At 39.0% G+C, this 72,089-nt stretch overlaps 4 protein-coding genes across 7 annotated transcripts; 1 reads left to right on the forward strand and 3 right to left on the reverse strand.

Moving 5' to 3' along the window:
- Nucleotides 1-6,241: 6,241 nt before the first annotated feature.
- sin3ab (SIN3 transcription regulator family member Ab) lies at nucleotides 6,242-31,893 on the forward strand. 3 transcript variants are annotated; one of them, XM_082161841.1, is made up of 21 exons: nucleotides 6,242-6,666; nucleotides 9,517-9,730; nucleotides 12,997-13,164; nucleotides 13,242-13,354; nucleotides 15,476-15,767; nucleotides 15,850-16,101; nucleotides 18,440-18,592; nucleotides 18,669-18,824; nucleotides 18,917-19,000; nucleotides 19,130-19,248; nucleotides 19,432-19,642; nucleotides 20,120-20,236; nucleotides 20,322-20,560; nucleotides 21,422-21,605; nucleotides 21,696-22,263; nucleotides 22,609-22,778; nucleotides 23,371-23,544; nucleotides 25,162-25,254; nucleotides 27,620-27,714; nucleotides 29,523-29,724; nucleotides 30,355-31,893. In XM_082161841.1, the coding sequence occupies exons 2-21, from the start codon at nucleotides 9,548-9,550 to the stop codon at nucleotides 30,574-30,576; spliced, it is 3,795 nt and encodes a 1,264-aa protein (XP_082017967.1). In that variant the 5' UTR covers nucleotides 6,242-6,666; nucleotides 9,517-9,547; the 3' UTR covers nucleotides 30,577-31,893. The 3 variants fall into 3 exon arrangements, with proteins under 3 accessions (XP_082017967.1, XP_082017968.1, XP_082017969.1); XM_082161842.1 differs by having other exon boundaries at nucleotides 6,261-6,666; nucleotides 13,242-13,348; XM_082161843.1 differs by lacking the exons at nucleotides 27,620-27,714; nucleotides 29,523-29,724; nucleotides 30,355-31,893 and adding an exon at nucleotides 25,530-27,110 and having other exon boundaries at nucleotides 6,282-6,666.
- On the reverse strand, nucleotides 30,720-40,923 carry crabp1b (cellular retinoic acid binding protein 1b). Its single transcript, XM_082161928.1, has 4 exons — nucleotides 40,693-40,923; nucleotides 38,853-39,031; nucleotides 36,835-36,948; nucleotides 30,720-33,669 (listed from the first exon to the last, which is right to left on the reverse strand). Exons 1-4 carry the CDS (start codon nucleotides 40,760-40,762, stop codon nucleotides 33,619-33,621), a joined length of 414 nt encoding a protein of 137 aa, XP_082018054.1. The 5' UTR covers nucleotides 40,763-40,923; the 3' UTR covers nucleotides 30,720-33,618.
- An 8,146-nt stretch (nucleotides 40,924-49,069) lies between these two features.
- slc25a44b (solute carrier family 25 member 44b) lies at nucleotides 49,070-54,748 on the reverse strand. Of its 2 annotated transcripts, none has more exons than XM_082161908.1 (4): nucleotides 54,612-54,748; nucleotides 52,446-53,115; nucleotides 50,176-50,303; nucleotides 49,070-49,947 (listed from the first exon to the last, which is right to left on the reverse strand). In XM_082161908.1, exons 2-4 carry the CDS (start codon nucleotides 53,074-53,076, stop codon nucleotides 49,756-49,758), a joined length of 951 nt encoding a protein of 316 aa, XP_082018034.1. In that variant the 5' UTR covers nucleotides 53,077-53,115; nucleotides 54,612-54,748; the 3' UTR covers nucleotides 49,070-49,755. The 2 variants fall into 2 exon arrangements, with proteins under 2 accessions (XP_082018034.1, XP_082018035.1); XM_082161909.1 differs by having other exon boundaries at nucleotides 52,446-53,162; nucleotides 54,605-54,743.
- A 1,000-nt stretch (nucleotides 54,749-55,748) lies between these two features.
- On the reverse strand, nucleotides 55,749-60,371 carry oaz2b (ornithine decarboxylase antizyme 2b). The gene is given in 6 exon segments (XM_082161921.1): nucleotides 55,749-56,624; nucleotides 56,833-56,918; nucleotides 58,442-58,614; nucleotides 59,022-59,096; nucleotides 59,098-59,170; nucleotides 60,234-60,371. Coding segments are annotated over 6 exon segments (558 nt in total). The 5' UTR covers nucleotides 60,254-60,371; the 3' UTR covers nucleotides 55,749-56,493.
- Nucleotides 60,372-72,089: the final 11,718 nt, after the last annotated feature.

Genomic DNA, 72,089 nt, shown 5'->3' on the forward strand with positions numbered 1-72,089 from the left:
AGCACTGAAGGGGATATATGATGCACTGATTAAATCAGTAATAGATTATGGTTGCATTGCATACAGAGATGCAGCTAAAACCACATTGGCCAAGTTGGATGTTGTTCAAGCACAAGCATTAAGAATATGTTCTGGGGCGTTTCATACGTCACCGGCAGTGGCAATACAGGTGGAAATGGGTGAGATGCCTCTGGAATTAAGAAGGGAACAGTTGACAGCCAACTATTGGGCAAACCTGCAAGGACAGGATAGGTCTCACCCCACAAGAGCAGTTATACAGGTATGCTGGGAGCACGAAAGGGTTAAAAGTCAGAGTTTTGGATGGGTGGGTGATGCTATTGGGAAAGAGATGGGACTAAAGGGAAAGGAATTTAGCCTAACAGTTCCGCTGCCAGTCAGACCACCTTGGCTTCTTTGGCAGACTAGTGTGGATCTAGAGATTTTAAATAGCCACACAAGGAGTAGAGAGGGGTTGGATGTTTGTCAGGCATTTTGTGATAAATGACAAGTATAGTAACTATTTGGTCATATTCACTGATGGGTCTAAAGATCCTGAATCTGGAAAAGTTGGATCTGCTTTCAGTGTACCACAAATGGGGGTAGAGATGCAGAGTAGACTTTCTGAAAATGTATCAGTATTCACCGTTGAGTTGGTGGCTGTTTGGTTGGCATTGCAGTGGATAGAAGAAGTTAAACCAGCAAAAGTTGTCAAATGCTCAGACTCTAGTGCAGTTCTGAAGAGTTTGCAATCATTTAGGTCACAAGCAAGACAGGACATAATATATGAAATACTAGAACTTCATTCACAGATTTGTCAGATGGGGGTAAGGGTAAAATTTACATGGATTCCAGCACATGTGGGGGTGAAGGGAAATGAAACAGTAGATAGGTTGGCAAAACAAGCCAGTAAACGGGAAGCTGTGGATATAGCAATTACAATAAGTAAAGCAGAAGCCAAAGCACAAATCTGGTCAGAAATTAATAAAAAATGGCAGGTATATTGGGATGCAGAGGAGCAAGGGAGACATTTATATAACATTCAACAAAAGGTTGGGACAGAGAGGGTCACGGGAAGGAATCGAATAGAAGAAATGATCTTCACTAGGTTAAGAATAGGACACTGTGGGTTAAATAAGTATTTACATATTATGGGTAAGCTCATATCAGGTAGGTGTGAATTTTGTGATAATACTGAATCTGTGGAACATGTGATTTTTGAGTGTCAGAAATATGAGAAGGAAAGAACAAAGATGAGAGAGGGCATAAGAAGGTTAGGGGGACAAGGAAAATGATATGCATACACTGTTATTTCGATTTTTAAAGGAAACAAGATTGGCAGAAAGGATATAATAATTATTATTATTAGATTTTTTTTTTTTTTATGGTTTAGTTATTTATCTCCAGCCCACACTCCAGTACAGTAGGTGGCGGAAATGCACCATTAATGTTGGATACCAACCGCCGTTAAACATCAACGAAGAAGAAGAAAAAACATTTCACACATAAAAAATCAAGCGTTAAGATTGTGCTGTCAAAACTACACCAGTGACAGCTATCCAGGTGGAGATGGGAGAAATGCCTCTCCACCTTAGAAGAGAAAAGCTGGCCCTTGTGTATTGGGCAAACTTGAGAGGTCATAATGGAAATCATATGAGTCAATCAGTTTTGAAGCAATGCCAAGAGCGTGGAAATGCTCAAGTCAGAAGTTTTGGTTAGGTGATCAATGATAAGGTAAATTAAATGGGGTTTAATGATCTGAAAGTAAGTACTACTGTACCTTGCAGCTGCTCCACCATGGGATTATAAAGAAATGTATATTGATTTGGGGTTGTTAGAAGAAAAGCAAGGAATTGGCATGGACCCTTGAAATGGGTCTTTCAACAAGACAACAATCCCAAATACACAAGTAAGTGAGCAACATCTTGGATCCAGTCAAAAAGGATTGAGGGTGGCCTGCTCAATCCCCTGACCTCAACCCCATTGAAAACTTGTGGGGTTGATATTAAAAATGCAATTTCTGAAGCCAATCCTAAAAATTCACAGGAACTGTGGAGCTTGTTCATCCTGGGTAGAAATACCTGTTTCTAGGTGCCAGAAGGTTGACTTGATGCAACGCAGATGCGCAGCAGTTATCAAAAAAAAAGAAAAAAAAAAGAAAATGCAACTAATTATTAGTTCAGAAATTTCAAGTGAAGTTTAATCTTGTCGACACTGCTATTTTTTGAACATATTAATATTCATTCCCTTTGCTTCCTGTAAAAGAATAACGCAGACTTGAAAAAAAAAGATTTTATGCTTTGATTTGGAATTGGATGTGTAATGTTTCCAGTACATTTGGAATATGGAAATAAAAGCTATTAAAAGATATTTGCACTTTTATTAACGCACTGCTATTTGAACACAACTGTATCACGATAATGAACATGCACAATATTATTTTTGATATTTATTACGAATTATACAGATTTAAAAAAAAAAAAAATGTATCCATTTTATCCCTTAAATGCATGAATGTTTCACCAATCATTATTAAATATTCGGGTCTTTAGTGACCCAGATCTATATCTAACATGAATGGATCTCTACCTGTTGCAATAATATAAAACTTTCCTGATATTAGAGTATCAATTACAGAATAATAAAATAAAGCATATTTTGTTACCTTTTGGATCTTGGAAGGGTTCAGTTTGAGCAGATCAAACTATCACTATCACTGTCCTCATCAGAGCTCATTTCCCAGTACATTCAGCATCTGGCTCATATTCACGATCTCATACATATTCTCAAAACTATCATTTTCTTCATCTTCAAAATCAATATTTTGATCACTGACAGCTTCTTCACCAGATCCACCATCAAGTGACAGTGACACTAATATTTGATTCCATTCAGTACTTGCTCTGCAGTAAATCGCTGAGCCATTTCAAGTTTTGCTGATGATCCTTCCTATTTTTTTGTATTTTTTTTTTGCCTGCATTAACTATGAGTGAAACGTCACTTCATTATTGTGTATCAGTCGGACATTGCCACCTTGTGGAATACAGGTGATTTGCACTTATTCAATCATCAAAGAATAAATTATTGTTGTGCAGAAAAAATATACTTACACTGTTAGATACCTCAGGTTGTTAGCGACCCTATACAATTTTTACAAACAATGTATGGGAAAATAGGCATTATTTTGTAATTTTATAATTTTTTTCTTGTTATATCGTTTATAGTGAATTCATTGAGGTATACTAAAAAAGGTTGATGTCTAACTTTAAAACATTAATGAGGAGGAGGGTAGTGAATGACGTACCGGGTCACTAAAGACCCGAGGTATGTGTTTAAGGGTTAAAAATACTTTTCCCATCTTCAACACCTCTTCATGCTGTGTCAAAGAGGCATGCACACTCTGATGTAAACAAGCCCAACATGGATGAGAAGCGCATGGGAGAACCCTATGGGCGAAACGAGTGAAGGAGACGTGCTAAATGAAAATGCACATTCTCTCTCTGACAGCAGTTGGCATTGATGGAACCGCAGACATGCAGCCATGACCCTGGTTACCTTGTCAACAAAGCAGCTGCTTTTTGTTTCTGAACAGTATTTAAATGTTTTAAACAGCCATTCAGATTTTTTTTATTTACAATGGTGTTCATCGAACAAATTAATATTTTCTATTTATTTTCGAACTTTTTTACAATTAATCTGGACCACAACATCCGATCCTCATCCAGAGTGCTGAATGAGACACAAGGTGCCTCACGTGAGGGACCTGTGCCAACATTCGGCAACTTGACGACACATGGCATGCTAGAGGAGTGGGAGGTTCGTGGGGGCAGGCCCAACGAAGAAGCTCCCACTGTAACTCTCAGATCTCCCAGAATGCTAACTAGACCCACGACTCTACTACAAGAAGGATCTTTGTCCAGACCTCTGGAACCTCCACGTGTGGGACGTGGTGGACTTAAGTGAAATACCCCCAGCAGTAGTTGACACTATCACTTCAGCTAGAGCCCCCTCTACGAGGCTCGCTTCTGCTTTGAAATGATTCTGTTTGCTGAGTGGTATTCTTCCCGACAGGAAGACCCCAGGAAATGCCCGATCGGCTCTGTGCTTTCCTTCCTTCATGAGGTCTTGAAGCGGAGGCTTTCTCCCTCCACCTTGAGGGTGTATGTTGCTGCCATCACAGCTCATCACGATGCTGTTTTAATGGCTGGTCACTGGGAAAGCACGACATGGTCATGAGGTTCCTGAGAGGCGCCAGGAGGATAAATCCTACCAGGCCGTGCCTCGTCCTCTCCTGGGACCTCTCTGTCTTCCTTTCAGGTCTACAGAGAGCTCCCTTGGAGCCCCTTGAGTCAGTTGAGCTTAAAATGCTGTCTTTGAAGACAGTGCTCCTGACCGCGTTTGATTCCTTCAAGAGGGTGGGGGACCTGCAGGCATTTTTGGTCAGCGAATCGTGCCTAGAGTGTGGGCCGGCCCTGTCTCACGCCATCCTGAGACCCCGGCCTGGATACGTGCCCAAAGTTTCCACCACATTCTTTCGGGACCAGGTGGTGAACTTCGCGTTCACTGTGTCCCGCATGTTTACGTGGAAGCTCAGAGCAGCTCTTTGTCTGCTTTGGAGGTCAGCAGAAGGGAAAGGCTATCTCCAAACAGAGGTTGGCCCATTGGATAGGGGATGCCATTGCCTTGGCCTACCAGTCCCAAGGTGAGCCATGCCTCCTTGGGGTGAGAGCTCACTCCATTCGGGGTGTTGCTTCCTTCAGTCCGACGTAACGTCTCCGTTCACTACTTTAGGGAACGGGAGTTACATTAGTAACCCAGACGTTTCTTGTATAAAGACCCAATTTATACTGTGAAATTTTTATTTCTATCAATTCATTACGTTTTTTTTATACTCATTATTGTACTGTACTGAAATAGTACAGTACCATGGACCCCATAACACTAGCTTGCTCCCATGATTTAAAGGTGCAGTAAGCGATTTCTGGAAAACTCTGTTGATATTTGAAATCACCAAAACAAACACGCCCCTAACCAAAAGGATCACACCGCTATCTTGATGTCTCCGCTCCCACATTCATGTACATGCTATGCAACACAGGCAACGAATATGGCGAAATCTGCTGTGCCTGCCACTTGAGGGTAAGATGTCATCAATATGTGAAAGCAATTTGTGTTACTATGATAATTTAGGTCGAATGTCTAATTGTTATTTGGTTCCTCTACTCAAAATGACCCCTTCCATCTCAAAAAACAAACACCGTTTTCATGTAGGCCTATAGCTCCTACATAACACGATAGTCCAAGTACTGATATATTCCAAATATGACAAGATTAAAGGGTTAGTTCACACAAAAATTTGAATTATCCCATAATTTACTCACCCTCAAGCCATCATAGGTGTATATGACTTTCTTCTTTCAGCCAAACACTATCAGAGTTATATTAAAAAATATCCTGACTCTTCCAAGCTTTATAATGGGCGTGAATATACTTCACTGTAGAATTATACGATTTTGAAGCCCGAACAAGCGCATCCATCCATCATAAAAGTAATCCATGAGGCCTTACGGTTAATAAAGGCCTTCTGAAACGAAGTGATGAATTTTTGTTGGAAAAATATATTCTAAAATATATTCTAAACTATAATCACTGGCTTCCGGTAACGGCCGTACGCTAGTCTAGTTCCGGCGGAAGAGTGACCTCTGACCTGACGTATCTCTCTCTATTGCTCTAGTCAGACCTATAGTAAACAAATGCGCTCATTTTACTTAACAAGACTCGAGACGGCACTGAGGGGATGAGTCATTCGTTTATGTAAGAAATTCTCATTCATATGGAAAGAAAGAGACGGGTTGGGAATGTGTGAAAATGTTAAAAAGTCATTATTGCAACTCTTAAATTAGTGGTTTTTAAAATGTAATAGTTGACAAAATAACTAAAAGACTGTGTGTTTATTAAGTAAATGTCAATGATTCACTCAGAACACAAAGACAACCTTTTGGGTATGTTTTCCGAATGTCAATAAAATAAAATTAAATTAAATTAAATAAAGTTTATCAGATGTTTGTAGGCAACAGAAGCTTTCTAGATGAAAAGCTATTTAACAGACGTACGGTCTATCTGACTTCTTGGCCACTGATGAAGTACGTTCTTTTGAACGTATTTCTTGCAAAGTAACGTTACATAGTAGCCTATGGAAGAATGCAAGGATCCATCCACACCTGGCTGCAACAGCAAACAGAAATGTAGGAACGTTTAGTGAACAGATTCAAATGAGTCGACTCACTGAGATGAATCAAAATCCCCACCACTGCTGCTTTTGTCAGAGAGGAGGCGGGTAAATCCAGCAGAAATCTGATATATTCGAATTTCACCAACGCCCCACCAATCGTTATTCTCGGTTGGAGTTCGTTGACTCCGCCTCCTTCGAGACCACGCCCCCATCAGAGGATCCTCCTGCTGAGGTTGTTTTCCTATGTTAGCCAATTAGCCACCTAGCATGCAATTTGAGGTCTGGCGCCTTGACTGAATGGTGCTTACGTGTATTTTAATTTACCTTTCAAATCCGAACCTTACACGAATCAACGTTTGAGAGCGCTGTTACCGAGCTTTATAGGTTTTGATTTCTCGGCGGAGCAGAAAGAAGTCATCCGGAGCGTCTGTTGCGGGGTGAGTTGGCTCTTGCGTGCTAGCGGACGCTCGCTAGCTGTCGTCGTCGCAGTGCTTCATTCAGGCTAAAAGTAGCTAACTCTAGTTAATGACGCTTAAACCGCTTTCCTCACCAAATGGCCACTGGATCACCCGGGTGATGCGAAATTCAAAGTTAGCGACATGTTCTTTTGAAGTGAAGCATGTCACAGCAGTGATTATATAAGAGCATTTGTCGAGGCGCTAGCTAGCCGCACTTAGCTTGAATGGCTACATAAGGTTTTAAGCTCTGCTGGGTTGGATCAGTTTCTCATCATGAGGGTCTAGCTATCATTCTCTGCCTTTGACCTGTTAGCGATCAGTACTGGCTTATTGACGTCTTCTGGATTGACGTTACCGGATAACGGTGCTGCATTGATCATTGACCAGTTGTGTGTTTACCGGTAGAAATCGTTCAGTATGACTTCCTGATTTGTAGCTAGAAACAGTTCATAACATGGAGTGCTAACCAGGCTGCCTTACCACATTTTCTCGGTGTTTGATGATTTATTAGATGTTTTTTGCTGGGTTCGGTCGACGCGGTAGTCATCGGATCGTGTTTTTATTTTGGTGTGATCAGTTTGTGTTGGGCTGAACTCTGCATCGGACAGAGGCGGTTACCGCTCAACGCCTCATAGAGGTTCACGAAGCTTTATCGGCTTGGTAAAACGCGTTTTAATAGCCAGAACTTTAGTAAACATGCACATGCACTAATTTAAATATACATTACGTGTGTTCGATCAAGTTGTAATGTGCATTTCAGTGTGTTGTAGAGTGTGTGGGTCATATAGTCAGGCCTGACACACTCGGACGACAAGAAACTGTACGGTTGGATGAAGTTGGAGAGTTTAGCCATTCAAATAAAAGTGAGACAACACACGTGCCCCAGCATGTTTGCCTCACAAGTGTAACTGTTTACACACCACTATCCGCCTACACAGGTTTATAGAAAACGGTAACATTGTTTGAAGTCTCATGTGGTAATGGCGAAAGGTCAGACCCATAATGCCGTGCTATCTGTTAGCCGATCTGCGCTAAGCAACGACAAATGATGGACAGTTTATAACTAAGTCGATCAAACATCTAGGGTCATTATTCGGCAGTGGAGTGCATTTGACAGGTGTCATAAAGTGGATCTCCTCTCAAAAGGCGGCTGACACGTTGTGTTTTTCAAGAAAATGTGGGATTTAAACACTTTCGGGTTATTATGCATAATACAATAATTCAGCCAAACCTGTCATAAACTAATCTGTAGACCATGCATTTCAACAAAAAAAATTTGACACGCCTTTAGTAATGAGGCATGAATAAGCCAATCTTGTGACTTGTTCATCTAAAAGCATGTGTATAGCCATTATTTTTGTACTCATGTTGTCACATTTTAGAAAATTTGTAAAGTTATTGAAATGGCACACATGGAAGTCTGGAAATTATGTAGTGGCCAAAAATATTGAACAAATGTAAACTACGCTATAGTCTTCATGGTGACACTTTGGGCTTTTCTCAGCCAACTTCATAAAGTGTCACCTGGGATGTTTGCTGAACACTTTGGCTCATTTACCTGCACTATCCAGTCCAACTTATCTATTAAAATAATACATTTTAGTTTTGTAATGCTACATGAATTTGTCTAGAAAACTGATTTCTGTGGCCTGTTGCATGAAGCTAGCTGAACAAACTCTGAGTTTCAGAGTAGGTTTAGAGTTGACAAAACTATACAAATCCATATAGTTGTTTAGATCCGGTTCACCGGACTCACAACACTCGATATAAACTTTGTCAACTCTGAGTTTGTGATTCACTCACTTTGATTCATTTCTCGCGAGAGAGCCAGCACAGTTCACTTCTCTCCTGAAAATTAAGAGATTATGAAAGATATCATGAATATAAATGCATTTTTTATAGGCAGGAATAAACGCTGCTGCTGCAGTGAAAGTTTGAAAAGGCAGTTAAAAGAAAATGTCTATATCAATGCAAGTGAATCAACTGAATTTAAATATTTATTTTGGTTCACAAAGAGCTTAAAGGAAAATACGTAAGTTTAGTCATTTTAAAAGCTTTATATATTTAATCCTGTATGAATATATATTTTTTTATTTAAATGGAAAGTTTAATATTAATTTATTCATAATTATATGAATACATTATATTCATTAATAATAATTATAATTCATATAATTTAAATATATGAAATAATTAGCAGCAAAAGACTGGGAAATTTGTCTCAAATTATTTAGCTATTATCTGCTTTAATTTGGGGGTTCAGGGGGAGTGGCTTTATTGCATCACACACACACACACACACATATATATATATATATATATATAGGCTATATATATATATATATATATATATATATATATATATATATATATATATATATATATATTATTATGTATATATGTATGTCTGTGTCACTTTGCTCACAGCTGATTGGTTCAGTTTTGGTTTGGGATCTCTAATCCAGACTAAAACCTGCTTCGGAGTATGTTAGGCGTGAAGAGTAAATTAATATGGTGATGAACACTGCTAAAAACAAATCCACCTTCTTGAGCCCAAAACAACAAGAGTTTGCTCAAACTAATCTCAAACTTACCTGGCTAGCAACTGAAACCGGCTTTGTGCAACAGGCCTCTGGTTTCTTTAGATCATGTGTTTTTTAAAGGAATAGTTTAAACAAACATTCAGTAATTTACCCACTCTCATGTTGTTCCAAACTAGTTCACTTTTGGGTGAACTATCAGGTTAAGATAAAAATATACATGAATTGTGCCAAATGTTTGACTAGTGTATGTACAACTTTCTTAATATTTGCTGTTTTGTTGTTGTAGATTCCGCCGCAGTGAGGAGCATGAGTACATAATGAAGCGGCGCTTGGAGGATCAGGACACAGTGATCGGCTCTCAGCGGCGGCTCCCCGGGGGTGTGGACAGCTTTCAGCACCGCGTCCTCAACTCTGCCTCCCAGTCCTCCCTCTACGAGACTGCACCGGATAACATGCAGCCGTCGTCCAGCATGCAGTACTCTGTCTCACAGACCTATCAGGTACTAAAAAGTGAACAACACCCTTACATCATTTTGGTGCGGATATATATATATGTATACATACATACATGCATACATACACACACATATACACATATACACCAGTGATGCGCGGGTTGATCCGAAATGAGCGGGTGCCTGCGGTCACCCGTGGTTACCCGCGGTTACGAGTCATCCAAAAATATTTTTAATGATATTCGGGTCGCGGTCGGTCGGGTCGTTTGAAATAAAGATGCCAATTAAACCTTTGTAATTTATATAGTAGTATAGAGAGCATAAGCGGAGTGGAGCGGTGAGAATCTTCGCTCATCGCTCACGGAACTGTCCACCCCTCCGCTCCCCCGCTCAAAGCTACATCAGGCCGCTCGATCAGCGCTCAACGCAGTTTGATCCGCGCTCCACTCAAATCGCCCCCCGCTCGCTCCAAAAAGGGGAAAAAAAATCTACATGTAGCCTATATCACTGTAGCTTAGACCACAGCCTTACCTCCTAAAGAACTAATGAGCAACAACAAAATTTTTCAAATAGAAATGTTTTATTTCAAATGACAAATTAGGCCTATGTAAGAAGGAATATAGCCTACACAAAGTCCTGTAAAATTAAACTAATAAATGGGCCTAATAATATGAATAACAATTATATAAACAAAAATATAGCCTACATAAAAATTTTAAAAGTAAATTTACTATTAGGCCAGAATTTTGATAAGTTAACTTTTGTGCAACGCGCATGATTAAAATTTAAATGGGCTTATATCCATTGTACACACAAACTGCTGTAAAATAAAACGAATAAATGGGCCTAATAATATAAATAAAATTTATATAAACAAAAATATAAAATAAATATACATAAACGTTTTTAAAGTAGGCCTAGGCTAAATTAACTATTAGGACAACATTCTTATAACTGAACTTGTGCGCAGCGCGCAGGATTAAAATTTAAATGGGCTTGTATCAATTGTTTGCATTTTACGCTGTATTTAATTTAGGCTACACTTTAAGTTACCGTATTCAATTTGCTAACCTTTTGCTTTCTTCCCAGCGTGTTCACATATCACACTGCATGTTTTCGAGAGATGTGTCTTTTTAGATTCCAAAATTAATCTTTAGGCCTACTGACTGAAACGATGTCGTTTTCTTCTACCACATAATAGTTAGTTTTACACCTGTATGACTTCTTATTTTCCTTTTTGAAGTAGCCTACTTTTTGAACTCCATTATTGAGCCGAGTTTTGACTGAAAATAGAATCCATCTTGCAGTCATCAACAGTAGACTGAGTCAGGCTTGACTGAGCATGCTTCAGAATCTTGGTGTGCGCGGAGCGAAATTGGAGCGGGAAATAGGGCGACGCTCCATCCTTTTAAAAATGCCGCTCTGCGTTCTGTCCAAGATCCGCCCGCTTGCTCCCGCTCCACTCCGCTCACATGCAATTTTCTATGAAATACATAGGCCTACACTTTATTGGCTGAATAACTGGCGCGAAGATGACGCACGAGCTCAGTCTGCAGGTAGAGATGGAGGCGGCAAGAGAAAAGGTGAAGACTGGGGAGTGGAAGCTCCGCAAATAGGGGAGGGGCACTAGGGGGTGGTGGTGGCGCAGTGGATAAGACACATGCCTTTGGTGTGAGAGACCCGGGTTCGAATCCCGGGTTCGAATCCACTGTGAGACACCAATGTGTCCCTGAGCAAGACACTTAACCCCTAGTTGCTCCAGAGGCGTGCGACCTCTGACATATATAGCAATTGTAAGTCGCTCTGGATAAAAGCGTCAGCTAAATGAATAAATGTAAATGTAAAATGTAAATACACAAACAGAAAGAGCAAAGTTGCCGAAATAATGAAAGATAATGACCAAAGTGCTGGCTTTGTCATGTGTATTTCTTGCTATGCATTTACTAGCCTACTTTTAAAAAATGCGGGTCAGGAAGCGGGTCGGGTACAATATTTTCTTTCTTTTTTTTTGCGGTCCGAGTTGCGGGCGGGTTAGTTGAAAACGTCGGTCGGGTCCGGGTTGTTTATACATTGACCCGCGCATCACTGATATACACACACACACACACACACACACACACACACACACACACACACACACACACACACACACACATATATACATATACATACTGTGTATATAGTACCGGTTTTAAGCTCATCAAACCTGCATTTATTTGATGGAAAAAAAATACAGAAAAAACAATAATATTGTGAAATATTTTCTATTTGAATATACTTTAAAGTATAATTTATTTATGTGATCAAAGCTGAATTTTCAGCATCATTACTCCAGTCTTCAGTGTCACATGATCATTCAGAAATCATTCTAATATGCTGATTTGATACTCAGTTATTATCAATATTGGAAACAGTTGTGCTGCTTAATACTATTTTGGAGACTGATACATTTTTCAGGATTCTTTGATGAATAAAAAAGTAAAAAAGAACTGCATTTATTCAAAATAGAAATATTTTCTAACAATTTAAATCTTTACTATCACTTATCAATTCAACACTTATCAACATCAATTCAGTTTTAAAAAAAACTGACTTTTTTGAACGGTAGTGTATATTGTTACAAAATATTTCTATTTTAAATAAATGCTGTTCTTTTTTAAAACTTTTTATTCATCAAAGATTTCTGAAAAATGTTTCACAGGTTATAAAAAAAATATTAAGCAGAACAATTGTTTCCAACATTGATAATAAATCAGCATATTTCTGAAGGATCATGTGACACTGAAGACTGGAGTAATGGTTGACAAAAATTCAGCTTTTTTTTTTTTTACATATATATGTAAAAATTCAGCTGTGCATCACAGAAATCAATTATATTTTAAAGTATATTCAAATAGAAAACCATTATTTTAAATTGTAATAATATCTCTCAATATTTCTGTATTTTCGATCAATAATTGCAGGTTTGGTGAGCATAAGAGACTTCTTTCAAATAGTAATGTTTCCAAACTTGGTACTGTGTATGTATGTATGAGTGCTTTGACTGTTTGTGAGTGCACCTTCTATAAATTAAATAAAAATAATGAATCCATTAATCGTGATTGACTGGAAAATCCATGGAAATTCATTGATCAAAATGTGCAGAAGATGACTAATTATGACAGATGAAGCACTGTGTGCATTTAGTTTATTTAAAGCCCTTTCTGGGCTATAAAAAAAATATACAAATGAGAATTCATTGCATAGTTTCAAAAGGAAATTTTCACTTAAACAGCCATGATAATTAACCATTTCTCCTTCTGCTCTAACAGTTGTCAATGGCCCAGAGTTCTGGGGGACATGGTCACACCAACAGTTCAGCTGTGCACAGTGGGCCTCACCACCATGGGCCAGCTGTCCAGCCTGTGGGCCAGGGGCACTCTCATGCTTCTCCAGCCCCTGCCCCAACACTGGGCCAACAGCAGTTTCAAAGGCTTAAGGTAAGAGATCTGTCTAGGAGAGTATGGAAATTATCTGCATTAGTTTAGATGGAAAGTTAAGATTTATGTGATTTCAGGTTGAAGATGCTCTTTCCTATCTCGATCAAGTTAAACTTCAGTTTGGCAATCAGCCGCAGGTCTACAATGACTTCCTGGATATCATGAAGGAGTTCAAGTCTCAAAGGTCAGCGTGAGTTTTGTTTTTGTTTAATTTTTTTCTCTTCTCTGGGCTTGTGTTTCTGTCCCTTCTAGTTCAGGCTAGCTTCACACTGCGAATGGGTTGATCTAGTTGTGCGGAGTGCCCTGGGGACTTTATCTTTGGTCTGGGTTGCTAAGAGAAACCCTTAACCTGTCTTTGTACTTCCTTGTTGCTTGTGCTCTGACCCCACTTTCTTTGTCAGAGGAATTGTTTGCACCAGTAAGCCAAGCATTGAAGAGAGTTTTTTGATTAGTTTATATTAGGGCTGAACAATTAATCGCACTTTCCATGTAATCGCACCTAAATCGAGATTTATTTTTAATGCGCAGCTTGTCATTGATGTACGGCTCTGTAAACGCTGCTCCATCTGAAAGTACTGTGAGTTTGAGTCACTTATAACGTGCATTTGAAAAAACAACACGCGTCAAACATCTTTCCAAAACATGAGAAGCATTTATGAACCTCTTGTCCAACAACAGATAACATGCATTTACTCCAAACTCACATCATAATGATAGTTGAGCATCCTTCTGTGAGATGATGTGCCTTCTTACACAGAATAAGGCAGTCGTGTATTTATAAGTCATGTTTAATCAAAGCGTTTCAATCTTCTGTTTATTCAGCTACAGCGATAGGGATTTCCAGGAATGATGCGCATTATTGTACTTCTGCGGCAGGGCATATTTATCATGTTTGCATGAGAGCGCCCTCTGGTGTTCAAATGGGGCAGTATTTACTACCAATCAGCCGCACTCCACTGACAAGCTGCGCACAAAATAATCGCAGCCTTTGCCAAATCGCGTGCGGTTTTATTGCGATTAATCGTTCAGCCCTGGTTTGTAAGTTATTGTATTGCATGTTATTTTCTTCTGAAGTTTGCAAATTTTCCTCTAAAATTCACATTTGAATTACTGATTAATTATTTTCATGTTTCCATATGTTCTGTTCATAGATTTTAGGGGTGTAACAGATCGTAGTTGATCCATGATCCATACGGACCAGACCCCAGTGCAGAGTGCATGTGGCCCGCGGAGTAACTTTAACCATCATACAGTGAAAGTTTATTATTTGCACGTGTTTCTAAGTCTTGTTGCGCTTGAATGGTTTAAAATCACATGACACGGTTTCTGTGCACGAACACTCAAAAGCGCGCACACAGAGAGCCGCATTTCAGATTTTCAGACGTAAACACAGTCAGTTATGTCTTAAGTGAAGTTAACGTAAACTGTAAAAAATGGGATGTGTTGTTATTTTGGATCTGTGCATTCGTTCTTAAAGTGACAGCAGCCTAATAGACCTCCTGCTGTCTGTGTCATTAATGTTAATAAAAAAAGACCGCTATAACAAGGATGAAATTTAATTGTTCTTAAGTAATAAATGGAAAGCAAAGTTATATTTAGTCCCCTTTTATTTTTATTTTTAATTTTTTTTTGATCTCCAGAATGATCTGGTCCAAAATTGTAATATGATTCAAACCATGAGTTTTGTGATCTGTTGCGCCCCTAATAGATTTGCATTTCCAAATAGGAAATACCAGTGCTTTGCAAGGCAGCAGAAGTGTAATATTTTAAGCTAATAAGTGTCAGGCTTTCGATCTGAGGGTATGAATACTGAATTAGAGCTGCTCTTCACACTCATCAATGTACGAGAACCAATTCTATTAAAAAGGACAGTTCTATTAAAATGACAGTAAATGTGAACCACACCTATAGATGGTTAAATAATCACAATGAATCAGGGACTTTTTTTAATTTATTCATTTTATGGGGCTTGTTCTCTCTACATAAATGTAATCGTTGCTCTCATTTAGATTTTGAATGGCCAGCATTCATTGTAGCTAAACAGGAGATTTTAACATTTTAATTCCTACATAATACATGCATAATACATAATTATCAATTCATTTAATGATTTTATTATTAAATAACATGATTACAGATTATTTAATGTATTGTTTTTAAAGTTTAGAACTTGGTGTTACAAGTTTAGAAAAAAGTTATATCCTTAACACTGTTATGCCTGTTATTATAATCATGCGTTTTTGGACACTTGGATTGATTCTTGGGACACTGCAAATCAAATACCATAAATCTACTGTCCTTGTGTTGTCAGCATTGATACACCAGGTGTGATAAGCAGAGTTTCCCAGCTCTTCAAAGGTCATCCAGACTTAATCATGGGCTTCAACACCTTCCTGCCTCCTGGCTACAAGATTGAGGTTCAGACCAATGATCTGGTTAATGTGACCACTCCTGGCCAAATCCACCACATCACCCCGCATGGTATCTCAGTCCAGAACCTCCCCATAACACAGCCAGCACAGCACCAGACCCAACCAGCAGCTCCCACCAGCACTGCTGCCGTGGTCATCCCTAGCCAGCCAACCCCTGCCAAGATCAGCAAGGTAAAACTGAATTATTTTACCTTCTGTACACATTTGGGTTGTATATTTGCAAAGTTGTCTAATTTAGTTTTATGTTCCGCAGCCAATGCAGTCTCCTGCACTTACCCCAACGAGCCAGCCTAATCCGTCCATTCCCTCGTACGCCTCCCCGCGCTCGCCCTCGGCCCAGTCCCACACTCCCATCAGTAGCAGCACTGCCGGTTCAATCCCTCTACAGAATAACCAGCCTGTAGAGTTCAACCATGCTATCAGCTACGTGAACAAAATCAAGAACCGATTTCAGGGCCAGCCAGAGGTCTACAAATCCTTCTTGGAAATTTTGCACACATACCAGGTGAGAGCTGAGGCACTGAGGACAATATCCAGTTCAAAATGCTCTGTACAGCAGCTGTTCAAGATGTAGTACAACCAACCAAGTACACTATTGTTCAAAAGTTCGCGCTCAGTAAGATTGTTCTCTTTTTTTGTGAAAAATTTATATTTCAGGTTAGCAAGGATGCATTAAATTGATAAAAAATGACAGTAAAGACATATAATGTTAGAAAAGATTTCTATTTCAAATATATGCTGTTCTTTTTTCTATTCATCAAAGAACCCTGAAAAAACTGTATCTCAGTTTCTATTAGAGATGCACCGATTACAATTTTCTGGGCCGATTCCGATTTCCGGTTTTTCATTAAGTTTGACCTGCCGATACCGATTTTAGCCGATTCCGATTTCATTTTTTCTAAGCACTTTACAGCACACACAAATATTAATTTTATATATTTTCTGTAATAGAACATTTTACAATTTGCATAGTACATATTTTTTTTAACAGATAAACGCTATAAAATAGAACTATATAAATTACTCCAGGTGTGGGTAATTCACACACAAGTGCAGTGTTATGGAAGAACCATTTCCTTTTCACATTCAATATCCAATAATTTTGTATATATGTATTTAGCAAACTAAACGTCTGTATGAAAACAGGGAATGGCAATAAAATAATATATAAATAAAAAATAAAATAAATATAGCCTTGTAGTATAAAGATATTTCTCAAAGCACACACACACACACAGGCCTATTGCAATCACTTGTACAAACTGAATAATAAAACAAGTTTAAATGGGTACATTTTCTATAAATATTAGTCTTCGTTTCCTTCTCTGACATTGCCTACTCCAGTTCTTGTTAAAACACGCAAATTCTGTGCATTTTGGGCACTTTTTTTGTGAAACCCTTTAGGCTATTTTGTCCATCAAAAGTGTGCTTTCCCTTTAATTGAGCGTGAGCAGTGCAGCAAATAGACTCGGCGCCGAAACACGCGCTTCACTGCTCGCGACGCTCCTGCTTGACGCTCACGCGCTGCTCCTGCTCCCGTTGTAAATGCACTCATTGATTAACACGCGCTTGCGATCTGAACGGACGTAATTCACGAGGTTTCATACATGTGAGTTCCGTGTGCACTTGTGATACTGATGTTGCGCAATGTTAATCATGCGGCGCCCGAGTGCATTTGACCGGCATAAAATCGGCATTTGTCAGACTGACCGGCCGGTCGCCGGTCACGGCCGATCACGTGAAAATCGGCCAATTTCGATCACCAGCCGATCAATCGGTGCATCTCTAGTTTCTATACAAATATTAAGCATCATGACTAACCCTAACATTGGTAATAATAAGACTTTTGTTTTTTTTTGAGCAGCAAATCAACATATTAGAATGATTTCTGAAGGAACGTGACACTAGCTATGTTTCCATCCAAAGTTAACTTGTGTGCAAAATTGGAATTTTGTAAAAAAAAATTATAAAAAATTGCGAACAAAGCGGCGTTCCCATCCTGTGAGTCAAATATGAAAGAGAACAAAATCGTCACTTCCTGATAAACTGGCGCTAAATATCACTAAGAAAAATGGACTTTTCTGCAATAGAAGAAGCCATTTTTTATAATAATTTCCGTATAGCCTACAAAAAATTGCGCCTCAGAGCAAGAAACGAGGTCATGTTATCTTAGTTTCGGAGGCGGATGCCTGCTGTTTGGGAACACAGACGTGTATAACAGTTCTGGGAGGTAATTGTACCAAACCACTTTGACGACAGACTTTGCTCAAGCATTTCAAAATGACCAAAACAGCATTTCAAATTCTGTGCAGCGAGATCGGTCTACTGGTTGGTCCAGTTATGCCGTCCCATCGCAGTCACATGACTTTTTTTGATGCACATCGAGGGAATTATTAGTTAAATGTGTTTCCGTTGTAGTTTTTCTTATCGTATAAAAATCTTTTCTTTTTTTTTATGCGCATTTTTTAAATTTAAGTGCATCTGGGCATTTCCATCCATCCAGCCTTTTTTTTTTTTTTGTGATATCCCAAAATGCGTATAAAAATAGGTGGATGGAACTTGAGTAATGGCTGCTGAAAGTTCATCATCTAAAGAAAAGTTGCCATCACAGGAATGAATTGCATTGTAATAATATTTTACAATATAACTGTTTTTACTGTATTTTTGAGCAAATAAATGATCAAAAATACAGCATAAAAGACATATGCAAAAATGAGCCTAAGAGACTTCTTACAAAAACAATAAAAAGTCTTACCGACCCCAAACTTTTTAACAGTAATGTATATTTACAGCCCTTCATGCTGCATGCTTACTGTAAACTTTCTGTTCTGTGTGTTGTTTAGAAGGAGCAGCGTAATGCTAAGGAGGCAGGGGGAAACTACACACCCACTCTCACGGAGCAGCAGGTGTATGCTCAGGTGGCCCAGCTCTTCAAGAACCAGGAGGACCTCCTTTCAGAATTCGGCCAGTTCCTGCCAGATGCAAACAGTTCAGCGGTAGGTATTATGAAAACTAAAAATCATGGAGGTCATTTAGATTATTATTCATAAGCCTTTTTTCTCTTCTCCTCAGTTATTGAGTAAGACTACAGCCGAGAAGGCTGAATCTGTGCGTATTGATCGTGGAGGGACAGTAAAGAGACCCCAGCCTAACCATAAGCAGAGTTTTAATCAGAATGGCTGTCAGATCCGCAGACACGCGGGGACGCCCACTACACCCCCTGTTAAGGTGACTTTGAGTAAAACTTTACATTACTGTACTTTATGGCTGTTGGTATGGCATATGGATTTATGGATGTTCTTTTTTTAAATATTAAACAGAAAAAGCAAAAGTTTATGGCAAAAGAATCGATGGCTGAAGCCAGCAAACTTGGAATTGGTGCTGAATCTCTCTTTTTTGAAAAGGTGATTACTTTTAATATAGTCTTGCACTGATTACAATGGAATACAAAAATAACGGCATTATGTTGGTACAGTAAATATTACAAGGATTATAGTGAGTTATGTGGCTTAAATGCTCCGCTCTCTTTTTAGGTGCGGAAAGCACTGCGGAGTTCAGAGGCTTATGACAATTTCTTACGTTGTTTGGTCATCTTCAATCAAGAAGTGATCTCACGGGCTGAACTTGTGCAGTTGGTCTTACCATTTTTGGGGTGAGTGGAAATCATTCATTTCATCTGTGAGACACTTGCTGACTTATTTTATGTAGCCATTGTTTAATTTGATTATATAATTATAACTTAAAAACCAATAAGATTATTCGTTTAATATGACATGGTAAAATTGTAATCAATATTATGACTTTTTCTGACATTTTTGCTTTTTTTGGTTATCAGGAAATTCCCAGAGCTTTTTACATGGTTCAAGAACTTCCTCGGCTACAGAGAGTGTGCCCATATTGAGAGCTTTCCCAAAGAGCGAGCCACTGAAGGCATTGCAATGGAAATTGATTATGCGTCCTGCAAGAGATTGGGCTCCAGTTATAGAGCCCTTCCCAAGAGCTTCCAGCAGCCTAGATGTACAGGCAGGACTCCACTGTGCAAAGAGGTGAGTACACCATTCGATTGTGGTGTGTTTGTAAACACATGTTTGCAAATGCATTTTCAACTTATACAAACATCACACCACAAAAGTGTTTTGTTTCTGAATTCAAGGCTTACTCCGCACTTATAAATCTATTTGGAGGAAAATAGCAGGTAGTTATGTAGGGGTGTGTCAGTATACCAGTATTGATGATAATCTTGATATTTAAATAATAAATAAGTTAGCTTGCCATTGTGGGTGGTTTTTTTGTTATTTTTTTTTGTAGTCTGCAGGAAGTGTTGATTAACAGTTAGTTCTTTTTGTATGATTTTGTAAAGTTATGGTTAGAAACTCTGCCTCCCTACACTCGTATTTTAAGTGTGATTCATTGGCCAAATTCATAGATATAATAATATTATCGCAAATTATTTGGAACACGATAATTGTGTATTAAAAATGTGACATTGTGAAAGCGCTATGCTAATGTTGAATACTTCTCAGGTGTTGAATGATACGTGGGTGTCATTTCCATCCTGGTCTGAGGACTCAACCTTTGTCAGCTCCAAAAAGACCCAGTATGAAGAGCATATATATAGATGTGAAGATGAGCGCTTTGAGGTAAGCAATAAAATGAAGCTTCACTGTCATAGAAATCAGTGTAATTGGATATTCAGTTACGTGTTTATTCAAACCTGTCATGCAGCTTGATGTGGTTCTGGAGACAAACCTCGCCACTATCCGTGTTCTGGAGTCTGTTCAGAAGAGGCTCTCGCGCATGTCTGCTGAGGAACAAGCCAAGTTCCGACTGGACAACACCATTGGAGGCTCCTCTGAGGTCATCCACCGTAAAGCTATTCAGAGGATATATGGTGACAAAGCTCCAGACATCATAGATGGGCTCAAGACCAACCCTGCTGTCTCTGTACCTATTGTACTCAAAAGGTCAGCATAAATCTTACTGTCTGACTCCTTCCCAGCAAATTCATGAAAACGATAAAAATGTCATACATTGTTGCATTAAAAAGGCAAAATTTGTTTTTTAAAACGTTTTATTTTAACATTTACCTGGGTAGTACCATAGTTTTCTTTGGAGTATAATGTTTACAGCATATTACATGATTGTGGTAATTATGCAATACCATATAGGGCTCCACAGTTTTTCAAATTAAGATCAAAATCTTGATTATTAAACCTCAGAGTGCTCCATGTTGACTTTAAAACATTTCTTGGCTACCAGTTCTTCCTTCTGTTTCAAACCAAACTAAAGACTAGAGTCTGCCAATAACAGTGTTAGTACAAAGTAGACTGAACCAGACCCATCAAATGGATTTTATGATTGATTGATTTCAAATTCAGGTAGGATGTGAATGCAAAGAACCATGTTTTTTCCACATTTTGATCAACTAAATTTCTAAATTATATATAAAAAAAAAAACTAAAAAAACATACCCTTAAAGAGTAACTTTTATTGTTCCTATTAATGGCAGTAAAACTTAACACACTATTGAAAATGAGATCTGTTATTTCAATGTGATTATTATGGCTTTTGTTCTTTTCTTTTTCTTTTCTTGATACCAAGCAGCAGAAATATGAGATGGTAAACGTTTATGTATCGCAATTGGAATTTTTTGTCAAATTGCACCAAAAAAAGACAAATTTGCCTTAGTAGTACCTTAGTAATTTACCATGTTATTACTATCCTATAGCGTCATTATGCACTTTTCAGACAGGAAGAGCTGTCTTATTAATTTCTTATATTTCAGGTTTTCCTTAAAGAATTAATTTATGTTTTTGTCTTCTCAGGCTGAAAATTAAAGAAGAGGAGTGGAGAGAGGCTCAGCGTGGCTTCAATAAGATCTGGAGAGAACAGAATGAGAAGTATTACCTGAAGTCTTTAGATCACCAAGGTATTAACTTCAAACAGAATGACACAAAGGTGTTTCGCTCCAAGACGCTGCTCAATGAAATCGAGTCTCTCTATGATGAGGTAAGAAACATTCTAAATGTACATACGCAAAAATGAAAGGCATCTTAAGTGTTGTCGGGTTGCTTAAAAATGGCCTTTTCATCCACTTAGCGACAGGAGCAGGCTTCTGAAGACAATGCCGCCCCTCCCTCAGGCCCTCACATGAACCTCATGTACGAGGACAGCCAGATCCTGGAAGACGCAGCTGCTCTCATCATCCACCATGTCAAGAGGCAGTCCGGCATCCACAAAGACGACAAGTATAAAATCAAACAGATCATCTACCATTTCATCCCCGACATGCTGTTCGCCCGACGTGGTGAGCTTTCCGATGTGGAGGAGGAGGAAGAAGAGGAGACCGCACCAGATGAAGACGGGACTAAAAAGCACAATGGGACGACGTCAGCAAAGTCTAAGCTCCTCTTCAGCCATACAGCAGCTACCCAGCAGAAGCTGAGTAACTGTGACGATGCCTACAACCTCTTCTATGTCAACAATAACTGGTACATCTTCCTTCGGCTGCACCAGATCCTGTGCTCCCGACTGCTACGGATCTACGGGCAGGCGGAAAAACAGATCGAGGAAGACTCCAGAGAGAGGGAGTGGGAAAGGAACGTACTGGGATTGAAGAGAGAGAGGAACGACAGCCCGGCCATCCAGCTGCGTTTGAAAGAACCCAGTAAGTTTCAGATTACAGAGCAGAACACAGCTGTTCGTTTTGCGAATTAATTTATTCCCTTTTTCACTCAGTTTTCACACTGGTTGTCATCATGTTTCGTGCAAGGTTGAGAACTCGAGTGCGAGACCAACTGAATTAGTGAAGACAGGAGGATGTTTTATCACCAGTCGCTCTCAAGGGTCTTAACACATGTTAGAGCTAATGATATTTCTCTCAGATTTGCCTGCAACCCTCAGGGCCCTATCACCATGGAAACTACTTGAGCGACTCACAGATTGGCTGTAATTTGTTTTGTTGGTAATGCAGTTGCTTGACTTTGATCAAATAAAATTGTCTCGTTTGCAGTGGACATCGATGTTGAAGACTACTACTCTGCCTTCTTAGAGATGGTGCGAAACCTTCTGGATGGCAACATGGAGACATCTCAATACGAGGACCAGCTGAGGGAAATGTTTACCATCCATGCCTACATTGCCTTCACCATGGACAAACTCGTCCAGAGTATAGTGAGACAGGTAGGGTTTTTTATTTGTACTACTTGTATTATCATTGTTATTTTGGCTTTAGCTTTATAAGTCCTTCTTTTTAGGCCCCATTATACTCACAGCATACTCATATTTTCATCGCTGAGGGGTAAAAAGAAGTAACCTTTGCAGCGATATACTGTTAGTGATCATCCTGACGCCACCCACACCACTGGGAGCGGCGTTTAGATGAATATGAAAATATGTGCTTTCCTCTCAATAACAAAATAAACACACCACAAAAATGACAGCAGTGTTAAACGGCAGTTAAGAAATCTGATCATAGCGATGTGGATGTTTGCACAAGGTCTGCAATGACCTCGGCGGACTGAACAGAAGAAATGAACCAGAGGAGATGTCCACGTCAAAGAAAGCAGAGCCTCAGAGCAGTGGTGGTTCGCGGGTGTTTCCCGGTCAGAGCAGACTTTTCCGGAAAGGTTGCTTTGGCAGGCTGAACTCTAGAAACACACTCCAATAGGAACTTGGTTTCACACCAGTTCGTTCTTCAATTTCACTTGAAGTGTATCAGTGAGCATTTTCATCTCAACTTACTATTTTCTCTTTCTTTTTCACTTTCCCACAGCTGCAGCATATAGTAAGCGATGAGATCTGTGTACAGGTGACTGATCTTTACCTTAGCGAGTGTGCCAACAAAGCCACTGGTGGGTCCCTGTCCACCCAAACATCCAGAGGCAGTGCTGAGACATCCTACCAGCGCAAAGCCGAGCAGCTGATGTCTGACGAGAACTGTTTTAAGGTTTGACTATCTCTTTACTTTACTAAAGACACACTGTGTACTTCTTTATTGCTTATGGAAATGGAGTGGTATGGATAAAACTACCTCAGAAGATTATCATTTAAGCCCAAAGTATACTCTGGTTTTTACACATACACTTGGGGTGTAACGCAAATATGGTATTCAACATATAAGCGCTTGGTGTACACATGCATATTTTTTCTTACTACACATACTCTGAATGTGCAGCTCGCATACTGTATGCACCTTGCATACCTTTTTTTCCAGTAATTCATTCACAAGGTGGCGACACTGGCTCAGACAGCTGTTTCACAGTCAAAAAAGAAATGGAGGAGATCGAAAAGCAACAATAAACTACTGGCAATGACAACAGTACACGCATGCGTTGAGAGTACTAAGACATGTTTATTACTCATAACTTCTGGAGAGAAATAGTGTATACACTGGACAAGGATGATGCTTTCCAGTGTGAATATGTCGTGTGCCTGTGGTTGTGCACGCGATCAAATGGGATATACTTTGAAAGGCTACGCATTGGGTTTTACGTAAACAATAAATGTTCGAATCAAAATTAAAGTGTACTTTGGGCTTTTTGTAGTTTTATGCAGTCACTTTTAAGAAAAGCAATTTACAAGGGTGGAAGTGGTATCAGTAGTATAGGGAAGATATGGATCGAAAGAAAGTTTTTTTTTTTTTTTGTAGCAGAATTGTATTGACATTGATAAAGTTGAAGTCTCCGTAAAGGATGGTTGTATAGGAAATGCTGATAGGACCTTTCTGTTGGTTTTTCAAGCAAACCAATTGACCATCCATCAAGCTATCGGTCAAAGACGCTTAATCGACAAAAATCACTGCTTTTTGTTTTAATGACCACATCTCTCAAAGTCACTGTTATCTGTTGCCTCTTTTCACCTCCTCTGCTTTAATTTAACCACACCTTCGTTTGTGTATCAGGGCTCCAGACTGTGAGACCAAATGGTCGCATTTTGCAACCTTTTTTCCTGCCGGTGTAACAGTTTTGTTAGAGCCTGCACTGGTGCCACCACCACATTGCCCAACTGATAAGAGTGGCCATTTCTGTTGCATAGAATGTGGAACAAAACTGCGCTACTCGTTTGAGCGCAAGCACAGAACAGGTACTTGCGGGCTGATCTTTGATCACCCGACACCGTTACTACACAGCTGGAAGCTGGAGTGAGAAAATGTTTGAATTATTAGTAACTGCACTTATTAATGCAAAACAATAGTAACTTTATGATTAAATTAACTTCTACCAAATCAGGTGCTGGCGCCACCATCTGTAGAACTTAGTGGCACCGGTGCTACTGCTAATGTTATTCTGGAGCCCTGTGTATATAGATATGCATCTAAAGAGCTCATAATGTACTTATTTCTTAACATTTTAGGTTGAAACTTATGTGAATGTATAAGAAAAACTGCATCTTATAACTGGCTTTGAATCTTTCAATAGTTTGTACAAATGAGTTTGTAAAAGTGCAAAGATTTCATATTGTCTCTCAATTTATGTGAGATCATATAGGCTGCATATATAATTATAGTCAGCTACACATGCTTTATATTTATATATATATATATATATATGTGTATGTATTACAGTTACTGTTCCAGAAGTCTAAGGGGACTGTGCAGCTGGCTGTGGAGCTGTTGGACACAGAGGAAGAGAACTCGGATGGACCTGTGGATACTGAGGTATATGCCTAAGACTTGGCTAACGCTCACTGCGGCGAAAAGTTGCTTCACAGCAAAAGTTGTCCCTGATGCATGTTTTTATAAATCAACAATTAAAGAATAAAAAAAAAAAAAAAATAGCACAGTGAAATGCAAGAACACATCAAGTTCTGAAAGGTTCTTTAGGCTAAGACTATTAGAGGTGTGACAGACCAGTCATGATAACTTGCTACCAATGTAGTTGTCAGTAAATTTGGTACTTGTGCTATTCCTTTACATTCTGTGCTGTGCAATAGGCCTTCAGATGACTCGTCTCCTGAAGGCTGAGATCCATCTTTCAGAGGAACAGATTTCGCCATTTCTGCTGCATCGCTGTTTCCAACAACATCTGGTACATCTGTGCCGCCTGCTGCTGCATGAGGTGTTGAGGGGAAGCAAGTAAAAAAAAATGGTGCCATTTCCTTCTTGCTCTTTCCTGTTGCACCTCAGAAGAGAGGTGACAATGGATATGAACCAGATATTGGTTTCTGAACTGTACGAACAACTGGGGCAGAGTTTTCTGACAATGTCTAAATGGCTCTAATACCAGAAAGAAAGGACATGCCATGGCAAGATTTTGCTGTTATTTAAATGGGCCAGTTCTGCTCATCACTATTTCTGGCACAAATCATGGCCTATTAAAAAATTCAAATCCATATCATATGAAATTGGACACTGTGAGGAATAGACGGATCCCTGCAAGACCTCTTCATGTGTTATAGATTATTGCGGTTGATGAATGAATGTTCCAGAGCTGTACTTCATCCAGCATCTGAAAAAATTAACCCACAAAGGTGACTAAAAAAATGTGTCCTGGCAGATTCTTATTTGTGCTTGGGATTTGAGACGTCTTTTTCAGCACGGACCATTTGAGTTATTACTTCGTTACAGCCCTTGTGGATGAAAAATTGTTGGTCACTGACTACAAGCTTTTTGTTGGCAACTCATACACCAGCCTCTCACTCTTCAGGGAGTTCCTTCATAAATTAATTCGGGCTTGTGGCAATGTTCGGGAGACAGGATAAGTTTGTCCCGAACAGCTGAACATGTTGCTAAGGAACACACTCTGTGGCAGTATCCACTGGATCAGAAACAACAAGGTGCTGTTTGATGAATGGTGGGATATGTGGGAACTACTGATTCTTCCATAGAGCCTACAGAGATGGTAGGGATGGTGACAGACAGTGGACCCTAATGAATTGGATGCTGTGAAGTTTTACATGAAATAAGTCAGTGGTATTGAACTGTTTTGGCCTTCAGCAGATTGCCAACATGAATGACCCACACAGTATTCTAGGGGACACTCATTGTGGCAGAAATAGGTTGTCAAAGCACATCTGCTTCTGCATCAGGTCCCACAGTTCCTCCAGGACTTTTCTATATTCTGAAGCCCATCAGTCTGGAGGTGCAGCCTGAGCCTGTGTGTGTGTGTACCTACTTAACTATATTTTGGGGACACATTTGTACCCAGAAGTGACCAAAAAACTTTTTTTTTTTTTTTTTTATGTAAAAATGCAGAAAGTTTTCTGTGATGGGTAGGGTTAGTGTAAGGGGACTGTTTGTACTGTATAAAAACCATTATGTCTATTAGATAGCTAATTAAACGTGTGTGTGTGTGTGTGTGTGTGTGTGTGTGTGTGTGTGTGTGTGTGTGTGTGTGAGAGAGACAAAGAAGCACTGTATACTGTTTAATTCACTTGTACATAATGTTAAAAAAAGATTTATTGTAAAATGATATTGTAAAATAATTTTAATTGGTGGACTTTGTTAATAAAAAAAGTTTATTTATATTGTAACCACCTATTCAAATGTTTAGTTATTAAAGTTTTTTAAATGTATGTAATGTGTACTTATTTAATGTTTTGGTTACTCCATTTTAATGTACTTGCACTTACAGTGTACTTACCTAAGATAGTACTGGAAATATAAGGTAACTACATGGGTTAGGTTTTAGGGTTAGTACCTAGTTATTACCCAGTTATTGCTATAATTATAGTAAGTACATAGTATGTACATGGGGAACAGGACTGTAAAAAATATTTGTATTTTATTTTACATAGTTTTTTGTAAAAAAACAATTTTACAATTTGATTTGATTTTAATTCAGCTCTTTTTACATTGGATATGTCAGTTTTGGGTTTGTGCTCCAACAAAGAGAAAAATTCAGATGTGAAATACATGAAGTGTTTGCATAATACATGAGGTTCATTCATAGAAATGAGTAATGAAAAACAACACACTGAATTGTCACGCAGAGGGGATATCCTGCCGGTTATTTATGTATTCAGCTATTAACAGTGACTCTTTATCCTGTAAGAGTAACCTTGAATGTCTGTGTGTGTTTCAGCGCTGGCCCGACTACGTGGAGCGATATCTGAACACCAGCTCGGCCTCTCCAGAACTGCGAGAGCACCTGTCCCAGAAGCCTGTGTTTCTACCCAGGTGAGGCTCAGCCAAGTACACCCATCTTTAGAGCCATGAGTCCTTTACACTTGCCCCCTTCCCATCAAGCATCAACTCAAGACAGGAACATCCCAGGAATGCTTACGGTAGTCTTGGGAAAATGTCTGGGAGTTACACTGTACAAGTGCTGCCTGTTTGTAATCGCCTGGCATTTTTTTTTGTTTTTTTTTTTGTTTTTTTCTACCCAAACACACATGAGCTCTCTGCCTGCTTGCATTCGCACTTTACTGAGAATTTATTTAATGAAAACTCATTGTTAGGTTGTTTATCTCTGCTCAGATGTGGCCACAATACAGTCATATTGGTTATTTTATGCTTATTTATGAATTGTAAGTATGGTGTGTTTGTGGGGAATGTGTGCAGAGGTGTCATCTCAAATTGTGTGCACCCTTTTTTATTTTAGGGCACAATAGCGGTTGAGCCTTTATAACACGTTTAATGAGGTGGAAAAATTCATTTTATTTTAATATGTTTTTCATCTGAGAAAATGGAAGATGTTTTTAAATGCCTGCTCCTAACAGGGTTCGGTTGAGTCATCATTTTCTTTGGGAGAGACTGAAGACTGTGCATTTAGATAAGATGAGCCTGAGCGCTCTGTTCTGATCTGTACTTTTTTCCTTTGAATAGATTTTCATAATCTTTTTAAAATAGCCCACTCTTGGGTTTCAGAAAACGTCTTTGCTTTCTCATATAAAGTGTGCTGTGGTCTGTTTGTGTAATTCTATTCACAGATATATTTCTGTATGTAACTTGATTTCATTCTTGTGTGTAAATGTTTTTATAGTCAAAGATTTGAGTGAGTAGACCTTGTATGCTGAGATCTCAGAGATGATTCTCTCTTGAGTTCGATTGGGGTTGTCAGTTTACAAAGTAGTGCTGTGACTCGAAATTAAACTCACCATGGTCTGACACAAACACGGCTGTATTTCAGAGAGGGGCTTGTCAATAAAAATCTGGTCTGGATTTTATCCTCAAATGTGCGTGTATTTCTTTCCAACAGACGTTTGAGCTCTAGCATGGGAAGGATGATTGATTTGCTTGTTCTTTTCTCTTTTTTTTAATGCATGTTTAATGTGCAGTGCTGGAGAGATGCTCTTGATGTCTCCATCCAAAAACAGAAAATCAAATTATTATTATTATTATTTTGATTGATTTGATTCATTTCTTTTCTGTTTATGTGCAGTGTGAGGTTGTGTAGCTTACATTGCACCACTGTTTTTGCTAAGAAAAGTAATGCAACAAACATTTCTAGTGCATGGTCATGCAATGCATAATGCACAATGTCAACCCATATCCTGGCTATTTAACCTAATTCCCTACCTGGTTTCTTTTTTTGTGACGATTGGCTAGTTTCTTTAAGTGAAGTCCTGAATTCAAAATAAGAGTCATGGTTTCTATGCCCATTCACATCTGTAACCTTTGGTAAGTACACTTCTAATTTTAGTCTTTAATTGAAGCAAGGAAATTAACTGTCCGTTTTTTTGTTTTGTTTTTTTTGTTTTTGATTTTTTTTTTTATCCACCCAAAACCTTGATTTGGCACTTGATCAATATGAATTTGCCATGGATATGAGTTTTCAATGGAAATAATTGTATCTGTTGATATTTTATCATATCTATTAAGACCAAGGTGCACTGTAGACAGTTGCATTGGTGCATAATTTCTCTTTTAGATTAGGATCTTCCTCTCCTTAAGCTGTCAGATACTGAGCTTTAACATGTTTGATAGGATTTGTACTAAAGGAAGTTTCTTGAAAATGAAACTATGTGCCCGTTTCTTTTGTTAAGGAATCTAAGGCGAATCCGGAAGTGCCAGAGAGGTCAAGAGGTGCAGATGAGAGAGGTCAAAGAAACAGCCAAGAAATCCTCTGAGGGTGGCGAGGACTCGAAGATGGAGTGCATGTTTAAGCTCAACTCCTACAAGATGGTGTACGTCTTCAAGTCGGAGGACTACATGTACCGACGCACTGCGCAGCTGAGAGCGCATCAGGTATATAGATGATAGAGCAGTGCTTCTCAAACTTTTTTGACTTGAGGGCCCCCCAATGCCCCCCCCTATTGAATGAGAAATTTCCTCTGTAATTATCTTATAATATTAAAAGTATTGTTTGTGTGAACAGAATCTGGGAGTGTTGATATTTTGAAGGATAGTCCACCCAAAAATGACAATTCTTTCATTATTTACTCCACCTCATGTCGTTCCAAACCGGGATGGGAGCATTAAAGCAGATATTTTGAAGAATTATGGTAACCATACAGTTTTGGTTCCCATTGACTTGAATAACAATGAAAGTCAATGGGAACTGAAACTGTTTGGTTACCAACAGTCCTCAAAATATCTTTTCTGATCCACAGAAGAAGGTCTTATAGGTTTGGGGAGGGGAGTAAATTGTGACACAATTATAATTTTTTGGGTGGACTATCCCAATACATGTTGTGGTTCCAGAATGTTAAGGATTCTAATTCTGTATGTTCTTATGGAGAGGAAAATATGATTTCAATTCATATCTTGTTTTTGTTTTTTTCCTATTTATTAGAAATGTAATTACAATTAAGAATCAATGTGATAAAGGAGATGTTTTACAATGATTTGATTTCCGTTTATCTCAATGGTTTTCAGTCTCACCAGCGAGTAAGCACTCGTCTGCATCAGCGCTTTCAGGTGTGGCTGGACAGGTGGCGGAAAGATCACGTGACCAGCGACATGGCAGCCGCCACGCACAAGTGGCTGATGGGAGAGGGCCGGGAGGGGCTTCTGCCCTGCAGAACGGTCTGTGAACCCAAGATTGTCCACTTCCAGAACATCAACAAATATAAAGTCACCTATGGCACTACATTGTAAAGCTGAAGTTTTCAAGACGTGGGGGGGGGGGCTTTTACCTCCTTTTTATGTTGTTTTTATGATGACTGAAGTAGCACTGAAATTAAAATCGGACCGCCATTGAGTTCTTTGAAGATTGCTCACTTTCTGTTTTTATTTTTACCTTTTTAAATTTTTAGATTGAAGTCTCCCACTCCCCCCCGGACTTTATACCCAGTTGGTTATTGTCCTTTAATCATGAGGGCAAGAAAACACTTCTTGCAAATGCTGCAGCTCTAGTCAGACATTCGTTCGATTCTCACGACAATAAGAGTCACTTTTGTCTTTTTGAGAGGCTTTTTGTGAAAAGGATGGTTTACAAATACAGGTCAAATCCATGCCCATTTGTATATCGTTTTTTGTTTTTGTTTTTTTCATCTCCTCAAGGTGAATAGTAGTTTATTAGCAATCTTTTGTCTTTTGTGGTTCAGTTAAACCACATACATGTGTCAGAGAAAATGTCTGACAATGACATAAAATCTTGACTCAGTTTTTTAAAAAGCCTCTGTGCTTGGGGCTACGCAGCTAAACCAGGAATGATGATGTGAATTTCCCTAGTCTATTGTTCGCAATATACATGAAATGTAATTAAGGTCTCTTTTCACTGGTTAATTACAGCACCATTAATGAAGGTATTACTGTTAATTAATAGACATCCAAGATACCAGCCACAACGTGTCAATCAGGAACACCAGAATAAGTACAGTCACAAAAGCTCTTGTAATGTAAATACAATGTGTATATATATATATATGCCTGACTGTTTATATTCAGACAACCTTCACTGTTACGTAGTTCAGCTTTTAGGCTTCCTTATCCGCGTAGTGGAGGAGGCTAATGCTGGGATGTTTAAGAAAACACTTTATGACTATTCTTACCAAAGGGAGTACTTGTTTAAAGTGTTTTGTCTGGTCACTCTGTCTCCTCTCTTTATGCAGTCACGGAAATGTTCGTTTCGACAGCTGTTGTTGCAGATGTTGCATAGGATCATTTTTCATGACGCTATATTTGGCCCTTATCTGAACTTGTATTCAAATTTGTGATATCACTGCCTGTGTTCTGAGTAGAACTTAGAAACGATCCTGTTTGGTCCCATTTTGCCCTCTTATAACGAGAAGTCTGGAAATGTAACTTGGGGCACATTTGTGTGTGCTTTGAGGCTTTGGTTTATGCTGACAAATATGTAAAACATATTTAAAGAAGGCAATGATGGCATGTTTCTATGTTCTCATGTACAGCCCTTTTATATTATTCATTATTGTTTTAAAGATTGAAATAAAACAGAATTGTAGTAGATTACCCTGCCGCGTGTCTTGCTGCCTGGAACCGTAACGATCAATAATGCATGCTTGTTTTCTCACTGAATTACGTTCATGTGCTCTGAATATGAGGATGCATAATTAATGTGCACTGGAACGCACAGTGTTGTTTTTCCACACTGGCAGCAGAGGGAGCGTTGGGACCATCTCCTGGGGAACAGTGTAATAATGTTCTACACCGAAATGTGACTTTTGAGTTAACTTAAAACATTTCTCGAACTCTCATTATAACACTGAAGCATGCAGTTATTAATTTGCATTGCTAGAGTTCTCATGTTAATTCTTTACAGTTTTTATTTGGAAATGCAATTAAGACTTTATTAATAATCTGTTATGTTTTAAAAAAATTGAGTTAGAATACTTTAAATAATTTCATTATTTTTTTTATTTTTTTTTAACAAGAATCAAAGATCTTTTATAGATTTGAACACCAAATAGAGTGATAAAAGTTCACAGTGAAATTTAACAAAACAATTAATAAAAAGGGGTGCTGGTTCGATATGCCTCATTATTCAATTAAGATTTGACCCTGCATTATAGTTAAGCAGTCTCTGGAGAAATTGGTCATAAAAGGCTCTACAAGTCCATAACTCTCACAGCATGAAATGAAAATGTGTTTTTAATGACAGATGGAGAGTTGGATTCCAACACTTTCTTTTGACCCTTGATTATTTTACAAACCATTTGCCACATATTTGTTGTTTGCATTTGCAAATGTCTTCTATTAATGAGCTTTCATATTTTGGAAACAATTTATTGAGTGTGTGTGTTTACCTGATATTCCCTACGTTATGGGAACCAAATGTCCCCCACAAGGATAGTAATAATACCAGTAAATTGAGACCATATGGGGACATTTTTTGGTCCCCATGAGGGAACACGGCTTATAAATCATAAGAAATTAAGTTTTAAATATTGAAAAATGCAGAACATTTCTGTGATGGGTAGGTTTAGGGGTAGGGTTAGTGTAAGGGGACAGTTTGTACAGTATAAAAACTATTATGTCTATGGAATGTCCCCATAGAGAGAGAGAGTGTGTGTGTGTGTGTGTGTGTGTGTGTCTCCGTGTCAGATTCTGAAGATTCAAATAATTCCCGCTGATCAGAGGAATACAATTACATTTTGAAATATATTACAATAAAACAGTTACATGAAATGCAGCCATGGTGAGCATAAAAATCTTTTCCAGCTAATGACGCTATCAATTATCTTTCAATAGAATTGGTTAAATATATAAAAAAAATGTTAAAAAATACAATAACATCATTAACAAGTACATGTCTTTATTATTTCATGCACGGTCAGTGACTGAAAAAGAAACTAAAGTAAATTAAGTTCTTGAGACGTGGCTGCAATGAACCATCGTAACTGTACTAAGAATGCTTTATCCGATATAACCATGAATATAATAACTAACACCAGGATCACTCAATCCCCCAACTGTCCGGCCCTCCCCAAGGGTCCTGTAGCCCAGCTTAAATATTAGAGCTCGCGTCAGGCCTGACTAACACTGTACATATAGGCTATAATTAATAAGAAACATTATAAAAATGAATCTAATGATTAATGCACACAAATGGTATCCAACTTAGAACAGAAGAAAGTATCAACTAACAAACCACAGTGCAAGTTAATCATGAGCAAAGTATTATTCCTTCAAAGCTGCAAGTGCCGGAATATCCCTCCATCCAGTTCATCTCGGTGCTCATTCCCGTACATAAATCCGTGTGCACACCACATCGTCGGCCCCAAAGGTCTGAGCAATGAAGACAAACAGAGAGAGAATGCCATGAACTCAGTCATTATTTCAGTGTTATACACAGTTCATTTCGTTTACCATGATTCATTTGCAGTCATTAAGTAAACTTTTGTATGTAGCTTGTTGGAATTGTGCATCACTGAAATGCTTTGACCGATGTATTGATCGAATTAAGAGGAAGTGCCTCTGACTTCTCGATGCTGCCATTTACTGGAGTTTGAAAATCACACCAAAACAGAACTAGAGCAGCTGACAACACTATACACACCATCTGCGCCCCAGAGCAGGACCACCTCACACACTCTTTTAAAAAATGGTATTAGCACAGGCCATCTGGTGTGTGTGGCAGTGCCGTGGGAGACATTAGAGAGAGGAGTGTCAGGCCCCTACACACCGCCAGCATTCCTACATGTAACATGATCAATTAGACACATTTTCAAAGTATTTTCTGGGTCACTGCCAGTAACTTTGCTCCATGATGCCAGCTTTTTGGTAATGTGGCCATTTTTACACAAAACACACATGCATTAATCATTAAGGTAAGAAAAAAACAGACAAAGATGAAGTAAAGTTTAAGTGAGCCATTTATAATGAAGAGAGCTGCAGTGCATAAGACAAATGGTTTATAAGAATAACACATTCATTTCAATAAACAAAAGCGCAAGTGCCATTGCGTATGCAACAAGGCATTTTTAAAATAAGCTACAGTTGGTCAAATACTTCGGCATGATTATTCAGCTAGTGACAAAACAGCTGCTCATGAATGGAAAGATCTGCATCACTATCTTGCATTCAAAAGTCTGGAGGAATTGTGATGTGAGCCAGCATTTCGCTGCTCTGCCTAATAAGACACAGATGTGACTTCAACATGTCTTGTCTTGCATCATGTAATGCCACCAACTGTGTCAAGGTCCATTAGTGCATTAATGTAGACCAAAAATAAGACTGGATGCAAGTTGTACTGTGTTAATGGTCCAGCGTATTTCCCTGTTGAGGTCATTTATTTAGCAATAACTTTCCATGAATAAGAGTACATAGGGCCTGAAATGGCTTCTTAAATCACTTTTTCAACAAATGAGAAATACATTTCAGCATAAAATAGCCTATAATGCAAGACAAAAGAATAAATAAAATACACAAAAAAGTAAAATAAAAACATAAAACAATGCAAAAATAAGTATAAGGGCTGCAAATGTATCTGTTACTCAGTGCAAGCTATTGGTCATTTGGAACCAAATTTATATATAGCAAAAATCTGACCTTTCATTGAAGTAAAATCATTGAAATTCTAATTTTTTAAAACACGTCGGCCACAATTATTGGCACCCCTAGAATTTTTTGTAAGTAAAATATCTCTGCAGAATATTCCATGAATATTTCATTTTTTTAGCTCACCAGGGTGACTAGGAACGTGAAATTGTCTAGCTATGACGTCTTGTTTCACATGAGCATAAATATGAGGAAACACAAAGGCCAAATTCCCTTAATTATCCATCACAATGAGTAAAACCAAAGAATATAGTTCTGATGTGCAGCAAAAGATTTGAGCTTCACAAAATAGAAAGTGGCTGTAAGAAAATAGCTAAAGCATTGAAAATTGCCATTTCCACCATCAGGGAAATAATTAAGAAGTTCCAAACAACTAAAGACTTTACAAATCTGCCTGGAAGAGGACATGATTCATGGTGAGGAGGAGAGTTTGAGTGGCCAACTCAACATCACCACATGTTGTTTGGGAGGTTTCAAGAAAAATCCTCCTCGCTCATCCAAACACAAACTCCAGCATATTCAGTTGTCAGATACGACTGGAAAGGGACCTGATTCTATAGTCAGATGAAACTAAAAAAGAGTTTATGATATATATTATGATCTTGCTGGATGCAGTCAGTAGCCTACTTAAAATTATGTAAAACTAAATTAGATTGTTATCTTTTTTTTCTGTCATACAGTAGAAAGTGTCCATATAATGTTATTTATTTAGCTGTCAATTTAGACGACAGTTTACAAGAATATAGCATTTTTGCGAGTCACTAAGTCATGTTATGAATTTTGTTTTAAAACAAATTATGTAGTGAACTAAACATAAATTCAATAGTTTATATCAAAATGATGATATGGTTGTATACAGTGTCGGAGGTCCATTCATGTGGGTGGGACATACTAAAATCACAATTTAAAGACATTTGGGCCTGGTTTTACAGACAAGGCTTAGATTAAGCCAGGATTAGGCCTTAGTTCAATTAGGACATCGAAGTAGCTTTTTTAACCGTGCCTTTACTGACAAAACATTACTGGTGTGAATCTTGAGACCAAACGAAGGCACTGACATATTTTAAGATATGTTTCTTTCAGGTAAAAGCAACATGCATTTTAGTCTGGGACTAGGCTTAAGCCTTGTCTGTGATTATCACTAATAGTTCTCACAACAAAATATATGATGTTTGTGCTTCTAATGCTTTGAAAAAAGTATTGGCATACTAAAGTGTACTGAATTTTGCTGAAGAGGTTACTGAATAAAGCATAGTGAGCAAATTCAAAATTGGGACTCGGTCATAACTTGTGTTATATGGAGCCCTTATGAACTTTTAGGTTTGGCCTACACATATCAAACTACTTAGAAATAGCATGAACTTTATGTCATGTCATGACTTTTCATCAGTAAAATGGCACAAGGTGCATGTGATCCAGAAATTAGTGTCACACAAGGTTAGCTGCTACTGTAGGTTGTGTCCTGCACAAGATACCTTTATTGAATGCTCATTTTCATGGCACATATTTTCAGTAACCCATGTGAAGAATGGTAAAAATCATTTCACAGTGTTTCACCATCACAAGTCTTTCCGAAATCCGCTTTAAAGTTTACAACAGATACTTGAGCGAAAGAGGAAGGCATTTGATGTCCCTCAGGGGCAGCAAAGCCAGTAATAAAACCTCCTCACTTATAAGGCCAGTTTACTGTTGTCCATCTGGCCGATAAAAGGCCAGATGTTTACCCAGTGTTGCATTTTGTAAAAATTCCAAGTAAATAAATGAATATGAGCAGTTTATCACGGGTGTTAGTAATCGCAAAGCAGATTGAAACATGCGACCTTCAGCTCAGAATAGAGGGTGCCAGAGACAGAATGAGTGATTTTTAGTAGTGTTGATGGAAAAGTTCCTCACCAGGATGAGTTCGTCCCCTCTCAGCTCTCGTGTCCAGTACGTTTTAGGGCCGTTACCATCCACAAGGGTTTGCCTGCAGGTCATCTTGTTCTCTGTCTCCCATGTGGCCAGGCTCTGTGGACAATTACAGTCTAATGGTAGTCTTTTGAAGATTCACGTCTGTATCTACATCTACAGTACTCTCTGAAAAAAAAAAAAAAAAAGTTCTTTCCAGGGAAGAACATTTAAATTATTCTCAGAGGAATTCTTCTGTCCATTTGCATTTGAATTATGATCTCCTTTGAATGTTAAAGGCTCTTAGGCCATTGATTTGAGGGAGTGAATAATAAGTAATAGGCTGAGGAGAGACATCCACCACAGCTATACATTTTACCCTTCTATATGACCTCTACATACATTTCTCTGTATTACTCACCCTCTCTGCTTCACTAAAATCTTGGATGACTGAATATACAGGTTTCATTTTGTGTTTATTTTATTATGCCAGATAGCCACTGGCAAATATCTAAATAGAAAATGTCTGGGTGTCGACTGTCAAAAACAGATGTTTATTTTGTGCCAGATCTGTGGTTACTTTTATTTGCCTGTTAAATGGCAGTAGTCATAAAGGTTAACTTGTTAAAAAGGATTTCCAGCACATGACAGCTCGGCCTGCAACCGCCGATAGCCCTTTCAGCAGCCTCTGATGGGTCGACAGGCTCTGAAGGAAAACTCAGTGCCCTCACAAAACACATCCTCTCATATCAGTGCTCATCAGTTCTTTAGTATGCACACATTATCTTATGCAGTGCTGGATGTGATGGTGCAACCGTTTGAGTCAGAATCCCCTCAGATCCATTTAAATCCAGGAGATTAAAGGTGGAAGACATAAGGGTGACTGAAACTTGTCTAGATAAGCCTGCAGTATTGCTTTGATGCGCTTGTGTGTCACATAATCTAATTTACCAAACTATCTGTGACCTAAATAAGAGGTGAAAGAATTTTGTTTTGTTCTTTTGTTTTAAAGAAATCTCTTATGTTCAGCAAGGCTGCATTTATTTGATATATAATTTGATATATTCTATTTTAATATCTTTTAAAATGTAATTTGTTGCTGTGATGTCAAAGCTGAATTTTCAGCATCATTACTCCAGCCTTCAGTGTCACACGATCATTCAGAAATCATTATAATATGCTGATCTGCTGCTCAAGAAACATTTGGGTAACACTTTACAATAAGGTTCATTACTTAACATTAGTTAATGTGTTAACTAACATGAATTAACAATGAGCAATACATTTGGGTTACACTTTATTTTAAGGTGTCATTATTATAGTGTAATTATATATTTAAGTACTGAGTAATAAGCAACGTGTACTTACTATAGGGTTAGTGTAGGATTAGGATTTGGTAGAGGGTTAGTTTCATGTAATTATGCATAATTTACTGTTATTACTATAGTAAATACATGTAACATATGTAACAAAGGACACTGTAAAATAAAGTGTTACCTTACATTATGTATTAATCTTTGTTAATGTTAATTAATAAAAATACAGTTGTTCATTGTTTGGTTCATGTTAGTTAACAGTGCATTAACTAATGTTAACAAATACAACCTTTGATTTTAATAACGTATTAGTAAATGTCGAAATTAATATAAACTAAGATTAATAAATGCTGAAGAAGTATTGTTCATTCTTAGTTTGTTAATTATTAACCTTATTGTAAAGTGTTGCCATTTCTTGTTACATCATTGTTGAAAACAGTTGTGCTGCAAACTATTTTTGTGGAAACCGTGAAAAAAAATTTCAGGACTCTTTAATGAAAATAAATTTCAATTTAAAATATTTTGTAATATTATAAATGTCTATGCTGTCACATTTGTTCAATTTAATGTAGCTAAAAAAAAAAAGAAAAAAAACTGACCCCAAACTTTTAAACAGTAGTGTTTGCTATTCTTTTTAGGGTAGTCTATAGGCAGCTGTCTGTAGTTCTTATGATTTGTCTATATAAATATTGATCACAACAAAATGACCTTGCACTTCCGCCCATCCACGGTCTCTTCGTTGAACTCTTGTCCTATCTGGAAGTTGATTTCTGTGGTCCTCACAGTAGTGGAGGTTTTGATGTAGAACTGTTCTCCGTTCTGACGGATCTCCACGTGTGGTTTGGAAGCTGCTGCACAGGCCACCTTCCTCAGCATAGCGTTCACCCCTACATTACACAAAACATGTAAGCATGCCACATTAGTTATACCAAATGTATCACTTTGCTTATGTAAATGTTTTCAGCTCTATGTCATTGAGACAGAGTGTCTCAAATTGAAAGTCTCCAATTAAAATGGCAATAAATAATAACTCCATGAGCACATCACTCTCAACTGTGTTGTAATTATCCACTTTCATATAATTCCCTCAAGACGGTATACTTACATCATTTATTTGTATCTGCTGCAATAGATACTGGGGAAAAGGGAATATCTGATCTGCTTTCTTGTTTTTTAATGTGTCTGATGTTCATGTTTCGTAGTCATAACTGGGGCAAAGCAAGCATTTATACAGCTGTGGTATGCCATTTTCTGCATAAATAGTTTTCAAGTGACCACAGAGTAGATTGTTATCAGCAGATGTTGGAAATAAGGAGTTGTAATGACAGGGTGTTGACTGGAAGGAATGCCACGGCTCTTAGTCTTGTATAGTGCCTATTGGACAATGTTGAAATTCTAGGACTAATTGCACATTTTTGGCACAGGACTGTAGTGTAAACTATTAGGGTGAGTAACTGTTCGATCAGTTTCATAAATATTTAAATTCTCATTCCTCTCCATCCCAAAATGTCTCTCTTTATGTTTGGAAACAATTTAGAGGCTTTTCTGGAGAACTGGCATCAGTTTCACTCACCATTACTTTATTTTTTGATTGGAAAATATGACATTTCTTGATTCTAATATGCACATTATACTGTTCAAAAAGTTTAGGCTCAGTAAGATTTTTTATTTTTTTATTAATACTTTTATTCAGCATTATTGATTCAAAGTAACAGTTAAGGCATTTATAATGTTACAAAAGATTTCTACATTTTAAATAAACCCTGTCCTTTTGAACTTTCTTTTCATCAAATAATCATGAAAACCAGTGTATCATGGGTTCCACAAAAATATTAAGCAGCACCACTGTTTTCAACATTGATAATAATAAGAAATGTTTATTGAGCAAAATGATTTCTTAAGGATCATGTGGCACTGAAAACTGGACTAATGATGCTGAAAATACAGCTTTGCCATCACAGGAATAAATTACATTTCAAAACATATTAAAACCGAAAACAGTTATTTAAAATTGTAATATTTTTTGTACAATATTAGTTTTAACTGTATTGTTAATCAAATAAATGCAGCCTCTGTGAACATTAGAAACGTCTTTCAAAAACATGGTAGAGTAAAGTAGTTGAATGGTAGTGTAAAGTTCTGAACAAACTTTGACCAAACCATATCTGCAGGGGGGCTCATAAAATGGTTATTGGTGTTAAACTATTAGATTTAATTTAATTTTGGAGAAAAAGAAAAATAATCCACAGAGTGGGTGCATTTTCGTGCCCTTGCTAAATCTCTTGCACTGTCTCTCTAGCTTTGAGAATTTGAATACGAATCCAGGCAACTCATGCTGCCAAAGAAACAAAAGAGACTGAAGAAGCAGTCCAACAGCCCGAAAATAATAGTGATTTACTCTTCACACTAGTTAATCCATGAATATGCTATTGAAGACGAAACAGCAGAAGAAGAGAGGATCCTGGACGAGGCCTAAACGACAGGATAAAATAGTCTAGTGATCACCTACGACACACATAGTGAAGGATAAAGTGAGTGGATCACTTACCGAACGCTTTCAGGAGTTCTTCAAAATTTTCACTGCTCTTCATCTTCCAGGTTCCAGCAAAATTAGGCATCTTGACCTGTTCCTTTTTACCAGTGTTACTTTAAAAACTTTAAAAAACCTAATAGATCTAAATAGATCTCCAACCCTTTTTATTTTATTTTTCAGATCTAAGAACCTGTCAGTCTCCCCCCGTTTTCTTCTTCTCTTTCTCACACTGTCTCTTCTACTGTCTCTTTCTTTCTGTCTCTGTGTTATGCCTTCTGGACCACTGCTGATAGCAAGCATCTGTGACGTACGTCAGTGGTCCCTCCCTCCCGCCCAGATGGATGTAATGGCTTACAGGAGCCATTCTCTAGCACTTCTCATTCATTTCACATCCTTGAATTCATTGCTTTAATACTATCCGAGCTGTCGCATTTATTCTCATATAAAGCTCCTAAAGACTTTAAGTAGTCAGTTCACTCTTATAAAGTCTTTTTATCATTCTGCCAGTTCTGCAACTTTTGGATGAATATAAATGTAAGCAATAGGTTTCATTTTCTGCCTGTGCATTTTTTAAAAACCATTCCGAAGTGCTGAATATTCATTATTTTTTACAAATATATGCGATTGTTTAATTTGTGAGTGTATACTCAAAGATATACATTAGATTGTCATTTTGTTTCTCTTTTAAACGACATACAGCACATTTTAAAAACAGCCCTTTACATGTCCTCGACACATTTCCCATGAAGACCCATTCATCCCGGATCCTGCCTCCCAAGAGGAGAAGGACAGGAGCCCCAGGAGAGAAAGAGGGGCCCCAGGCTGAACTCCTCCCTCCCCTGCTCGACAGTCTGATTTGTTCCTGTCCCGATGTTGTTTCATTTATCTCATTTGACAAAGTGCCTTTGAGACAGCGGTTGATAATTAATGTAGAGAGAGGGCAGAGAGCACTCTGTCATTTCTCCAGGAAGTATCCAGGAGAAGGGACGGACCCATCCACTCGCTCGCACACCCTCATCTGCCACTGTTTGTCCCATCAATCAATTGATTTGGTATGGGCCTTTAGATGTTGCTGTGTGTGAATGTATCTTTTCTCTCCTTTGTTTTTATAAGGCCCTGGTGAATGTGCCAATGTGTGGTCCATGAAATAGACCGCGCTATGCCAAGACCATGATGTGGAGGGCCATTGTTCCTCAAAAACCTGCAGAACGTTTAAAGGTTGCATTAACATACTGTATTGTATTGTGTCATGTTACAGTGGACTGTTGCTTTTAATTAATTTTATTTCACTTATGGGGAACACTTTATAATAAGCTCTCATGAGTTCATGTAATAACTAACATGAAGTAACAAAAAGCAATCTACTGTATTCTTACAGCATTCATTACTATGTACTAAAATTTTAATTAATCATTTGATGCAATGCTCTTATTGTGTACATACATGTTTTACATTGAACTTAATTATACATTGCACTAAACTACTATAATTGCATTGTTAAGCCTTCCCTCACACTGTAACCCACCCTTAAAACTAACCATACGTCCAAACCTGACCCTAATCTTACCCGTATCCGACTTCAATAGCAGCAAGTGTTTTGCAATTCAACATGAACAATAAGTATATTGTACCAAACATATTTTTTACATAGTTAAAAAAACGAATATACAGTGTGACCGATACAACTTTTGATCTTTCAAATGTATTGGTAAATGCTGAGATTAACATTAACAAAGATTAATAAATGCTGTAGAAGTATTGTTCATTGTTAATGTTAACTATGTTATCAAATGAAACTTTATAGTAAAGTGTTACCATCATATTCATCTTTCCTTTTGTCTTTTTATGAACACTAGATTTTAAAAGCTTCCCATCAGGGCTCAGATGGACCTGGTTTGAGGTCATACCAGATCAAATCACAAATCACCAATCGACATTCACTAATGGCGAACATCCATCAACGTCCAGCTTAGCAAAAGAGACATGGCCTAGTGTGACAACACCCTGTCCACTGATGTCATAGATATAGAGACCCCCAGACTCATTAGGGCATCTATTATGCTCAGTCATTTTTCACTCAGAAACGTACCTAATGGAAGTCACTCCCAGTGGGACGGTATGCGTCAATGCCTTGGGCGTCTGACTATGAAGAGCAGTACATCAAACTCCAGTCCATCTGATCTTTGCTTGATCATTTATCTATGTTGACTAATCAGTGATTGAGTCTTTAGACCTCAGCTCGCAAGCTTCCCATCTCCCATGCTTATCATTGAATGTTTCTCTCAGCAGTATTCTTTCATTAAGATTGATTTGGTAACACTTTACAATAAGGTTTCATTTAGAATGCCCCTATTTAGCTTTTTTGGATATTACCTTGCATGTAGTATGTAATATACTGAATGTAAAGGGTCTGCACAGTTTCAAAGATCAAAGTGCACAATAAATGGAGTTATTGGGCCTTATTTATAACATGTGCATACTTCAAACTTAGAGATCCTCACCAAAAATCCACACCAATGTTAAGATTTGTAAAAACGGTCTGACGTGGAAAAAGTACTTTGTGTGCCACATCAGGGTTTAAGCAGATGTACGCACTTTTCCATGTTGGCAAAGAGTCGGTGTCCTGCAGGTATCTGGAAATCTTGCCATTCTCAAGTAAAGGATTTGGACGTGGACTGATGTTAAAAATGGTTCTTCAGCGGTTCTTCAGGGGTTCTTTGCGGTGGTTAAGGTGCTATATAGCACCACTACCATTTAAAGAACCTGTTAAGCCCAGTTTGGTTCTTCAGCGGTTCTTTAGCAGTTCTTTGGGGTGGTTAAGGTGCTATATGGCACCATTACCATATAAAAAACCTGTTAAGCACCTACAGTTATTTAAAGGCTCTCTTAGTCTCTTAGTTTAGTTGGTGATAGGATTAGAAAAACGACATTAAAATATGGTGATTTTCCTGAATACAAGTCCCGCCTATATATATTCCAGGGCCCCCACACAAGACTTTTTGACCACAGAAAAAATTATATATAGCCAGATATATAGCCTACTGAAATTATGTCACAAACTTCAATAAAAAGCTATATTCATATATTAACTGCTTTTTGTTATTTGTGTAGGCCTAGTCAAATAATTAGGCTAAACAAATGAGTGACGAGAGAAGTTATGTTTAAAACGTCTTTAAATTTATACTTACACAATTTGAAAATGTGTCAAGAACTTGTTGTTGAATTCTGTCATTTTGAAAGTAAAAAAAAAAAAATCATAATAAATAAATATATAATTAAATAAAAACGTACGTGCCGATTAGTGTGCACTGTGCATGTCAGGTGCACGTGAGCGAGCGCGAGCGCCGCATTCCTCAAAGAAAATTAAGTGCCATATACCAAAAGAGGTTCCCCTGTTATTACGAGCCAAAGAAACACTGTTGGGTACTGTTGAGCACCATTTTTGTTGAAGCAATTATAAACAACCAAGGTGCTATATGGCACCTCTTATGGTTCTACATAGCACCATTTGACAAAGGTGCTGTATAGCACCTTTAAAGATAGGTGCTATATATGGCACTTAAAGTGGTTCCCCTATGATTACAAGCCAATGAACCACTTTTAGTGCTATTTAGCACCATTTTTGTTTAGAGTGTATATGCTAATGACATTAATTAGCCGACGTTTACAAGGCGGAGATCTGAAACCATTCAGCTGCGCACAATTTCAAGATCATTTGCAATCTATAGATTTCACATCTGGAAGAGAGACGTATGCACGTTTTTGTGCATATGTTCGTTCTCTGATTCACATATACGCACATTTGAGAAATTATCGTAAGATCAAATGTAGAATGGTTTCTATGCAACATTTTATAAATGAGGCCCATTGTCTCTCAAAAGAAAGAACCGATTCTAAACTGACTGAAACTTCCTCCAAGAATCTAGGTTTGTAATACATTTGCATAATGCCAGCCTTTGGTCTTCATTGGCTGCCCGCGAGCAACGTCTACTTTGACCCGCCCACAAACACTGCAGTTGTAGCTGAGGCCTAAAAGAGTTTGGCTCATGTTGTCGACATGTCAAGAAGCTGTTTTTTTGTGCCGGGAAAGCAAATCCACTTTGCATGCACTTCCAAGGGATGAAGAATCAGGCTCGAATTGATACGGTAAAACTGACGCCCTCGTTACTGTTCGTTTCACTGTGTATACAAGTGATGAGGAGTGTCTGGAAGGGAAATTCAGATTAGGAAATGGCCATTTAGTTTCTGACACACGCTGTAAGCGGTCGACCAATCACAACAGACTTGGACATCTGACCAATAAGAGCAGAAAGGAGGGGTTTAGCGAGACCAAATCCTTTATCGAACCATTTCAGACATTGTGAGAAAAGAGGTGATCCTGAAATGTACTGTATATTATGAGAAAATTATTATTTTACCATGGATGCATGTAAACCTATTGTAGGAGACCTCCAAAACAAAAATAGAAACCTTTAAAATGGCATAATAGAATCATTTATAAATACTTTTTTTTTAATATAAATGTAAATATAACATTATTATAAATAATAAATATTTTATAGACAAACTAATTAACAATTACCATTGCACACCAGCTAATATATATTTTTTTTTATAATTTTTGCAAGTATTGATAGTGTGCGGGATTTCCTTTTTTATATATAGAACAAGTATTAACAAGTAAAAAAAAAAATGATAATGTCTTTTCATAAATTTTGTTTTATGTGAAAGGACAGTAATGCTCTTTTCAGCGGCCCATAGTCGTTGCGGGCGCAAGATAGTGGTTTTGGCCACAGAAATGAAGTCTGTGCCATTGTGTTCTGGCTGAGACATTGATCATTGGCAGCACTTTCCTAGCCTGAGGGTGGAGGCCCTATCACAGCACTAGTTAATCACAGCTGCATGTTGCACCACAATCACAAAATATTGCAGCTTGCACGCTGATTATAGGCCATTGTTCTATTATGATTTAAGTATGTGCGTTCAAATCTTGGGAAGCGTGAATTATGTAAGTAAAGAAATGCCATATGCTGTGTGTTTTATATTCTCTTTGCATAAAACTGTCCCAATTTATATTTATTTGGATTGTTTTATGGTTTTCCTCAGTATGGTAGTCTGTATAAAAAGTAGTCTGGTATTTTTCACAGTCATCTCAACTGAGCAAATAAACCTTTTGAGGTTGAGCCCAAGGGCGTAGGTTTGGCCTCAGCTTTGGTGGGGACATCCCCCTCCCCCTCCCCCTGGAATGAGTTTTCTATATGTAATTAAATAATGAACATGAACAAATGAATAAAATACACACGTATCATAGTATGCATTCAACACAACAAATCCATTATTATTATCTATTATTATTATTATTATCCATGATTACAGTATTCCATTAATACTAAAATTGTATCTACTATTATATATCAAATTCTATTGATATATTCTATTCTTAAATATTAAATTCTTAGGCTACACTCACTCACAAATGCATTACATAAATAGAATGTAGAAACGAAAAATGTCTCAGATCCACTGTTTATGTTGACTGCAAGATTCTAAGTTAAGGTCAGCTAATTAACATTCAGTGACTTGCTAACGTAGCATTCTATCATGATAGCGTGACTTCTATGAGTCTATCAGTGCTGCACAGCCTAATCAATACTCTTAACCTTAGTTGAAAGATTGCTGCTGCTAGGTTTAACTGTAACAACATGGTAACACATACTATCACCAATCAATACTATTTTCCACTGTAGAATCTGCATTTGAAAGCCTGGTCAGTCACTACTAGGCCTACTGCTAGTTTATTTGTGTGGCTAGTTATTTTGCCTACTTACACTCTGCTTTATGAAAAAGCTTCGTATGTCCCCTTTCTTCTTCTTGGGTGGCATAGCTGATCTATCTACAAAGTACAAAAAGTGGCAAAAAACGGAATATTAAAATGTTTTACTCTGGCCTTTGTATGTGGCAGAGAGACAGCCCTGGTAACTTACCGTCGGCGTTGTCGACGCGCGCGCGCACACACACACACACACACAACACCCGCTCGCTGCCAGTGCAAGCACAAAAGTAGTCCCGGCCCGCGCGTGTAGCCTGTCAGATACACCGCCGCCAATCAAATTACGGCGTTTCTTGTACTGTCGTTGTTTTGGCCGTTGGAATCGATCCAAATAGCAGCGCAAAGATCCAAATAGCAGTTCAAAGGAGCTTGCTAAATATTGGTGGGGACAAATTTGTCATCTCAAAATATTGATTGGGACTAGTACCTAGCGTCCCCCCCTAAACCTACGCCCATGGTTGAGCCTAAACTGAAGGTTGCTCTTTTATTTACAAAGTTGCTTCACACTGAAGCAGAATCATCAACATTTCTAAACTTTTCAACTGACAGAAAAAGAATAATGAGATCTTGCAAACTTGGGATTTGAAATGTGTAGGGGTGTAACGATACACGTATTCGTATTGAACCTTTCGGTACGAGGCTTTCGGTTCGGTATGCACTACAACCTTCAAAGATTACCCCCATTTTTAAAACTAAAAGTTTCAAGATGTAGGAAAACTCACACTTATTTAAAAATCAAATTTCTTTTAATAAATATATATTTTAAAAATCAAGGCCATTTCTCTGCCATTTCTTCCTTTTTGCTGTATCGAAAACGTACCGAACCGTGACGCCACTGTCAAATCGAACCGAACCGTGAATTTTGTGAACCGTTACACCCCTAGTAATTATCATTCCCTCCCCACCCCTAAAGTTTGATTTGAAGCACAACGAACCATCATATGAATGCAGCTGCAGGGAAACATACCTCGGGCTTTAGAGAAGCACTGCCCTGGCACTAATCATTAAATCAGAGCAGAAAGAAACTCTACTGCCCAAAGACAAACACACTGTAGGGGGCAGCGCACTTGCCCTGAAATTGAACTAATGAAATACTCATTCCAAACGGTCAAATATTTTTGTCAGTTGGTTTGCTCTTCTGCGGCAGTGTTGAAGAGATAACAACCTATCAGTGCACTGCTTGCCATTGCTTGTGCATTTATAGCTATATTTATGTTGTTGTATGATCTCTGCAACAACAAAAAAAACATTGTCTCCCTAACCGCTTGAAATTAGTGGAAAATTATTTAATGAAAAATCGATATAAGCATGAAGCAGAGCTGAACTGTTTTGGTAAACAATGAAAACAAATAATTGCAGTAAAAAATAAAATAAAATAAATAATTAAGCCTACGTTAATTTTCCAGGTCTAGAAATCATACTATTAAAATTAGGCTTTCTCATGCTATTCAATATGAGTTGTTTAGGAGGTGAATAAAAAGAAAAAAATATCAGTTTTTTTTATCATTTTAAATAATTTAAGTCATCTTCTTGAGGCCACCTGATTGGGAAGAAGAATATTTGCTATATGTAGGCTACTTAATATATTACAGATCAACAGCTATGCACATACATCAAATAGTGTTTCAGAAATTTACTCCAATACCTGTTGACATTGTGAATAATATTACATCATATTTTACATTTTATTTAAAAATTATAAAAAAAGATTCTTCTGATTTTATCCCAGATTTTTGGGGCGTAAGATCTGAATTATTTGCTCAGATTGTTACTGTATTGATATTTTTATCAATACAATCAACTATTTATTTGTTGATGCTCACAAAAATAAACACAGATTCCCCTATACAAGTTTAAATTATTCAAAGCTAATATTGATTTGCTGTCCGCCCGTGGTAGCTGAAATGATGTTAAAATTAAACTGCAAGTAAAAACGCCTCAGATGAGCAGCAGTTGCTAAATATATAATTAGTATGATTGGGATGACTTTATCACTCATGTCAATAAAACTAGAACAGAGCATCTGCTAACTCTTTATAAGTGACTGCTCCCTAGTGGTGACAAGTAGAAACACACGGCACAGAGTCCATGATTGCAAAACGCTGTCCTGCGGTGTACAGTTCCGCTGCCAATGCAACATTTAAAGGCAAATAATTATGTGGAGGTCCCACAGCTGCTTCGCAGACAGCATATATAAGAGATGAAGTTTAAAAAAAAATCTTAATAGCCCCACAATTCACTCCAATTGCATCATATGTTCTATTAAAGTGATAGTTCACCCAAACATTGTCATCATCCCCCCGATTAACAATAAAATAGTAGCAGAAATGGCTTACAAGCAAGATTTGCAGTGAATAATGACTTTAATTTCAGTCAATTCCTTAAACCAATCTATTGTATGCACAAGTATATGGATATTTTGATGCAATATTATGATGCTAATTTGTCCATTTAGAGCTTGACAGCCCCTAATTCCCATTCACTTTCATTGCATAAAAGAGAGCAACTCAAACATTTAGCTAAAATTGCCTCGTGAGTCCCAATGAAGAAAGAAAAATAACGTGACAGTAAGTACATTTTCATATTTTGGAGACTCTCAAAACTTTACAATAATACTCAAGTGCACAAGGACAGATACATAACTTGATGTATTTATAATCAGTTTGGGGTTTTCATTATCTTCAGCAAAGGTTATCAAGAGATTTGAATATTCACTCAGCTTTGGCAACTTAAAACATCCCAACAGCCCACAAAAACAAAGAAAAGCATATTCAGAGGTAAAACATGGTACACATGAGAAGATCTAGTTACATAAAAACTGTACTACTATGGATAAAATGCCATTTTGGGGACAGTCGAATGGAGTGAGTTCTCTAAATGAAATATCTTAATAGAAATATTGCTTATATCTTTCTGAAAATCAACGCCTGAAGACATTTAAAATACTTCAACTAAAACATCAAATCTGTTTGATCACATACTTTTTAAAAGCTCATTCAAGAAAAACTTTTGTGCCTCTTACACCGATTAAAAACCTGAGCAGCATTTTTTCTTATTGACAGTAACAAAGAGCTCAAAAGCTGCAGCTACTATTAGCTAAAAAATTCAATTAAATCACCATAATCAACCAAAAGTAACCAGCAGTGTCACACTGAAGCATCACAAGGCAGGAGATTTAAAAGGCAAAAATAAGGTGGAGTGGAAGAGTATTAGGGCAGATGACAGACACTAAAGTTTCTTTTTCTTTTTCACCAGTGTCGGGAGTCAACCAGCTCCGGTCGTAAGCTGAGCTTTTTTAGAGTTTCATAACCAACCACCATGACTATTGCTGTGGGCGTTGAAGATATGATGCGAGCAGAGAGGCCTTTGGTCATCCCCCAGAATCCTTCCTCTCTGATCAGCTGGTTAAAGGTCTCAGTGACTGATGTCCTGCCCTCCACCTGCACAAGCAAACAGTCAGATAGTTGGGTATTACATTCAGGAACAATTAGTCAAAAAATACTGAATGAGAATTGTAGAAAGTCCACAAAAAAACTAAAAATAACAGTATAATTATATAATGCCAAGTCTGTCTTATTGTGTTGGTTATCCGTGTTTTGTAAACACACTCTGTCATGCGTGCCAGCTATACATATCTGTTGTCTGATACTGCATGCAAAGGAAATGACCTGAACCCGGGCCCTGATGACGTCCATGGGGTTGGTGACAGTAGAGGCGGTGGCGGCCGCCAGAGGTCCAGCCATTGCCTGCAGCACTAGATGAGGGCAGTTACTGGGAGCCATCTTAGACAACTGTTCTGTGGAGACAATAAGAGCAAATTAAATCTCAACTATTGCAACTGACATTATATGGCTCTCTAATGAGTCAGATGAATTGCTAATGCTAACCAAGTCAGTTTGTGTCTATGTAACTTTGAACAGTATTGTATTCTAACAATCAAAACATGAGCATTCAAAGCACATAAATGTGGCATTGGCACTCAAAAACATACATAGTCAGCAAATTTATTTGGATGGTACACAACCAAAGGTTTGGGTCGGGTAAGAGTTTTTTTTAATGTTTTTAAGTCTCTTGTGCTCTCCAAGGCTGCATTTAATTGATCAAAAATACAGTAAAGACAGTAACATTGTGAAATTAATTTATTACAATTTACAAAAAAAAACTGTATGTATCCTTTTGATAGCAAATCTGAATTTTCAGCACCATGATCCTTCAGATATCATTCTAATGCTGATCATTCAATAATGCCGAGCTATCATTCGGGCTGCTAGGGAAATATTTCTTATTATCAATGTTGAAAAAAAATTGTGCTGCTTCATATTTTTGTGGAAACTGGGATTCATTTTTTTTTTCCCAGGTGTCTTTGATTAATAAAAAGCTCAAAAGAAAAGCATTTATTTAAAATAGACAATTTTGTAACTAGAGCTGCACAATTAATCGTTAAAAGATCGCGATCTCGATTCAACCCCCACGCGATCTTAATCCTGCATTTCTACGATTCTGCCAATGATATTCAACGAGATAACGCGCTAGGGGTGGAACGGATCGCACTAGATTCGGTTCGGCACGCATGTGATTCGCGGATTAAATGCTATATTTAACCATCATAGAGTGAAAGTTCATAATTTGGACGTGTATTGACTTGCCAATTTACACATTCAAACAATTTTAATCGTGGAAGAAGAGCCGAAAACCGGGACTCGCGCGTTATATGTACGCACAGCCACACACACTCGAAGCGCAGTGAAAGAGAGGCGCGTTTCAGACAGCGCTCGAATATGCAGAATTGATTCCTCTTTCGCGTTTCCTTGCCCTTGAACGGACACATAAACACAAAATTGTCAACATACCGGTCTAAATGACCATCTCGACAAGCTTTCTCTCGTTTATGTCATATGTGAACAGCTGAGAAAGAAACGGCTATTTGTCCGTTTTTTTCGGTCCGTGCAGTCGGTCTTAAAGTGACAGCACACACTTAATATTATGTATACTGTTTTCTGTGTCATTGATTTAAATAAAACAATAAAATACAGTTTTAACAAAGATTAAACTATATTCAATTTATACAATGACAAATGGTGTTATTTTACATTTAGGCTTAATTATTAATTTATGTACCTGAATATACTGTTAGACTTTGTAAACTTTGTTATTTAGTATTCATGTTATGTAATTTGTGTATTTGTTCTTATTTTATTACTGACTGTTCACTTGTTTTAAATAATGTGTGAACTTTATCAGTTAGGCTAGTAGTTTTTAATGTAGTAGCTATCGAAAAACTTCAACAGAGCTTTAAGTAATAAATGAAAAGCAAAGTTATTATAAACTTATCTCAATTAAACTACAGTATGAGATGGTTAAAAACAAAACTGCTCAATCACAAAGTAACGTTACCAGCGGCCAGTCGAAACAAACGTCTATAAAAGCAACGCTATTCAACGCAACACCATACCCAAAAATGTTGATAGTGTTTCTTGCTAAGAATCTTTAATAGGTCTAGCCTGGCGTAATACCTTTGAATGTTGTCAATGTTTAATTGTCATTTTTTATTTATTTAAATATTACATTCTTTTTGTTTACTGCATTTATTTAAATTTGACTGAAGCAAGCGTTTTATGTCTTATTTTGTTTCTATCTTGTTTGGTAACCTAATGTTCAGGATTTGTAGATCTTTAAAATAATAAAGCTTTTCAGAATCGTGAGAGAATTGTGATCTTGATTCCAAGCAAAATCGCGATTCTCATTTTAGCCAGAATCGTGCAGCTCTATTTGTAACCTATGTCTTCACTCTGTCACTTTTCAACAACTACATGCGTCTTTGCTGGATAAAAGTATTAATTTCTCAGTAAAAAATCTTACTGACCCTAAACTTTGAAAGGTAGTGTATATTGACCCAAAAATGCAATGCTTAAGGTCATTACAACGGTTACATTCGTACCTGCATAAAAGTGGTAAAATGGCCACCAAACAGCACTGTTGGGGATGTATGTGAGGAGAGATGCCACATATCCTCGGTAGAACCCACGAATGCCATCTGCAGCAAATATCTGCCCAATAATGCATCTCGTCTGGCCGAAAAATACAGTTCGCTTTGCTTCAAATCCTGTTTCGGGTTTAATTTTAAAGCGGGTCAGATGCTCCCCTTGGCCCTGCATCATGAGGTGCTGTGATATGACATCTATGGGAACAGTAATGCTCTGGGCCACCAGTGACGCTGAGCCTCCCGCCACTAATGACTTTAGCGTATTGTCCTTAGAATAGTTGGAAACATATTTCCTTACCAGTTCGTAAGTGGTTATGTACGCCTGTCCTGATATGAGTGTGAACGTGGTCACCATGAAGCCCCTGTAAAGTCCTCTCAGACCTTCAGCTCTTAGAATTTTACAGAAGGCATCGTAGGTCCCAGTGTAGAGAGATTTCCCCTTCTGAACCTGCAGCCTGGTGCGGATCAGCGTGGCCGGGTAGACCGTGGCACGGATGGCCATGGTCATGAATACTCCAAAGGAGTAGAACTTGCGTTTGTCCAAGTCCTCCCATTCTATGATCTGAATGTTGCGCTTCTGCTGCATGTTTCCTGCCTGCAACGCCCAACATCAGTCCCAGGCCACCTGGGATATCACAGGGGATGAATAAACATCTTCAAGGGATAAACTTACTTTCTTCCGTGGAACACAAAAGTAGATGTTAGGCAGCATGTTAATGACTGACAGCCTCAGTCACCATTCACTCAGTGAATGACAACAATGAACAACAATGAAAGTGAATGGTGACTGAGGCCTAACATCTCCGTTTCAGTTTCACACAACAACCACAAAAAAAAATTTATAACCCCCAATTCTAACATTTATTTCTCACAACTGAGTTTATATTTCACATCTGACTTTTTTTTTCTCAGAATTGGAACATATAAACTTGCAATTGCAAGTTGTAAAGTCTTTATTGTGATATAAACTCGCAAATGTGAGAAAAAGTCAGAATTGTAAGGCAAAAAGTCACAATTACCTTTATTATCATTATTACTATTATTTTTATTCCCTGGAGGAAACAAGTTTCCATAAGATGAGGGTATGTAAATGATGAACGAATTTTCATTTTTGAGTGAACAATCATTTTAAATTTTAATAATTAAAGGAATAGTTCACCCAAAAATGAAAATTGTCATCATTTACTCACCCTCATATTGTTCCAAACTAGTTTCTTTCTTCTGTTGAAGACAAAAGAAGATATTTTAAAGAATGATGGTAACCAGACGGTATAGCCATTGACTTCCATAGTGTGTGTTTTTTTTTACCTACTATGAAAGTCAATGGGTGCCGTCAACTGTTTGGTTACCAGCATTCTTTAAAATGTCCTCTTTTGTGTTCAACAGAAGAAAGAAACTCGTACAGGTTTGGAACAACTTGAGGGTGAGTAAATGATGACAATTTTTATTTTATTTTTATTTATTTTTTGGTTGAACTATCCCTTTAAACGAAGAACGTCAAAAATGTGATGAGGATCTACTCATACAAATGCAAGGAACTTCTAAATCACAGTCTCTATACCAAAGCTGTATGACCCGAGAGAAAATTAAATAATAAAATACTGAGACATTTCCCAAAATATATTATTTTATGTTCAATAGAAGACAGAAAGTGGAACGACATGAGAGTTAGCAAATTATGACTGAACTTTCGTTTGAACTGTCCCTTTAAGGTTATTGTTTCTGACAGAAGCTGTAATAGTTTGCTCTAATAGTCCTTAAAAACATCCAATAAGTACATTGGTTCTTCACAAAGCCACACTGCTAGTGTTCATTAGCTTTAGGTCTACAGACTACATTCCTGAGCTAACCGCTGCTGGTTTTCTGTAATTCATACCTGTGCTGGTGTTAACCATCTGTAACACAGTATTTGTAACATAATACTGCTCTCTGATGTTAGGTTCAGATAATCATTGTCGGGGTCGACGATTCAGATAGTTCAGCCGTTTTAATAACGCTTTAATAGCATATGTAGTGGCTAGTTAGCACAAATCTCATGTGGCTCAATAGATTGCCGGGCTCAGCTTTATTATCTATGAGCTCAGCTCGGTTACACGTCAACAACACCAGTGAACGTCTTACCGTGCAGCAGAGATGATTCAGTCATATAGCATATTTAGGTCAACATTGGTGTATATGTTCAGCACAGGACAGTAGCAGACAGACAGACGCTCACTGGACAGTGAATAATATGGTAGATAGACCGGGTATTGGGTAATGAATGATGGTGATGACGGCATGACGCTGTCTGCGTCACTCCACTGAACTGACCAATCATATCGCTGTGGTCTGACTTTTCATTAAAGGTTAAAGTGCATCGACCGGGGTGTTGGAAAAACCAGACATAATAAATATTTATGCATTTTATGTTTATAAGAAAACCCGCAAGTGTCATGATTCACACGTTATTGATTTTTTATCAATCAAGTAGGCCTGTTATTATTATTTGTATGAATATAAAGCACACCGGCTAACTGAATATAGGGGAGAGTGCGAGTGTATATGTTGCAACCCTCGTCTACCTTCCATAAAACTATTGTGTTTCTAAAAATGACCTTGATCAATGTCAGATTTTTGTCACTTAGTAAAAGCTAAGCCAGGCAGTCAATTTAATTAATATTTGGTGAAATGACCTCCAGGAAATAACACAAGTAGGCCTATATTATATTTGGTTTCTTGTTCTTTATTTTGCAACTATATTTTGCTCATGCAGATAACAATAAATTAACAATAACATCTGTGGACAAGATTTTTATTTATTTATTGTCTTTCAGTGAAAATTAATAATATTCATCCCTTAGTTTTAGAAGGTATTGTGTTATATAATAATATTTTGAATCCCCAGTTTTCTTACCTTGTAAACATGGTACTTGTGGTGGGGAAATGAAAAAGAAATGAAAAACCTTCCTTTATTTCTTCATGATTTTGTGAGATTTTTAAGTTGTAAAACCTATGCTCACCTCTGTGATAAAATATTTGCTATTTTTATGTTTGCCTCTTTTACATCTTTGTTAAACTCTATTCCATTTTATTTCTTGCTCATCTATTTTTTTTAAGTATGCCTTACGAAGTTGGTATGTTCCCTGTCTTGTGTTGTAAATGTGCAAAATCTGTAAAAAAAAAAAAGAAAAAAAAAAAGAATAAAAAAACCCGGACACATTCATTACCAATTGATACCTTTGTGAGAAGTAAATCATGCTTAATTAAAATTTCAGTGTGTTCAATTATTTAAACTTTTTTTTATTTGTAGTTTTACTGAGAGTGAAACAATGACTGATTCATAAAGTGCAAAACAAGTTCACATTACAGCATGCAGGTGCAGGTGTTGCCATAATTCATTTAACATAATATAAAGTGGCCACAGAGTACATAAGAATTGCTGTTAGGTATGAATATCACAGGCATGTTATTTAAGTTATTTTGAGTCATTTTCACATTCAGCAACCCATGTTATTGCTGTTTTGATACCTTGAACACATAATTTAAATGTTCAGTATGAAATGGTGTGTTTCTTGAGGCAAACAAATTAGCCCACACTTTGAATTATTATTAGGGGTGTAATGGTTCACAAAATTCACGGTTCGGTTCGGTACGTTTTCGATACAGCAAAAAGGAAGAAATGGCAGAGAAATGTCCTTGATTTTTAAAATATATATTTATAAAAAGAAATTAGATTTTTAAATAAGTGTGAGTTTTCCTACATCCTGAAACTTTTAGTTTTAAAAATGGGGGTAATCTTTGAAGGTTGTACTGCATACCGAACCGAAAGCCTCGTACCGAAAGGTTCAATATGAATACGTGTATCGTTACACCCCTAATTATTATACTTTGATTTTTTCAGTTACTGATTTGCTGTACCATCAATGCCCCTCTACAATGTTAGTTTTTCACAATAACCCTGATATTGTTGGTTTTATATTTAGTCCAGTTAGCAACAGTCTATAGAATATCTGTGTATGTTTAGCTATTCTTCAGATGAGTGAGTCTGTTGAATATCGTAGACCATAAGACGCAAATCTCCTGCAATAGATGCTATAAGATTATCTGGTTTTACAAGCTCAAAGCCAAGGTAGCAGAATGTTCTGGTAAGGAGCACTGTGAAAGAGACAAGAAGAAATGGCAACTTCGTTAAAAAAGCATCAGAGTTTATGGGGAATAAAATTGAACATGATAATGTCTTAAAAGGCAGCTGACAAGTAGCCTAATAATGGTGTAATCTATTGTGATTCTTTCTACAACTCTAAGACCCAACCCAACAGTATTACCATTTACAGCAAATCAAATCCACTCATCCAGAACTTACATTTATCTGGCCTGTTCTTCGTGAACCACACAAATACATGATTGATCTTCAATTTCTCCTCTGCAAACTCCAAAACAGCAGTGAGCCTTCAGGAGTAAAGAGAAAAAAGAAAACATACTTTCAAAAGTCCCTTTTAAGAAAAATCCGTTCACTCTGTGGCCATATTTAACGCCTCTGGGCTATTTCGGACATGCAAGACCAACTCCTATCTACTTGAATGGGGAAGTATGAAAAAAGCTTGCCAAACTCACATTTCAAAAACATATTTCAAATCAGCAATAAAATCTGAAATAAACTATCCCCTAAATGTTGTTTCACATGCTTCATATGCATAAATATATTTTAGGTTGGTCCAGCCCAGGACACTGACTTACATTGTCCTGCCAGTATACTGTACCAGGGCTATTATCATTAACTAAACAAAAAAGTTTTTGTATTTGAAATAAAGCTGAAATATATCAAATATAAATATTAGGTGAAAAACTTAACCTAAACGAAAAATAGAAAAGTTGCCTTGGCAACTAACTTCAATAAGTTGAAGCACTACAATTATTCACTGAAAAAAATAAAATAATAATAATAATAATAATTAAACCTAATTCGTAATGAAAAAAGGAAAAAAGCACATAACAAAATTACTTACAATTAAAATTGAAAATATAAAAATAAAAGCAAATTAAAAATATAATAAAACTATAATAATCTATAAACTGTTTAACTGTTTTAAAATGTGGGTTGGACGAGTGTGAGAGTGTGTGTGTGTGTGTGTGTGTGTGTGTGTGTGTGTGTGTGTGTGTGTGTGTGTGTGTGTGTGTGTGTGTGTGTGTGTGTGTGTGTGTGTGTGTGTGTGTGTGTGTGTGTGTGTGTTGGGGGTGTTGCTAATACAAGGCTATATCAGAAATGTATAATGACAAATGCACCAAAACAACATTACAATGTCCAGAAATCAATTGCAATAGTGCACTGAGTTTAATTTATCGACATAGTCTCTTCATTCTACATCTGCTATATTTAGTCCGAAGAGTCTTTAGTCAATGAATAAATACATATCCTTCATATGATGTTCATGTGTCCTAATGGTCTGGTGCTAGAATTTTTAAAACCAAAGATGGTCATCAGTGATTCAAGACACATTTTGTTTTGTGATTTCTACGCAACAGCGTTAAGCAAAAGATTAAAACGCTCATTTTTGTGAATGAGCCACTGCCACTTATAACAGAGCACTCAGCACAAAAAAAAAAAAATAAAAAATAAATATTCCAGCGCCAGATCGCCTCTTATTTTTACACAAACGATTGAAAATAATAATTTTATAGTCAATTGGAGATGTTTACTTTGTATTAGTTATATGCGTGCCACGAAATTGTGAAAAGGAAAAGTGACACGAAAAGTGGTGGGGACAATATCGACCCTGGCAAAAAGTGGTGGCGACATGTCCCACCTGTAAATTATGGCTATGTTTATAAATAATTTAAAAATAACACTGCAGTATACAGGCGCATATTGCATAACAGCAGTGTATTCAGTAGGCTAAATGTAGGCCTACCAAAATGTATAATCAGGGAAATGTTCCACAAGAAAAACAGTGCAGCCCATACTAATCACGTACCCTTCTTTGGTGCCTTTGAGAAGTTCTCCATTTGGTAAACCAACAAACAGGCTATGGCCAGAGAGCACAGTCTGCATGCTCCAGGACAACTGCTCACTTAGCTGATACTGAAATAGCAGAATGGATGGTTCGCTGTTCAGTGCCATTGCCTGTTTCACAGTTAACTTCCCATCCTGCATTAAATAATGAAAGAAAGAAAAAAATTATATAAAAAAAAATTATAATAATGATCACATTATTTTACATTCATCTGTGCTTTCCCATCAGCCCAATATCATCACTCACATTTCTCTTAAAACACAAACAGAAGTAGCTTAGAGTTTAAAATCAGCATGAAAGTTGCCATCTATAGTCTAATTTGACGTATATTGGAGTGAAACGGCTTCTCAAATGAGAAAATAATAATGTAGGGCAGGACTTGATTTTGTCCATCAAGAATCGGTTGGATCATTGTGGCTTGCTGTTGCTGTGACCTCATGTGAGTGACAGCTTGTCCGTGTAAGCATTACATTTTATTAGCTTTACTTATATGTGGCTTTTGTAAATAAGCATCACCATTGTGAGGTGGTGACATCATCACCTTGTAAAGGAGCTCTTGAGTCAGATCACGGCTCATGTCTTGTCCAGCTGTGTTCATCTGTGGGTGAGGGACATCAGGAGCACCACTGAGGCCCTGGAGCCTGCCGCCTGACCCAGCGGAGCACACAAGCTGAATCCAGAAGCACAGCTCTGCAAAGACACAAGAGAGGAATTTGAACTTTGAGTTTATTGTCCAAATAATTCATGTTGAACGAACAAGACACAATTATGGCCACTTCCATTTGGCTGCATATGGGATATATTTGATTGCATATAGTCTTCATGAAAGGTGTTCAACACTGCATGATTACAATGTAGATTTAATTACACATTTACAGATCTATCTATTTGTTTGTGCTATTTCCATTGCTATATCATTTTTTTTTTTCTTGAATAATAGGCTATTTTCTATCCCTTAACCCTAAACCTCACACAAGCATGTGCATTTTAGATGATTCCTAACATGTAGCCTAGCCTACATGTGGTCTTAATGACTTTACTAACTGTGTTTTTTATTCGATCATTATTTTTTTTTTTTTTAATGGCCCCGCTGTGAGCTCGAGCATTGCGTAACGTCCCGCTGGAGGTCGCGCGCGCAGTTCTCTTGACACCGAAGGAACATGCAGTGTTGGATGGATCACACTCACAATATTTAACCCAGGTTTTACAGGTTCTACAGCCCTGCAATAAACTTATAGATCAGATCAGACACAATGATAGAGAAATAACACAGGACAAATGTGTGCGGTCCATAGGGTGAACTACTGATGATGTAAGAACATGATGTACTAACACCGTCACGACTCTAAATAACACGACTCTGAAATAGTTCCTCAGCAATAGCGAGGAAACTCAAGAGACTGTTAATGAGATATGAATCATGTCACGTGTATATTAATTCATATTTACACAAAGTTGCAATCTAAATGTTTTTTTCTTCATACGTGTTTATGTACAAGGAGTTAGGCAGTTCATTATTTCCTTTAGTTTTATTTGCCAATACGTCGCAGTGCAATATAAATAATAAAACAGAACGGTTTGCCTTATTAAGAGACTATTGAGACTAACCTACGTGAAGTTGGACCTAGCTCTGACGGTTTCTATGAACGCCAAACCATTTCGGGAATGTAGGATGCTCTAAACATCAGTCTCTGAGCTGATGCTCTTGTACACTGACTGACCTAAGCAAAAACAACACACGGCTATTACTTACCTTGCTTGTGTGTTGATCATTGCGTCTCTTTGGGTAAGTTGTGTCGCGCGAGGGCACTTGTTCGAGTCACGGGTTTAACAGACGTGATGCTGCGTCCTTCCTCCCGCGCGCTCTCTTCAGTGATCGACTGCTTCATCATCATTTCAGGAGGTTGCAGGCTACAGCTGCTTTTGCCCCAATGAATGCTCAAGATCATTTTATAATGGGAGGAGAACTGAGACCCCCCCTTCTTATCCCAACGACAAAACATCTACAAATTACTCAATTAAATAATGAAGAAAATATTAATTGTTTTGTAGACAGACCTTGTGTGTTTAACTTAAATGTTTCATTTTACACCACCATGTATTAAACGTTTACAAAATAATCAATTAAACTAAAAACAATAATCCCCCCCCCCCACCCCCCCCCCCCCCCCCCCCCCACCCCCCAAAAAATATGAATAAGTCAAATGTATAAAATGCAATTTGATTAAAATGTTCCATTCATGGGGAAGGACATGGAAAAAAACGGAAAGCCATTCTGTTTCAATAGCTTGTTTTGTCATAACATCACCACTTGATGGAGCAATAATCCTAGGCTATCTCAATCCTTTCTCTAAATGACTACAAACACAGCCAAAATAAAATATCTTGCACATTATTTTGGTTTTCTGTTTTTATCTCGGGTTCCCCTCGAGAAGATAACTCTTACGAAGATTTCAGATGACCTAACACCTGTGAAGAGATGATGACTATAACTCCTGCGAGGACTTCAGATGACGCAACTCTAAATCAACATACACAACTGCCCAATTTTCTAAATATTGTTATTATTACGATCACAACTTGTAATAATTGATTTAATGAGCTCATTGCTTCTGCCTAAAATTAATAGGCCTACATGATGTTGTTAGCTAATTGCATGATTTGTATAATCTTGGAACTGTAGGCTACCTTTCTGAAATATGGACATTGACACGGTCACCTCTTATAGATCACTCTAAATTGTAATGTAGGCACATGCATTTTGTATAAAGCTGTTTTGAAATTATATGTATTGCGAAAAGCACGCTATACAAATAAATGTGACTTTAATTTAATTTTATAGGCTAAACTTTAAAATACATTTTGTATACAAAACTATTGTAAGCTAAACTAAGTCAATTATGAAAGTAATCATTTTTATATTACTGCCTTTGCATATGTATTCTCATAATTAGATCTATGTGGACTTTGTGTTTGACTTTCAGGTTGCTTCACATAGCCTAATTAGAATTTCATGTAATAAGAGAAAAATGTAGCCTACTATTATTTATTTTAATTTTATTTGATTGATCACTCACTACTAAAACCACCTCTTCTCAATACTTAATACTCAATACGTATTAAACCTAAGAAAATATAAATGACTTAAAACTATGAATAAGAGATTAAAATATATACCTTATTTATAACTTCATTTTTTCAGCACAGCCATTATGTTTATAAAAACAAAAAATCTAAATCTGGCAAAATCACAGTTTTGTGGTGTGTTTTGTCTCAACCCAACAGCAAAATTTTAGAAGAGAATCGGTTCTACTCGTAAACAAAATGTAATACTACTGTAAGGTGGGTAGAGTATCCAAAAACTGTACTCAAGTAAAAGTACAAGTAAATAGAAATATTTACTCAAAGTAAAAGTAAAAGTAATAATCTTAATAGTTACTTGAGTAAGAGTAAAAAGTATCCAATTAAAAAACTACTCAAGTAGCTAATTACTTCGGATTATATATAGGCCTATGTATGCATGTATGTATGTACAGGGGCAGATTAAGGTGGTCAGGGGCCCCTAGGCTGCTCTTTGTGTGAGCCCCCTTTTTATTTATTTTTGTGCCATACATGGTCCACACGCAACTACGGTGAACTGGCATACACACACACATTGAGACAGCCAACACTACAGTGTTGTCTTTACATTCCTTCAAGTGGTGGCCAATTCACATCTACCCAATCACCTGCTTGTTTTTTTGTTGTTGTTGTTTTATGTTTCTTATGGGCCAATTAGGGTCTTTTTTTGTTCGCGGCAGGCACGGCGTTATGGGTGGGCCTGACGGGCCTAGGCCCACCCACTTTTCAACAGGCCCACCCAAAACTTTTCTTCTTAAAAAAAAAAAAACTTTTAATATATTCTAATTTTAGATTTTAAGATTTTAAAACGAGCCGTTCATTAATAAACACGCAGAATCGCTGTGAAAATACAGACCGGAAGTCAAAAGACAACGAGCGCAGCGATGAAAAGGGGCGGGGCTACATAAGGTCTATAGGATAATGAGCGTTTATAATATAGCCGCACTCAAGCGCACGACCGCACGCATAAAGCTTGCCACAAAGAACCAGTAAAAGTAATGATTATAAATGTGTCTAAAATAGCAAGGAGACATTTAATTATTTATTAATAAACTGGTGTTTTCTGTGTCGCTGCATGCAAAGATGAAGTTGCCGATGCGGACTCGCCATGAACGCCAGAGAGAAATGCACATTTCATATGGATTACATATTCAGAGAGTAGCCTATTTCTTTTGGTTTTGAATATTTTTGTTTAAAAGTAGACATTTCAAGCTTTCTATAATAGATAGCCTATATTTCTCAAATCTATGAGGCACAAGCTGAGTTTCGGCACCCTCCAGTTTAAGTGCAATGCAAGTGATGGTGTCGGCGCCTTATTACCTTGTCTGCTATATATTTGCTTCTTATTTATTACATTCATGCAATTGGTTGATAAAACATTTATCAAAATTAAGATACAATTTATACAAAACAAAAATCTTTTAAAAAGAGACATTCTACAAAACAAAACTCAATGAAGTGGTCAAAATCACGTTTTACCCACTCCATGTCTCCAGACATATTGTGCATCGCATGATGTATCATATCTTTCTCATGCTGCATGCTCACTTTCATAATCAACATTGATTAAATTAAAGAACATAATGACGTCACATATCGGATCTGTTGCAACCAGGGGGGCAGGGTTTCATATTATTTTGAAGTTTCCCCGGGCGCCGCCATTGGCTAGCGGACCCCCACCTGATGTTAGCATCCCCCCACCTGCTGTTAGCATCCCATTGACTCCCATTCATTTTGGCGTCGCGAATAACTTTACATCTGAGGTGTTTAAAGACTCCATTTGTCCATTATTTATTTCTAAAGAAACACGAAAATGTATAAAAGGCTCCATTACCTTGTAGCTTCCGTTATGGCCCCGTAGAAGCAATTTTTGTAAAAATAGGCTAACGATTGCGTCATAACCACGCGACTCTCTGTCGCACAGTAGAGAATTACCGTATGGACAGGAGGAGAAGCTCGCGGGCAATCGGGGGGACGTGGAGGCAAAGTGACAAAATAATTAATCAGAATACATAGCAAAAGTTTCTCCTGCTGCTAGCTTATGGACACTTCCTACTCACACTCTCCGTCTCTGCAAGTTTCGGAAGGGAATGATTCAGATTTCGCTGGGCACAGCTACTAGAAGACAGACGGGTTGCTCACGTCACATCTACGTCATCAAGCTCAGTTTGAGTCTGCGCAGTACGCTCGACCCCCAGGAAGTAAGAGCTTCTAATTGACTTCACTTGTCTCCGTTGAATCCAATGGGGTCGCTGTGTCCAGTTTATATACTGTCTATGGTTGCAACAGTCGTTGTTTAGGCATGTACAGTCTCGGAGTCATCTCTGCAACCAGGAGATGAAGAGAGCTGAGATCCACATCACCTTCGTCTCTGCCGTTCATTAATAAACATGCAGAATCGCTGTGAAAATACAGACCGGAAGTCAAAAGACAACGAGCGCAGCGCTGAAAAGGGGCGGGGCTACATAAGGTCTATACCTTTAGTTAAGTCAAAGAGTACTTCTATACTCTTTGGTTAAGTTATACCTTAAGAGTCTTCGTAGCGCGCTAAGAGAAAACGTTATCGGGAAACGCAGCCCAGGTATGATGCGTATGATGATGCGTAATGGAGATTCCAAAGCGCTCTTCTTTGGTCAGAACCATGGAAAGCGATCGCGGATAGGTCCGTCCTATGCACCGAAACTTTTTACAATGCAACAAAATATTTAAAGAGATGTATCATGATATTATTTAGATATTTTTAATTTAAATTACTATTATCATAGGCTATCTTTGCAACAAAAACAGATGAGACAAGCATTTTTTCTGCAATCTGTGGCCCGGTTGTATAATAGTAACTTTGGCCTCGTTTACACTGTCAGTGAAATGCGACCCAATTCCGATTTTTTGACAGATCGTATGTGTTCTATGACAGTGTAAACAGGAAAAAAAAGCATGCATTCGGATATTTCGAAATCGGTTTCAGACCTCGTACATATGTGGAAATAAATCAGATATGTGCCAATTCAACTGTCATGTAAACAGGCAGATCGGATTTTCTGGTTTAATGACGAGAGAAACCCCGACGCGCATCTGGGTTGGCTGGCCCGACGAAAAGTGTCGTTGTAGGAGAGAATACGGACACACATTGACACAACATATCAAAGGTGGGCTTGCTCATCCTAAAATTTCGGACCCACTGCTCACCGTTAAACCATTACACCACGTCTACCAACCATGGCAGACCAATCACTGCAGCGATCAGGGAGTCCCGCCTCCCTATAAACCGCAGCTACCTGCCGTTTCGTCATTCTCGCTCTCTTCCCCGTGGAAGATTTAGGAAGCTGTCCTCAGAAGACTTTGGGATTTATTGCTTAACAGTTTTCAGACGGAGCCGATAGGTAACGTCCCAAACGCAAGCCAATTCTTAAGTTGTTGAGTGACTTCGTCACTGAAGAGTGCGATAACTAACGTGTCAAGACGAGTTTTCCCGCTCTTAAGTTTTTCTATTTAATTTCCAAGTTTTTCTGGGCGCTCACGCACCAAAAAAATAAGGAAAAGAGAGCTATCTAATCGCAGCACAGCTCCGTACTAGTTGTCACGTTGTGGTGAAAACGTACTCGGTTACTAACGTAACCTCGGTTCTCTCTAGAAGAGGGAACGAGTACTTGCGTAAGTATCTTACGCTAGGGGAAAACCTGTTTTCCTCGAGATATTGAAGCCAAAAATTATCCTTAATTTTGCAATAATGTAAATCGCATTGCAGCAGCATGCAGACATGGGCGAGACAGCTTGCGCGCCCATTGGCTGCTCTGCGGCAACTGCACCAGCCTATCGATAGAGGCCCCTCATGACGTCAGAACCAATGAGGGTGCTTCACGCCCATTATGTCATGTCCCGCCGAAAGCGGGTGGGGCTAGGGCTATAAATACAGCCCAGAGAGGCTGGTTTGGTCAGTTTTTTCATCGCTGAAGCGAATCAGAACGTGACGCATGCACGGCAAGATACGCAAGTACTCGTTCCCTCTTCTAGAGAGAACCGAGGTTACTTTAGTAACCGAGTACGTTCTCTTACGAGAGGTTCTCTCGTACTTGTACTTGGTGTAATGGTATCTTATCATCCTGAGCCGATAGCATCGGGCGGGCAATACTGAAAAATTAAACCGAGAGCAACCTAGCTTGTAAAGCGGGAACCTCGAGGTTATAAAACCTTATAAATGTAGACGGGGAGGCCCAGCCTGCCGCCATACAGATATCTTGCAAGGCAATCCCACTGGACCAAGCCCACGACGAGGCCATGCCTCTTGTGGAGTGCGCTTTGACACCTATCGGGCATTGCAGGCCCTTGGATGTGTAAGCTAGCGCTATAGCATCAACTATCCATCTGGATAGACTCTGTTTTGATGCAGCTAGTCCCTTAGAACGTCCGCTGAACAAAACAAAGAGCTGCTCCGTCTGTCTGAAAACAGATGAGAGAGACACATAGGCTCTTAATGCCCTGACCAGGCAAAGGAAGCCTGCGTCCCCTTCCTCTTCAGATACCGGCAGGGCCTACAGGGAGATAACCTGTGCCCTAAACGGTGTATTGAGGGATTTAGGAACATATCCGTGCTTTGGTTTGAGTATGACTCTCGAGTCATTAGGCCCAAACTCCATACACGTCGCGCTCACTGAGAGCGCTTGCAAATCCCCTATGCGCTTCACTGAAGCGAGAGCCAGAAGAAACACTGTTTTGAAAGACAAGAGTTTCAGGTCTATTGACTGTATTGGCTCGAATGGGGCACCTTTCATGGCTTCCAGAACCGTGGAAAGGTCCCAAACGGGAACTGAGGGAGGTCTGGGAGGGTTCAGCCTCTTAGCTCCTCTAAGGAAGCGAATGACCAGATCGTTCCTTCCTAATGACTGGCCAAGCGGTGGTTCAGCGAACGCTGCTATGGCCGCCACATAAACTTTGAGCGTGGATGGGGTTCTGCCCTTATCCAGAAGCTCTTGTAAAAAGGAGAGAACCTCCGGCACCCCACAGCGTGAGGGTGAAGTGCCACTCGCTGTACACCAGCTAGTGAACACAGACCATTTTGAGGAATAGAGCCGCCTCGTAGATGGAGCTCTAGCCTGTGTGATCGTGTTTAACACTCCCGCTGGGAGGTTAACGGGTACCCGTTGATGGCCCACACATGTAGGGACCAAAGCTCCGGGTAAGGATGCCAGATCGAGCCGTTTGCCTGCGAGAGGAGATTCCTCCTCACCGGTATCGGCCACGGGGCGGTACTCGTCAGCTGCATCAGGACTGGAAACCAGACTTGGTTTGTCCAAAAATGGGGCGACGAGTAGCATCGGGCATCCGCTCTCCCTGATTCGCTCTAACACCTGGGGTAGGAGCGTGACAGGGGGAAACGCATAGAGCGGGCAGCGGGGCCACGTGAGCCAGCGCATCCCTGCTCTTGGAGAAAAATTCCTGACAAAGAGCGTTCTCTTGAGACGCAAATAGGTCTATTTTCGCTCTGCCAAATGTCCTCCATAGCAGTTTGACTGTCTGTGGGTGTAAAGACCATTCTCCTGCCGGAAGATAGTTTCTGGACAGTCTGTCTGGTCCCACATTCAGATGGCCAGGCACATGCGCTGCCCTGAGCGAGCGCAGATTGTGCTGAGCCCAGACCAGGAGGTGTTCCGTCAACCTGTGAAGGATTCTGGATCTGATACCTCCTTGGTGATTTATATAAGCCACCACTGACATGTTGTCCGAACGGACCAAGACGTGGTGTCTTTTGTCTGGGGACAAAAAGCGCCTCAGCGCGTTGTCGACTGCCATCATTTCCAGGCAGTTTATATGCAGAAGCTTCTCCCGTTCCGACCACTGGCCGAATAGCGGTCTGCCCTCGAGCAGCGCTCCCCATCCCGAGGTTGAGGCGTCCGTAGACACCACCTTCACACTCGAGGAAGTCCCCAGGCTTACTCCTGACCGGTACCAGTCGGTCACTGTCCAAGGTTTCAGAGCTGTGACGCATTTCTGATCGACCTTGAGGCGCGCGAGACCGGAGGTCCAAGCTCTGCGCGGCGCGCGCTTTCAACCAATACTGCAGCGGGCGCATGCGAAGCAGACCCAGCTGAAGCACTGAGGATGCTGAAGCCATGAGACCCAGCATCCTTTGAAACTTTTTGAGCGGGACTAAAGCGCTGTGGCGAAAAATCTCTGTCATGCGCTGAATACTTAGTCATAGACAGCGAGTCCAGATCTGTGCCCAGAAAAGATATTTTCTGACTGGGAGACAGCGAACTCTTTGCCCAATTGACTGTGAGACCTAAATTCTCGAGGTGATCGAGTAATATGGTCCTGTGTTCTATGAGCTCCGACTGTGATCGAGCTAGAACCAGCCAATCGTCCAAATAATTCAGCACTCGTATGCCTCGGAGCCTGAGGGGTGCGAGCGCTGCATCCATGCACATCGTGAATGCACGAGGTGCCAGGGATAGGACAAATGGCAGGACTGTGTACTGATATGCCTGACCCTCGAAGGCGAATCTCAAAAATCTATTTGTATTTGAAAATAAGCGTCTTTCAGATCTATCGACATGAACCAGTCCCCTTGGCAAATTTGCGAGAGGATTTTCTTGGTCGTGAGCATTCTGAACCGTCGTTTCAGAAGTGCTTTGTTTAGTCGTCTTAGATCTAGAATGGGTCTGAGACCCCCGTCTTTTTTGGGTACCAGAAAATATCTGCTGTACATGCCCCCTTCGCTCTGAGCTTGTGATAAGGGTTCTATAGCCCCTTTGCTCAGTAACTTCGCTATTTCGGCTCAAAGTAGGTGTGCTACTTCCTTTTTCACCGTAGTATCGATTCGCGCCGCTTTGCGTTGCGGGCGTCGACCGAACTGTAGCGAATAGCCTCTTTCTATAATGTCTAGCACCCACTTCGAAACCCCGGGTAGCCTTGCCCATGCGTTTGCACGAATGGCTAGGGGTTGAATGTGAAGCGCGCTCTGGTCGCTCAGCGACAGAGGGGCTTCAGTGTGCTGCAACATAAGCGTCGCGCTTATGACATTTGAGGCAGGGGGCGCGCTGATAACAGTGGGCAGATTGCCCGCGCTCGACTCCTCTGCGGTGGTCAACCGAGAGGGGGAGGGCTGGGCGAGTCCCGTAAGACCTGTCATGTCTATTTGTGAATGTGGGCGTGGGATAGCGGGCACATTTACAACACTGAGAGCATTGTCCGCCTGAGCAGAGCGAATGCATGTTGGTTTCGTTTTACAGAAACCTTGAGACATGCAGAACGTAGTGTTTGTGGGCACTGGGCAGTGGGCACATTTACCACATTTAATACGCAATCGATCTGGGTCGATTTCATGTGCGCGAGCCCTGTGTGACGGGCTGTGTTTCTGTGTAGGAATGAGCACTGGGCAGTGGGCATTTTGTCTACACTCATAACACCATCGGCCGTGGCCGGAACACCAGAAAATACACTCTTATGGGATTTATCTGGGTAACCGTAAAAGCGGCGTTTGTGTGCAGGCAAGCGGGCTGTGTCGCTGACTTGTTTACTGCAGAATACACTGGAACAGTCGCATTTACTGGAACTGAACGAGCGAGAAGTTGCCATAGAAACAGAGAGCGTCAACATGCTGGCGTTTGTTTGCAGGCGTGCGTGTATTACAATAGGCTCATCCACTGCAATATTGACATTTCCAGAGAAATGTGTGAGAATGGAGGTAGATCCAGCCGCAGCTGGACTAGGAACACTCTCTTTTCTCCTTTCGCCAGTGACGCACGGAAACCATAGAAACGGTGCTTGGGTGCAGGCGAGCGGGTTGTACAACGCGCTCGTTGGCTGCAAAAATACACATCTGCAGTCGCCTTTTCAGGGAACTGACAGAGCGAGCATTGACGGCATAATTTTATCTGCTGGTAGACCCGGGATCGAACACGGGTCTCTCGCGCGAAAGCCTGCAAATCTGCCACTGGGCCACAGGGGAAGACACATAGGCATTTAGTTAGCGCGAGTATTATCAGAGAGCGTCAACATGCTGGCGTTTGTTTGCAGGCGTGCGTGCATTACAACAGGCTCGCTCACTGCAGTATTGACATTTCCAGTCGCCTGAACTTCAGAGGGGAATGAGAAATGTGTGAGAAATAGAATTCGGCCCGGCCGCAGCGGGACATAAACAGTCTTTTCTCCTTTCGCCAGTGACGCACGGGAACCATAGAAACGGTGTTTGGGTGCAGGCGAGCGGGTTGTACAACGCGCTCGTTGGCTGCAAAATGCACATCTGCAGTCGCCTTTCAGGGAACTGACAGAGCGAAGCATTGGAGGCATAATTTATCTGCCATTAGACCGGGATTCGAACACCGGTCTCTCGTGCGAAAAACCAAAGATTCCGCCACTGAGCCACAGGGGGGAACACAAAGGCTTTCAGATGCACGAGCATATAAGAGCGTCAACATGTTTTCTTCGCGTTTGCTTGCAGGCGCTGCAATATTTATATTTCCAGTCGCCTGATCAGGGAACTGAGAAATGTGTGAGAAAATTCAGGTCAGTCCAGCTTCGGCGGGACTATAAACACTCTTTTCTCCTTTCGCCTGTGAGTGACGCGTGAATGGGGCGCAGGGGCAGGGTAGCTTTCTTGTACGTAAAGAAAAAACTAACCCCGACCGTCCGCTTCCAGCCTCCCCTGTGAACGGCGCAGTTTGCGCGGCTCGAACAGAGGGAGAGAGAAAGCTAGCCCCGTGACCGTCCGCTCCTGACATCCCCTGTGAACGGCGCGGTTTGCGCGGCTCGAACAAAGGGAGAGCAGGTATCATCCTCCAAGCAGGCAAGGCAAGCGGGCGCACCGGCGAGCTTTGCGGGTTGGGGGGGGGGCGGGGGGCGGAGGCGCAGTCTCGGAGAAGGATGCCAGGTGAGTCCACAGAGTCACCATAGGCAGTAACTAGCTCGCAGTGAGGGCAGTCGCCGTCAGCGAGCGCGAGAGCTGGCCGTCCTCAGGAAAGGGGCGTCTTGAAAAAGACGCCCGGCTCTTTTAGTGCAATGAGAGTGTGTGTCGCGGCGGCGAACACACACAAAACACAGTAGCAGAGAAAAGGATATGTACGCCGGGAAGCGTGAGCAGGAACGGCGACTGAAGGCGGCGAGTTGACGACCGGCAGCTTCAGATGCAGAACAAATCCCGCTGAGTGCTTGAATCAGACGGCGCGGCTTCCTCTCAGGATCCAGCGATGCGTAGGCTCGCTGAAGAGCCCTTGCCCTAGCCCCACCCGCTTTCGGCGGGACATGACATAATGGGCGCGAAGCACCCTCATTGGTTCTGACGTCATGAGGGGCCTCTATCGATAGGCTGGTGCAGTTGCCGCAGAGCAGCCAATGGGCGCGCGAGCTGTCTCGCCCATGTCTGCATGCTGCTGCAATGCGTTATACATTATTGCAAAATTAAGGATAATTTTTGGCTTCAATATCTCAAGGAAAAGAGGTTTTCCCCTAGCGTAAGATACTTACGCAAGTACGAGAGAACCTCTCGTAAGAGAACTCTGCTTTCTCCTGTGTGTATGGGGAAAGGGGAGGGACAGAGGGAACAGGCAAGACACACTCCTACGTTTAACATATAGACAATATCTACTTGACAACTTATTATGGAGCTGGGAACAAGCCCAAATAAGCAACTACACTTTAGAAACAAGCCCAAAAAAACGCAACCCGCGACTACCAATATTTGTAAGCGACTTTACAGAAAAACAAGCCCAAAGTCGCTTATAATAAGCGGACTTGGCAACACTGAAAACGGGTCGGTGCGGTTTTAAGCACTACGGGTACGGGTGCATTACGGTATAATTGAAACGATTGGCTATGAGCTACGTACAGGCGCATTTGATAGACATTTGTAGTGCCCAATAAACGGCTCTGGGCATTCGTAAACCACGCCTCAAATACGAGAAAATGAACATGTGGTTCCCAGACCACGTCTAAAAGAGAAAGAGGTCTGACGTTAGCCAGGCTAGGGTAGCAACGTTGTTGCATGACTTTCAGCATATCTGAGAGATGACGTTCTGATAATTTTTTTTATTTTTATGCTAGATAGGCCTATAGATATCCCCCATTTAGCATTTTATGTTTTGAGGTTCATTTTTAATTAGTCAGATGTTAGATAATTATATAGTTTTAAAAAAATATATAGGCTATATATTGTTTATCCTTATTATTATTTAATGGGACTATCAGTAAATTAGCCTAATTATAATCAACACCTGCATGTGTACACTTTTTTAAGAGTAAAAATTACAGAAGGTTACGTTAATTCAACTTTATTAAAACTAACTGCATATATGGTAATCAAATTGCACTTCCAAAAGTCATAAATTTGTGAAAAAAGAAAACTAAATAAATGAATATACAAATTTCTTTTAAGTATAATAAATAAAACATAAAAAGCAAAGATCAGAACATTTAATGAACAAAACCGGTTCTGTACATGGCAGACAGTAGTCGAAAGCCGGACGATAAAGTTTGGTAAACGGAATCAGTCTAGGAA

This window comes from Leuciscus leuciscus (genome assembly GCF_965113295.1).
Source record: "Leuciscus leuciscus genome assembly, chromosome: 2".
Lineage (NCBI taxonomy): Eukaryota > Metazoa > Chordata > Actinopteri > Cypriniformes > Leuciscidae > Leuciscus > Leuciscus leuciscus.

Bases quoted from the DNA above. Each gene is read 5' to 3' on its own strand.
- sin3ab (XM_082161841.1), top strand. From the start codon at position 9,548: ATGAAGCGGCGCTTGGAGGATCAGGACACAGTGATCGGCTCTCAGCGG. The intron at 18,593-18,668 runs GTAGGTATTATG...TCTTCTCCTCAG, and splicing joins CAGATGCAAACAGTTCAGCG to TTATTGAGTAAGACTACAGC. The intron at 22,264-22,608 runs GTAAGTTTCAGA...TCTCGTTTGCAG, and splicing joins GCTGCGTTTGAAAGAACCCA to TGGACATCGATGTTGAAGAC.
- crabp1b (XM_082161928.1), bottom strand. From the start codon at position 40,762: ATGCCTAATTTTGCTGGAACCTGGAAGATGAAGAGCAGTGAAAATTTT. The intron at 39,032-40,692 runs GTAAGTGATCCA...TGTGTAATGTAG, and splicing joins AGAACTCCTGAAAGCGTTCG to GGGTGAACGCTATGCTGAGG. The intron at 36,949-38,852 runs GTCATTTTGTTG...AATTGTCCACAG, and splicing joins TGGATGGGCGGAAGTGCAAG to AGCCTGGCCACATGGGAGAC.
- slc25a44b (XM_082161908.1), bottom strand. From the start codon at position 53,076: ATGCAGCAGAAGCGCAACATTCAGATCATAGAATGGGAGGACTTGGAC. The intron at 50,304-52,445 runs GTACGAATGTAA...TTGTCTCCACAG, and splicing joins ATTTTACCACTTTTATGCAG to AACAGTTGTCTAAGATGGCT. The intron at 49,948-50,175 runs GTCATTTCCTTT...TTGCTTGTGCAG, and splicing joins TCATCAGGGCCCGGGTTCAG to GTGGAGGGCAGGACATCAGT.